Genomic DNA, 72,089 nt, shown 5'->3' on the forward strand with positions numbered 1-72,089 from the left:
AACGTCTATGTTAGATAAATAGTTTGAAGCCTTTTTACACTGTTTTTTTGATACTTTATCACCAAATGCCATTATTTTCTTCTTTCCTCCTGTCTTGGTTAAAGTCTCTGACATCACCTGTTAGCTGGGGTGCTTCGAGGCTTTGTAAATAATTACACGATCAGACGGTGGCAGGTGGTGTGCTGTTGCCTCCATCAGCTATAGCACCATGCTGCCAACCTGCCTGTTTCACAGCGCTTTCTCTTGTCATACCAGCAAAATCACAGTCTAACTGAAAAGGTTAATGATGGCTCATATCCATTTAAGTGCATTGCTGCACCCCTACGTTGGAGGAACATGGCAGCTCTTACAAAACTCTCCTCTGGGATCCAAACTTTGTGGTTTAAGCCAGAACAACATTTGACAGGCAATTACTTAAAAAAATAAAACTCAGTGTATGGGGAATGTGACATAACATTAGTTTGTACTTTTGGGGTTTTCTGTATGTTGAAATCCTGAAGAAACTATAAAAATTATTGGAAAACAAAGATATTTTGTCCTTTTTTCTGTGAACTAAAAGGAAATTATTCTTAGGGGCCAAAAACGGATCGGTTTGACCCGCAGATTTTTTAAGCAATTGCAACATTAATGTGTCGCAAGTTTTCACTTCCACATGTTAGAGATTTGTACAATATGTAAGATAATAAGTGCAGATATCATTCCATGCGGGAACTTTGCTTAAAATGTCTTGATTTTGTGACCAATTTTTATTTAATTTAATTTTTGTTTAATATTTTGGGGAAAATGGCAGGTTGTTGGAAATAGTTCAGAGCTGTTTCAACAATTAGTGATTAAAAATGACAGCATGGGAAAACTTTGATACCGAGGGCTTGCAAAATTCTTGTTCCGGGTCAGAGTTCATCACAATGGCGTCATCCACAATGTAGGATATTCATCTGTTTATTGATTTTTACTTTCGAATCGAGTTCAAATATAAAGATGTTAAGTATTTGCTTGCTATTCGGCACAACGTTAACATTAGTCATGGACAGGTCAAGAGGATACTTTAGTTTAAGAGGACAGTCGTCGTAAAGCATACTCTGACCTTGGAATTCTGGTTGAATTCATTAGCTACCAACTACAATACTATGGGCAACTTCACGGATAGCGGTAGATAATAATAATAATATTAATAATAATAATAATAATAATAATATTTATTGGATTTTATTTAGTGCTTTTCATAGACACTCAAAGCGCTTTACATTGATGTGCATCGTTCTTTCACTCCACACACAGTGGTGGTAAGCTACTATTCTAGCCACAGCTGCCCTGGGGCAGACTGACAGAAGTGAGGCTGCCATAGTGAACCAACGGTCCCTCTGACCACCACCAACACTCGCTCACACACCACATTCATACGATGGATGTACGCCAAATCAAGGGCGTAACGTTTGTTAGAATATTGGTGGGGTCAAGAATGAATCCCGTCCCCGGGGTCCTCCCCCAGAAACATTTTAACAAAATGCATGAAATTTCCTGCATTCTGTTGCATTTTAGTCACATGAATAGGTAAAAAGTCTTAATAAAAACATTGGTAAATTAATCTTACTGAACTCAGTCTCACATCTATCACAACAGTGCGTAATAAATAAACAAACTGTATTTCTTTTTTATTTCATGTTGCAACAAATAAATAACAGAATTACAGGGTTGATACAGGCAGAAGCAAGTCAAATGTAATGCTTTTTAATGCCATTTTATTTTTATTGCCCAAATACTACATTTTAATGCCACAAATGCAGAAAAAAATCAGCGCATATTTCATTTAAGATTTGCAAACCTTTGAGCAGCAGCCGCAGCAAACTTTTGACCCCTCCATCTATGCACCTGCGATTGAGTGAGGACGAAAGGAGGAGGGGTGGGCCAACGCTTTGTGTGTGGGGCAGACCTGTCAAGTTTTGGATTTGAAAATATGGACATTTATCTGATGTCCGCTACAAGCTGTCCCACCACCCCAACATAGCTCCAGTATCCTTTATGTTTTAAGACAAGTGTAGAGGAAATCTAAAATAGACACTTCTCAACCACTCACTAACTTCAATTAGGTGATTATAATCTCCTCCAGCTCATTGGAATGACCTGGTTCTCATTAGTAATCAGCCCAGTATATGAACTCTTGCAGATCACGCTCACAGTTTGGCCAGATTGTCATGGCAGTTTGACTGTCCCCTCCAGAGCTTTGCTCAGTTTGGTTTCCTGGTTACACCTTCTGTCTCAGACCATGGCTGTGTTTGAAATCCTATACTAACGTACTACACAGTCAATTAGAATATACTGTCTACTGTAGACTATAAGTATTATTAGGATGATTAGTATGAGGACCGTTCTCACTGAAGTAAAGTCCCAAGATTCCCAAGTTGTATTTCAAACCTACAACGACAAATACCAGAAGTACACTGAGGCTAAATATCTCCGTTGATTCACCACCATTGAAAGTTCTGAAAACATTTTAAGAGTGAAAGTGACCAAGTAAAATATCAACATGTGGTCAGTTGATTCATAAAACTTGCGGAAAAAGTATTCAAGCCACCATGGTGCAACTGACAAAATATCCGGTCACCTTCAAAACAAGAGCCCTGGTTACAAACGGGTTAAAAAAGTACTGGAAGACAAGAAGAGATGCTTTTCTTTCGAAAAGGGGAAGTTCGATTTTTTACTTGAAGCTGTTCCCAGGACGATTTTACATTCCGCTCGCAATGCATCACGGGGTGGTTTAGTATGACTAGTGTGCCTATCGTGCAAATCTCCCGATATAGTATACATCCGAGTATTTCTCGCGTACTCAATCTTTGCATACTATCTAATGTGAATGCACTACATACTCAGTTTGACATCACATTTAGTATGAGTAGTACTTTAGTATGCAGTTTGAAACACAGCCATGTCTCCTTGCTCTAGAAACAACCTTTGGCGCTTCCTCAGCACTTGAACAAGAAAACCTGTGCACCCCTGGTAATCACACACTTTTAAACTGTACTTCAATATCTAAAAAACACTTTTTTTAAAAAAAATAAAATAAAAATATTTGTACATCTTAAAATGTACACAGCTTTTATATATATATATATATATATATATATATATATATATATATATATATATATATATATATGTATGTGTATCAAATTGTCAGCTCTATGATCACAGAATCTGACAGATCACATAATTTGCTGCAACACCGGTGACTTTCAACATACAACAAGATACACACAAGAAATGCATGTTGGTGGAAGGATGACTGCATATTAATACAATTTTTTGTAATATTAATAAAATACTTAACAGTATTGTTGGGAGATTTTAATGCTGATATTTTATTATTGCACAGTATGTACATTTTATGTGTGTGTGTGTGTGTATACTACACAATATCATAGTTTGGATATTGGATCCTTTATTTTATAAAAGCAAGGCTTACATAAGTGGCTTATTTTTTTGTTTCACGGTACAGTTTTCCATTACATTTCAGTATTTATGTCCATTCACAATCTCAAAGTAATGAAATAAAAACCTAATTGAAGCTGCAACCCGTAGTCAGCAGTTGTTTGCATTGAATTATACGAGCAGTTTTGAGGCGTACCAAGATGGCTGCCATTTCTGCATAAACACTATCCACTGGTACAATAGAGATCTGTGATAATAATTGGTTGTAGAGAGCAAAATCTTATTTTTCCGATGTGATTAGACTGAATATAGTCTTTTATTTTGTTGACTTCTCCTTTTCATTCTCCCTTTCTTCATCCTTTGGCTTTTGAGAATCAACACCTTTTCAAATTGAAATGATAATCAACGTAGCATAGCAATAGCAATATGTTTCCTCGTCTGATCCTTTATGTTGTCCTATACGTCAATTGGAAGGCTGAGCGAGTCCGCTCTGCTGGCCTGGAGAACACATAGCACAAGGGGCCACTTTGGAAGGAACAAATGAAATGCTTTGCTGGGAGGCCTTGGGCCAGGACATCATGTAAAAGAAAGACTGATATCTTCCATAGAATTGTTTCAGATTATGTGCACCCTTTCATAGAAAATTGTATTTTCTGATGGCAGTTGTTTTTTTCAAGAAAATAATGCACATGGCCACAAAAGCAACAAAGGTGTGTGGACATGGGTTTTATGGTTTTCCCTAATCTGGTTCTACTTTTTTCTCATCTTCTGAGCAACTATAGGAAAAATACAAGTTGGATCAATGAAGACACTTTGCTCATAATGTGCTGCATTTAAAGAATCTGCTGCCAACAGAGTCAATGCATTGATAAATTGCGGCTGACAAACAGGAATCTACACATTTGTAAAGGCTAATAAAAATGGTTACTGCTCAACAACTAACACAATTGGTTTGCTATGCATCTTTGCCACAAAAGTGCTACTTAAAGCTGCTATTCGGAGTTTCTGAGAAAATGTCTCAATGTCCCGCCCTCAACATCTCTACTTCCTCCTTTGCCTCCTTCAATCTATCAGAAGCTACGCCTCTACATTTGTGCACGTGCATTGCAAAACATAACAAAGTTGCATAATGACGAAAACTACAAATTTATTGTTAGTGTCATCACTTTTGATTCAAACATGTTTATTACTTGTCCATGAGAAATGTCGCCAAATCCTGATCCGTTCGGAATCCTTTTAAAAGTAGCAAGTCCCTCCTCCTTTGAAAAGCAGCTCCGAGATGTTTATCCACAAGCTTTGTTCCCAGATTTTTCTTTTGTCTTTCGTAGAAGTGTTATACGTTGGTAACTTTGGAGTTTTGGAGCACTCTTCCATGACGCTCTGCTGTTTGAGACGCACGGCCTCGTTTCCATGCACAGTTTACGCAGCACGCACATTCACTTTGATTGACAGTCCTCGCTCCAGGAAGTCGAAGCCTATTGACTAGGCTCACTCTGCGATCGTTTCCATTTGTATAGGGGTCTATAGGACAAAGGAGGGACTTATATACATAATGAATATGAATGACCACCGGCAGTAGACCATAGTAAAAGACTAGTTAGGTTGTTTTTCGCATTTCAGAAGAAATATACATAAACATAGATTTCTCAGAAACTCCGGATATCAGCTTTAATGCAAACAATTTACCTCTTTACCAAATATTGGCAGTTATCTTGGTCATGGTACCATTATCATTCACAGGTGAAAGGTTTGTAAGACATTTCTATCTCATAATGATACAGTAGGTCAAAATGAATTGCGATTCGTATCCGATCTGAACGAAACTCAGTGGAGTTATTGAAGAACCAACCCGACATAACTAAATTTCACTAATGATGAGGGACGGATTTTTTTCAAATTTTTGAAACTGATCCAGAATCAGTATATTGATCCCGATCCCCTCCAAAATGTTATTGAATCTTCCATTAACACTTTACAATAAGGGTTAGTTAAAGCATTATTAAACAATGTTATAATAATCATTATAATGTTTTAGCTAACATACCAGTTAATGTATTATTAAGTAGTTAATTAATTTAAACATTACTAAGCATTAATAAATGTTATATAATGTAATTAGTTATCTTTATGGATGCATTGCTTATTACTATAATAGTAAAATGTAATGTCTGTCATAATCATTTATTTACAGTGTTTATTCTTCCTTCGCGTAAGGTCTATCTTTTGCTGAAATATTGTCAAAATCTGTTAACATTGACGTAATCCTGCTAACAGACAAACTAACAAATAAATAACACTGCATATTACCTACTTGGTAGAGGTGAAAGATAAAGATGAATTGGTAAAATATACATATATTTGACAGTACTCATACTGTGTGTTGGGTTAACAATTCTCCTTCATCTCTGAGGTGCTGCCTTATGGCTCTGAATCAGCCGTGGAGGAGGACGGAGGTGAGACAGATCCTCTTCAGCAGCAGCAGCTCTTTTACGATAGATGAAGCTCAGAGCTCAGAAATGGAGAAATGCAACCCTTAGGAACAGAGTGGTTTTCATTGCTTGTTGGAGATGTAGTGCGTGGGCACTGAGTTGGAGACTCAAGGTGGAAGAGTAGTACGTATACAACAGGTATATTCTGTACATCTGATGTGTGCAGGCGTGTTTTTTTTTAGTTTTAAGGGTCGATTGCTTCAGTGCACATTTATGGATGCTCACATGCACACACACACACACACACACACACACACAAATGCTCGGAGAGAAACGTCATATGGTGATCCTTCATTGAACATGTCTCAGGCTCAACCAGGCGTTTTCACTTTTCACAGTGACCTAGAAATCAATGACAGGGCACACAAAAGCTAAGATCTCCCTCGACTCTCGCGCTGACGTTGAGCATGAAGGGAGTGTCTGTAAAAAGGTTTCTTTTTCACAAAAAGACAAACAGGATAGGTGAGCAATTGTATACTGATACTGAACATTTATTGGAACAATTTGTAGTAAACATGCAAAAATATATTGAAATAAAAATACAAATGGAAGCTACCATTTACGTATTTGTTGGCTTTTTATAGTTTGTTGGTTTACCTGTGATTGAACAGGCCTCTACAGTCAAACCATGTGTCCCATCATCTTGTACTTCTCTGTCCTGTCTGTTCCCCCTCTCTGTCATGCAGCACACATTCCTCTGGTGTTGGAGTTAATGCTGTGACACGTCAGTCTTCCATTTCCCACCATCATTGTCATTTTGTTGGGTTGTTTAATAGCTTTCTGCTTATGTTATTGTTAAATTGCAATCGCTGAGCTTAAACAAGTGGGAAAAGATTCACATATAACAGACAAAATGACATTACAATACATTTCTTCAAACATGAAAAGGCTTACAAAGAAAAGCTTGTCTTTTTTTTTGTGCAAGCAAAAAATCAAATTGGTCTAATTAAATGATTGGCAACTTTTTCCACAGTGAGCGTAACAAAAATATGATCGTCTTATCAAATTAATTTCAGCATTTTGATTAATGACCAATCTGAACATTAATACAGGAAAGATTTTGTGTTATTGTTGTGGTTTTAAATATATATTTTTTGTTTAGTTTTGGTAAGTGTTTTTTGTATTTTTCTTTCATTTTGTGTATTTTTGTGGTCCTTTTGTGTGTTTTTCTGTCATTTTGAATGATTCTTTTTAAGTCCTTTTGTGTATTCTATAATTGTATTAGTTTTTGTTGTGGTTTTCAAAATTTTCAATTTTATCTATTTTGTGTATACTGTAATCTTGTGTGTTTTTTTGAAGCATTTTATACATTTTAGTTTTTAAAGACATTTTGTGTATTGAAAAGTCATTTCTTGGAGTGATTTTTTGCGAATTTCAGTTATTGTTTTGCATATTCTGTTATTTCTGTGTATTTGGGGAATAATAGTGTGTATTTTTTGTCATTTTGCACGTTCAAGTTGGGGGCAACACAAAATTACACCAAGGGCTACATGATGCTAACCTTGCCTGCAAAATGGATTCTCCTGGTGTTCACAAACACCAGAATCCATCTTGTGCTGTTCCCGGCTTTGCCTTTCAAAACCGAACCGAACCGATTGGAACCACTCATGAAACGGTGTTGTGGTTTAGGGCGGGATATCCAGGTGTGACAAAGACAGAAGCGTCGAAGCAAAACTGGCGCATGCGCAGTTGCGGGGAGAGGAACTAGCTGCTACAGCTATTAGCGTAGCTCGGAATCAAAATAGAAAGATGTCGACGCAGGAGGATGGTTAACGTGCCCTTAACTCACATACTCGTGTTGCAAATATGGCAAAAGTCACTCAACGACATAATGACTGCAGCATTATTATACCAAAAGAAATTTTTCACCAGCTGAGCCTTGTTGTTGTAGCAGCGTCTCTGTGGCGCATGCCGATGACGACATCATCTGTTACCGTGTGATTGGCTAAAACATATCATGGTGGACAGGCGCTTCGCCCAATCAGCTTCAAGCATTCTGTTCATGTCCCTCCCTGGTTCTGAAAGGATTAGCCAGACACAGACCCAGATTGATGTAGAGAACTCAAGTTAGAGGGAGGGGCTACACATCAATCTGGTTCTTGCCAGGTTATACATGTGGCCCCCAGACAATCAGTTTCCCACTTTTGCTATTTCGATCCAAAACTTTTCATTTCAACTGAGAACCATGCAAAGTACAGACGGTAGGTAACCTGCTAATATTAATTGGCATTGGATGGGAAGGAGGGGTGAAGTGGTATCCATAGTAACAAGTGTAATTAAGGGCTTGAAAATGAAGGTAGGAATGCACTCAAATTACAGTAATGAAACTTCAGCTCCAATATGGTGAAGTCATGAGAGCAGGGTGAAATTAAAGGTTTTCAGCCAGTTTATGATGTGCAAAAGCGAGTCGTTACTAAAGATTTTAAAGGATAAAAATGAATGAAAGCCAGGTTTCTGCTCACTAGAGGAATGTCTGCCACGGTCTGATGTGTACCTTGTGACGCAGCATGCCCTCAGTCTCACACGTTAACTGACATCCAGCAGACTGAAGGAAATGAGGTCTGACCCACTGAGCCGCATATTTTTTGGCTGTGACTTATGCATAAAAAACATGGCCTGCTTTAAATGTGACCTAATCTTTGAACGCGCACTCATCCGTGTAAAAGTACCACACAGCACGCTAAAGACAGATGCTTTGCTTTAAATAATGGATTTCATTTGTAAATGTCTTTCACTCAGAAATGCAAGATGGTGGTTACTTTATGTAAATGACATAGACTGACATCAAGGACAAGTGGTGGTAGTTTGACTCTGAGTGAAATCAGTAAGTTCTCTGAGTGGATAGATTTTATTGGCAGGAATGGATGAGATTGGTTTGCCTGAAAGCTGAATGAGCCAAGCCAAGCCTTAAAGCTGCAGTATGTAGAATCCCGAGAAACAACCATGCTCCCCCCTCCCCTCCCTGTTTTGAAACCTATCGTCCCTTACCAGTATTCTCGTGAACACGCACAACTGTAGAGCTCTTAGTGGCTTTTTTCTCAATAGAAACTAGTGACAAATGTAGGGACTTTGTCTTGTGTTATTGGAGAGTTTTCTGGTGACTGAGACTGTGACTTCAATGCACGTATCACTCTGTAGTTACTGCCTTAATCCCTAGATCCACGCAAACTCAAAGCAGACCTCCTTAAGTCCGGTCCGCCTGATGGAGACTTTGCCAGCTGGAACTTCTGCAATTATACTTTACCACAAAGGACGTGAATGCTCATTGACTTTAGCCAGGCAGCTAATAGCGACACCCCAAAGCAACTCATGGAGCACTCTGTTTGTAAATAGATCTCTGATTGGCTAAAAGGTGTCGTCATGCTCCTGTATTTCTAAACCTCATCAATTGAGCCCAGAGAAGATGTAAAAGTACACTGTCCTTTCAGAACACTTTGTATTACAATATACTCAAAGATGATCATGGACTTTTGATTTAATGAAGCCAAAAAAATTACACACTGCAGCTTTAACTGATAGCAAGACACCAAATTATCAACCAACCCAGTCTCACCAAGTTTGTGACAATGACACAAAACAGACTGAGTTTTTGTGTGCGGCAACACAATTTCCTCATATTTTACATGCTGCAGGGAACAATATGTATTCGTGCTGCATAACTTGTTGTTTTTTTATTGCTGCACATCATGAATTGTGGCACTGCCTTGGTGGGGATTGCAAAACAAGGTATTTTAATGGGGATTATTACCCTAATCGTAATAATTACCTAAACCCAAACCCTCAATGGTGTTGTGATAAAATGCAATTGCACAAAAGAACTTGCAATCGAAACATGTTGAGTTTGAATGTCACACAGCACGGGAAAATTGTAGAAATCATGGTGACATGCAAGAAAAGTGAAGTTGTAATAACACATTTATAATATAATTTTCAAATAGGCCTTAAACGTAAAGCGATTGGAAAGTTTCCTATTTCTATATCCAACCCAGCTGATACAAACAGCAGAAATCTGTTTTCCTCATGGGTTGTCTGAATTCATTCTTGAATGCAAGTGGGGAAAGCTGACATTCCTGGAGGAATATTACAATCGCTCTTTTGAAAAATACATTTTGAGGTGGATTTGGCATCTGACGAAAATATCTGCAGAAAGCCCCCCGCAGGTGTTAAGGCACGACTCGAGCCGAGCACATTGTTGCAGCAGCAGTGTCTGTCTGTTCTGGGAATTCCTTTGTAACCTCGAGCAAATACTAAGGAGGGAATGAAAGGGATCAATTCTATTTTTTTTTTTGTGGCCCAAGGTCAAGAGAAACAACGGTTCCTCTACTCAGGTTTTTTACGCCTGCATTAACATGCATGTTATAGGCACAGTTAGAAAATGTAGTCTCATTTATCTGGTGTATGTTCCAAGCTTTTAGTCTTTAAGCGATTTTCTCCTGCCAGCAAATATGCATGCGTGACACCTGTGATGAACAGCCACTCCACAATATGGAGCTGCAGCTCAGTTTAATACGACCTGCATGTAATTTACCAGAAATACTTAAAATGAGAGTTGGCAACCATATACTACTCAAGCATCCCGTCTTGAGACTTAATCCCGTTTCCCATTCCCGTCTCAGAATGTGCAATGTTTTTCTTGTTCTTTCCACAATTTTGAACAGCCGTCAACTAGTGTTACTAAATTATGTATTTATTCAATACAAGTGGCTGTTTTTGACCGGGTTGATCAGAAGGATACTATTAAAATGTATGAGAGACAAGATAGAGCTCAGAGGAATGAGAAAGCGGAGGATGGAGGGATGGCAACCATGCAGAAACGGAGGGAAAAACGTTGAAAGATGGATATCATCAAGAATTTCCCAACAGACCAACTCAATATGTTAGCAATGAAACACTTTTTTCAGGAGGAGATTTTCATTTAGCAGAGTGAAGTGTAATTTCCTGTGAGTGTTTGACTCCTGATGATCATATAAACCACCGCATAGCTGGGACCTACCAGCTCCAACGTATATACCATCTACATAAGTTAGAATTAAAAACAACAACAAAAAAAAAACAGAGTTGCACGGATTACATTTTTTAGCTTAAAAACTTTATAGAATTTCTTCAAATTCATAAATCTTGTTATATACCGTGTATTTTCAGTTCATGTTCTAATCAAGATCATTTCTATCATATTTTGTGTGTTTTTAGTGTCATTTTGTGTATTTTGTAGATGTTGTCTGTTATGTTTTCTCCTTTTTTTGTCTCGTTTTGTGAGTTGCTGGAAATATTTAGTATGATTGTCATTTTTAACTAAAAATGAACATTATAAACCCCATATTTTTAATGCTGTCATTTTTTAGTTTTGATATAATATACCTTGTGTATATGACCAGCAACCCTAAAGTTTGACTCCGTCTCGTTCATCAAAAACCACCACAACCTTTAGAATAATAGCCAATCTACTCAAGGGTTTTGTGTGTTTTTGAAGTCCTTTTTTGTATGTTTGTTGTTTCAAAAGATTTTTTGTTGTGTTTTGTGTGTTTGCCGACTTATTTTCTGGATGTTTGTTCCCATTTTGCGTAATTTATTATCATTTTAGTTGTCCTTTGTGTATTTCTGGAGTCATTCTGTGCATTTACTTGGAGGGCTGCACAAAATGAGTCTAAAGGGCTACATGTGGGCCCCTTGCAGCCAGTTGTTCATTTTGTCTCAAGCACCCAAAAGAACACCCTGTCTGTGTGGGCACCACTGAGTATAGGGATTATGAGACTTCAACACTCGGGAAAAGATGGAGCCTGGCACTTTTATCAGTTTTTTTTTTTTTACTACTCTATCCTTGGATCACTTTATTTTGATAGAGCTGAACATTACATCAGTATTATTGTTACAATAGGCATCTCAACAAAAATCCTTATTTTAGATTATTTAATCAGTAGACACATTAAATTTTCTATGCACAAAGATAACTTTTCATGATTACATCTTTTGTTTTTTAGCTTTTGATTTGTATTCACTTGATGTTACATATCGTACACGCATTTGAAGTACGATCACTGCATTTGTTTTGCTGTTGTTAGGTGGCTTCCACTCTGAATGCCTAATAGGGAAAAATGCAAAACAGAAGAAGAGGCAGAAATACATTCTTAAAAGGTGGTAACTTGATTCCTGGTTTCCGTGGCAACCATTCATAAAGCCGAGCCAGTAGAACACCTGAGTCAAGCCAGGTTTTTTTTGGCTGCGACTAAAGTTAACGCCTTTTAGAAGTTGGAAAATGGGAGTGTGGCTGAACACGAGCAGTTGGAATAACACCCACCTAGAGCATAATAAATAATAGAAACCTTTCTCGTGTATATATTTCTTATTAGAGTAGTTCAGGAAAAGAATGGATTGCCCTTTGCAATAAATCTTAGCAAAAAACTGTAAAAACAACTGCATTCCCGTCCAACTCCCACTGCTCTCTGGAAGTTGTGCCCTTTACATATGAGCATCATCATCATCTACGTCAATGACAACTAAAATATTTTCTGTCAAAACTTAGGCTGTGTTCGAAAGGGTACACTGTTCGTTACACTACAAACTCAATGAGTACATAATGTCTACTCTATACTACAAATATGGTTAGGAGGAATATGATGATGACTGTTCCCACTGTAACGACCAATACCGGTCGCACATTGAGGCTAAATATCTCCGATGATTCACCACTTTTGAAAATTCTGAAAGCATTTTAAGTGAGAATGTGAATGTATCTGGGTATTTCTCGTGTACGCAATGTTTTCATACTTTCTAATCAGCGATTTTTGGCCCATTTAGAGCCGATTTTCGACTCCTGCGTCTATTTTGCGGGATGCCCTCGTGTGTCGTGCGTCGTGTAGTATTCATGGGATCACGAGAAGCGATTAACACCTCACATAAAGCTCCCGAGCAGCAATCGTAGGGCTCCTTGTGAGGGTATCGCACTGTTGAAGCAGTACCACGGACTGGCTTACCTTAAACTCTCACGCATGCGCAAACAAAGTTTGAGGACCTGCTGACCCGCATCATCGCTCGAATCTCCTACCAGGACTCTAACTACAGGAGCTGTATTCCAGCAGAGGAGCGCTTATCCATCTGTCTCCAGTTCGTGTTTTTTTTTCTTCATTATTTTGAATACGTCACGGTTGGGAAAAGCTCCTGATTGGTCGACGTGCCACCGTATGCTCCAAAAGTTCAACAATCCCAACTCTAGCGTCGGCCGCTTTGGAGGTACCAGACGTACGTCAAAAGCTTGAAATCTTAAAACGCGCGGCGGACGTTTCAAACCGTGCCGCACAGGAGGCGGTGGACCTCTAGACGCTCCTAGAAGCTCGTCCATCATATATTGTCTATGTAAACCTGAGGCTTTTGATGCTCTCAACGCGTGTGAACGTGCCTTAGAGTTCTTCAAACTACATTTTAGAAGATGTTGGTGGAACGAAGAGAGGGACATTATTTAAAAGGATAGGAGATTGCTAAATATTGAACATATCGTCACTTTTGAAAAATAGTAGAAAACAATTCATTAATTAATTGGATGGAATGCTATTTGCAAACATAAAGCTATGTAAATATGGCATATATAGCACTTTGAAAAAATATTATTATTTTTCAAGGATTTAGAAACATTCATTATTTTTCAAAACATTTTATGAACCTGGTCAAATCATTAATTTTTTAAATCATAACTTTTGAAAATTCATGATGTGAAAATATGAAACAACTCCTAAATTTGATCTTGGTCAGAAAGGATCAATTACTTAAAAGCTTACCATGATGATATTCTAACATTTTCAAATGTCCTGCCAAATATAGAAAAGTGTTGGACAATCATAATGAATCACGAGTGAACCTCACTTTGTGTTATTGGCTGAAAGCAGCCAAGAATCAGACTGATTGAACCCCAAAATAGAAGCAGATTGAAGAAGATCCAAATGTACACTCTGGCCTTCTGCCTGCCTTCATCTTTCACTTTGATTGTGCAGAGTTTTTCTTTTCAAGAGATGAAACTGAATTAGAAGAAAAAAAAAAAAAAATATGCAGACAATCACACAATGAAAAAAACAACAACACTAACATCCACTTTAACAAGCACGTTGTTGATTGAGTCTGAGCCAGAAGGAGGCCAACTGTTTTGGGCAAATTACTGAGATGAGTGACACATGGACCGTCAGTCGTTCTGGGATGTGAAGACTCCCACCATGCACATGCACACACACGCACACACTCTTTTGCAGCCATTCTTCAATGACAGGAGGCATAAAATGGATGGAGATTGGAAGACAATAGATAAAAGTGTGAGCAGGTTGCGTTTCACAGTGAGGAAGTGTTAATTTATCATCAAAAGCCTTCCTAATCTGGCATTTGGGTCTTTGAATCAAAGTCACTCACACTCTGTAATTTATTTCAAAAGTCCAAATTTAGCAAAAGATTTGACACTGTACTAAAAATAAAAGCTGCTCAATGTATTTGAGACTCCTGAAACAGAATCTTCATATTTCAGTAATAAAAACCTACAGTGTGCAGAAAAACCCATGTTTGGAAAAGAAATCCAGGTTCTTGACTATTAAATGTGTGTTTCAACCTCTTCTTCAACCGAGCACTTGCTTTTTCTCTCATAATGAGAGTAACATAAAAAGGAAAAATTCAAACATACCACCGTCCTTTCGGGAGCCTAATTGTGACGTCTTTGGTGGTAGTACGTGCTTCCTGGCATCTGCACAAATGCTAATTCTGCTCTGGGAGCGTGAACAGAGCTTTTCTTATATCAAACAGATAACCAGAATGTCGGGCGATATCGTCATCGTTTGTGTAATGCTTTGATTGTAACAGGGAGAAAGAGGGTGTGGGAAACAAGAGGGGAAGGTGGAGAACATAAACATTGCATCAAATGTTTAAATCCTGTGAGAAAGAAGAGAAATATAGATAATCTGTGGATTCAATGCATGACTCCCAAAGTGACTTCAGTCTTTGTAAACGTTCATCTCGTCCACTTTTCAAATCTAATACTGTGAAACTGTCAAGTAATTATATACACAGGATTTTTAATATATATATGACCTTACCATCTGACTCACCCTCTGACTTCCAATGATGGGATTTCTAACCCATCTTAAATCCAATCAGCTGGTGGAAAGGGTCCGTCTGTTTTATAGCAATACGTGTTTTAAAGGTAAATATCATTGCCTTGGCATGTCTATTTGATATGTGTGGGACGATATATATAGCGCCAGAAGATACTGCGATATTAAAACGTCATGATACATCGTCGATGGTACGAGTGTTATCACGATAGTGCGGCGGGGGAAAACCAGAAAATGTAGAGACATGCTAATATTGTTGAAAAGTAACATGTTCATATCTTAAAAGTGGGCTGTTCTAGTTTAATGCAAAGTTTACAGATAGAATAGTTGGTTATACTTGAAGTCTTATACATAAGGCTGAAATTGCGTTATCATTAGCATTAATAAGGTGTCATGAAGGTTGTTATTAAGTGTTTTTTTTTTTTTTAAATATGACATCTTTGGAGCTATGTTGGTATTTTTTGGGTTAGGTGAAGGGATCTATTGTAGTTATAGTTAGGTAGGGTTAGGGGTTAGGGTAATAAAGGGTTAGGGGTTAGGGTAACATAGGGTTATGGTAACAAAGGGTTAAGGTTAGGGGTTAGGGTAACAAAGGGTTAGGGTTATGGGTTAGGGTAACAAAGGGTTAGGGGTTAGGGTAACTTAGGGTTAGGGTTATGGGTTAGGGCAACAAAGGGTTAGGGGTTAGGGTAACTTAGGGTTAGGGTTAGGGGTTAGGGTAATAAAGGGTTAGGGGTTAGGGTAACTTAGGGTTAGGGTTAGGGGTTAGGGTAATAAAGGGTCAGGGGTTAGGGTAACAAAGGGTTGGGGTTAGGGTAACAAAGGGTTAGTAAGTAAATAAGTAATATTTATATAGCACCTTTCACAGACAGAGGTCACAAAGTACTTTACATATCAACTCACCCACACACAAATGGGACAGAGCTGCCATGCAAGGCACTAGTCAACCACTGGGAGCAACTTAAAGTAAATGGTTAGGGGTTAAGGTAACGAAGGGTTAGGGGTTAGTGTAACAAACAACATTTAATGACAGCCTTCATGACACCTTATTCATGCTAATGATAGGTGTCATGTTATAATAATGACAGTGTAATGTCAGCCTTTATGTATAAAACTTCAAGTTAAGTGTTACTGTGTAGTTTTTGAAGAATGTCATGATGACGTCATTTGGTTTTATTGTTAGACAGACATCAATTATCAGTGTCTTCTGCATTCTATTTCCAGAGATGGTCATATTTGTTGTTTTTATATTTTTCATATTCCACTTGAATATCTCTTCCTCATACCATTTTCGTGAAACCAGTAGCGCATATCGTGTTGCCTCATGAATTTTGTATTACGTCTTACTCCGACTACAGTATACGGTATTCAGTGTTGCTTGATTATAATTACATTGTGTGTAAATTCCTATTCATAGAATATTTGTTTTGTTGCATAAGGGAAACAGTTTGATTGCTTTTCTTATTCATATTTATCTAAAATGAGGGTCTTTTAGCTTTTGCTCACATTAACATGACATGTCCACCTTTAGCCGGTCTCTCGTCTTTGTTAAAACGCACAAAAACAGAATCCTTTAAAAGGCAATTATGTCGATGGCAACAACACTCGAGCACAATGGCAAAAGTGTGGATTAATTTTCCTTTGTATAAACTGTAAAACCCCTCAGGATTAAAAACTATTGTTTTCATTGATGTCGCACAAAGGAAGGACTGATGGCAGAGTTTTGCTAAGATCCATTTACCACCAGGCATAGAATAAAACCAATGCCAGTCACAGTACATTTAGCATTTTAATATACACTTTTCAAGATAAAGTTCTTTAATAAACAAAGAGATGTTGATTTTTGGCAATATATAAAAAGCTATGTAGAAACCAGTGACTGGACTTAAGAGACATCAGTGTTCATGTGCTTACATGGTTTAGGTATCAAATACAGACACATTTAGCTCAGAGTGAAGAGGGTACTCACAAAGTTGACTGTTCAACGGACCGATTTACAAGAATCACTTCATCAATAGCTTAAATCACGTCACTACACACTGAGCCATATATGAGCTATAACTTCCAGTAAAAAGCAGGAATAGCACATTAAGAGATCATTTTACATGCAGTGTTTATCGTAAACAGGAGATAAGCTGATTATTGAGGGGAACTCCATGCAAAAAAAATGAAAAATACTACTTTTACAAGTGTTTTTACCAGGAAATAACAATATCCTCTCACAATGGCCTACAATACCCTGAGGGTGATGGTTATAAAAAAAGCTGTCAAACAGTCTGCAGGGCATTGCGGTCCCTTCCTTTAATGAGTCACCCAAAATATCTACCTGATCTGGAACTCATAAGCTGGAATAATTAAAGTCAGAAGAATGACTTATCTCCCCCCCCCACACACAATACGCTTTCCTCCTGTAATGATAAACTGAAGGTAAACTGACCTCAATGACGAAAGAAAACCCAGAAATAGAGTGCTACCACAACCAGAGCACAAGGGAAACACACACACACACACACACAGAGAAGGTGTTTGGTAGTGCAGAATCGAATGTAAAAGTCATCGCAATATACAGTTTACCCAATAATATAACCCCTGGGTCATCATCACGGAGTATACCCGTCCACATTTAGATACATTTGTTAAGATAACAACCCAATTCTGAACCGTACTTGTCTTTACATTGTCTTTGTTTTGACCCAGGTCTGACTAGCAGTATTAAGAACACACGTACAGTACAATACTATTGTAAATTCACTGTGAAAAACACATCATTGGTTCATCTCAAAAGCTCAAGTAATTAAACTGCTCTGTTATGACTGTTAGGCAGTGAAAACTGGCATGTAAAAAATACTTTTTGCATTATTGGTAGGTACTTTATGGATGTCTGGTAGTTTTATGCTGATTTTGGACCTGAACTTTACTTTATTGACTGAGTGTTATCCGCATTAAAGGGTACCTGTAGTATGATTAATTTTTAAGCTCTATCAGACGATCATATAATACTAGAGGTTAGTCAGGTAATCTTCTTAAAAAGTCCTTGTAGAGGTGCCTGGTGGAGGAAAACCGGCTTGTATGTGAGAGAGACGGAGGCCGCCATTTTGCCCCAATTCGTAGACAGGTGTTGTGACAAAATCTGTGACCCTACAAAATGGTGGCCCCAGGGGCTAAGGTGTGCATTTACTCCTAAAGGGCATTTATTACCCCTTTAACAGCTAATACTACTGTTTCTATATTACATAATATTACTGCTGAAAGGAAGACAATATTTTCCACTGTTTAAGTTAACAATATCTATTCTAATGTCATTCACAGTAATCCAATCATTTAAAGGTTTTATTGTTGAAACTGTACTTCATTGGTTTTAAGTATCAATATTCAATGGGAATTAAGGGTTCAAATTAGGACAACACGATTATGGCCAAAATGATAATCACGATTATTTTTTATCAATATTGTAATGATTATAATCACAATTATTTATCAAGTTAGGGAAAGAAAAAACATCTGTTTTTCTTACTACACTACTTTTAAACAATGTGTACAGTTTACAGTGGAAAATTAAGCTTTAAACAAGATTTATATTAAAAAAAAAAAAAAAAAATCAAAGAATTAAAAAATATACCAAAGGCTAACGAAATAAATACAAAATTACAGAGAGCAGAGGCCATATTTATTTAATCGTGGCAAACAAAATCGTGATCACAATTAAAATTTGATAAATTTTGCAGTCCTCGTTCAAATTGTACTTTTTTGTTTCTAAATATCAACTTTCAATCTCAATTGGGATTTTATAAAATGTAGGGGTTTAATGTACTGTATGTGTCACATCTCTGCCTTAAAACTCATAATTTCACCATCAATTATTATTAAACTAATTATGGCCACTATGCAGTTTTGGCGTATTTCAAAGGTGTAAAATTGTTTAAGCAAAAAGTAGTGTTATTGCCTATTCAACATCAAAAACCCTTTGGCATTTAATAGATAATGTACTATGTTTTGCATTTAGCTGAATGTGAAATGTTGGTCACCAGTGATTACTGCATCCTGTTTTTATTTTGTACCATGTAGTAAGGTAAAGTAAATAAAAAAGTAGAGTCCTGGTCCATGTCTAAGATGGAGGATTCCAGCAGCTTAGGCCAAACCTCTCCACTGAGGTTCTGACGTCGGTGGACACGGATAGATGTAATTGATCTTCTTGACCTGATAAAGACATGCAGCCTAATTCCTTGTGATTCCAAGTTGAACCCATAGATGTGTTGTTTACAGTGCATTACTCAGAAGAGCACCAAAGTGTACAATATATACACAGCCTGACGTGTAAAGGCGTTACATGATACAACAGTGTAGTGCAGAATTTGTGATCTCAGTCCTTGTTCATACACACTCCATCCATCGCAGTTAAGTTCCAAGGCTTAGTGTTCCATTGCTTTTCAATTCAGTCCATTTGATTGGTGATTCCAATCTCCAGTTTCTCCCTTTAATACCATTACAAGGCAGTCAATCAGGTTCAAACCTTAAATCCAATCCTCTGTCGATGTCTGAGACCAGCTCAGTTAACGGGAAATTATTGTACAGTGTTGTTGAGGTCAAATGCTTCAACGTCCCCATTTTTTCCTTTTTTATCGTCGAGAAAATCAGTCAGTACTTCAGAGACGCACTGCATTCATTTCCATAGCTCAGGCCCTGTGACTGTACTGCAGACAGTGTGAGCCCACATGTTTAATATGATGTTAAATCTGATCCAATATACAAGGTGTCTTTATGATTCATTAGCCAAATCCCTATTGATTGCTTTCCCCTTTGGCTCCATCCAACAGAATTCCCACATACATAAAAATAATTAGGGCCTGAAATTTCCTCAGATCAATGAAAAATGTTGTATTTATTCAATAATAATTTACCAATGGCACATTTTCTGTTATACTGTGAATGAATTGGGTGGAGTACATGTGTGCAGATAGACAGCCTTGCTCTCTTTGGACCAGTGTCCCCAACCACGAAGGGTGGAGGGAAGTATTTTTGATGTCAATAGTTTATTGTATAAAAAAAAATGTAGTTATTTTTTTAAGGGTGTAACGATTCATCGATTAAAACGATGTATCGATTTATATTCCTACGATCCAACTACATCGATCTGTGCTCGGCAAGTTGGCCTTCGGATGACATTAGTCGATCTGAAATCGTTTTAAAAGGTAATCAATCGTTTGTATCGATACAAGGAAATAACGCATTGAATTTAAGCACGGCAGACTTTATAGGAATGTGTTTTAAAATAGTTTTTAATATTAAAGACGTTACGGCCGCCTCTGGTAGACAATAACAAAGCGGAAAAGCCAGCGAGCAAGAAATTGATCAATAATGCACTTTTGGTCCAGTGTGTGGAAACACTTTAACAGAGACGGAGATATTCTAAAGGAGTCGCTCACTGTGTCGACAACCAGGCACGTCTGGCAGCGTTCACTGCAGCAGCACATGTAGCGTTAGCTCGTTAGCATTAGCTCTGCAGACTCTTCATGTTAAATCATGTTAAAACTATAAGTAACAGGTTTAACCACTGCTCATTTAACCAGAACAGATCTTGGTGGGACTTGATTTTTTCATATTAATATTGTAATTTTATGTGGAAAAAAGAAAAAACAGGTAAACCTAATATGTACTTTTATTTAAAAATGAAGCATTGGTTGGACTTTACTCAAATATAATGTGAATACATTTGCCATTAAATAGTATTTACTTGTTTGTTTATGTCCATAATTAATTTATAAATGATTCCCTTACAAGAAACAACAGGAATATATGAAACCTCACCTGTGCTGTACAGCAGGATTGAAGTCAATTACATTTTTCAATTACAATTACGTCTTCAATTATCCATGTTCAATTACAACTCAGTTGTGATTACGGTGACTGGCATTTTTCCCAATTACAATTAAAATTACAAATATATGGATCTAATCGTTTTAAATGAACCAATATCGTCCTTGAATCGAATCGGCAACAGCAAATCGTGATTTGAATCGAATCGTTGCTAAAACGAATCCTTACACCCTTATTGTTTTCATAACTACAGATAATATTGTGACACCTTATATCATAATGCACACAACTTTACCTTTTCCAAGCCTGTCTTTATCGTGGCTCCTAGCCATGAGTACCTCCAATGGGGAAGGTATTTATGGCATTGTGCATCAAAAGTGGCCTCAGATATTTAGGCACAAACATGGGGTTGGGTATTAGGATACCAGTAATGTTTCTTTTGTTACTACTAACTTTTCAGAAAAGCACCAAAGGCCATTAGTTTCAGGCAGTTCTCATGTGATCTTAAGAATGTTTAGAAAACCAATCAATCAGTGTTGAAGGCTTGGCCACTGGCTGTAAGTGATTATTTCCTGTCCACCTATGTACATGCACCTTTATGAAAACATTTAGATAAGGCTGAGAAATGCTAATCACAGGGAGATAGCATGTTAGCTAACTCTTCCCAGCTGATAAATGTTGATTTAGCAGTGGGAGCCAGCTGGTGTGTAGTTACTCAGCTCCCTGCGGATAGTGCTGAATGGCGACAGTTCCAGCTCCGTTGTGCACTCGTGTTCGTTATCGTCGCTGGCCGTGGCCGACGACGGGGCGTGGTTACAGCAGCAGCAGCAACAGCAGCAGTCCAGGAAGGCCCTACCCAGCGGGCGACACAACAGGAGCAGCAGCGCTGGTGTTACGGCGGCCCGACAGAACAGCAGCAGCTGGGAGAGGAGATGGAGGACGGACATGGTCTGCTCGGGAACGCCCGCTGCCATGTACGCAGACACTATGTTGCAGATGTTCTCGGGCACCACGCACGCGCCGTAGACTATCGCCAGTGCCACCACGGTGCAGTTCATCTGGCTCTCCAACCGAATCTGCTTCTTGTTGTTGCGCACGCTGGCTTGCTCTGCGCGCCGGATTTTGCGGGCGGTCACCAACGAGCACCCGATAGTGAAGAGAGTCGGGAGGCAAAAGTAGCAGCCAAAACACCACCACAGTCGAGCGCCTTCGTAGGTAAGGCCTAGAACGTAGAGCATGTCCGGGAGGGAGGTGGAGATTCTGATGATGCAGCGTTCTATAGGGGGCTCGTCCAGGATCCCTGTGTCCTCTGAGACCAGCTGTCGGATAAGAAGCTCAGGGAGGGCTAAGAGAAGGGCCCCGATCCAGATAACGGCCAGCTTGGCAGTGGTGGAAGTGCAGTTCTCTATCATCTCATAGTACATCTGGACATTGGTGGCTGCTCGAAAACGGTCGATGCATAAAGCACAAAGGGTGAAGGTGGTCACGCCCAGAGAGGCCACCTGAGGAAAGAGACACAGAGAGATGTGACATCATTCATTAAAAAAAGAAAAGCCTCTAGTCACTAAAAAACATGCTGACATTAATCTGAATTGGTCTGAAAACGCTTCACTCAACTGATTCATGAGGCCCCGAGAGCAGAGGATGAATTGAGAAGAGTGAGCAACAACACAAACATTGATAAGGATTAGGAAAAACTGCTGGCAGCCTGACTCGTCAGTATTTTTTGTGCTTATCAACAATAATTTCCACAGACATATGCGCTAATCAGTGTGCAATTCGAATACAACTGTGACACATTTTAAAAATGTAATTATTCCAGTCTGGCTTTTAAATATGTCAAAACATGGCTAAATTATCTCCGATATAGAACGTGTGAAAACATCTTAGAGGTTTTCAAGAAAATAACACTGGAGCAATTGCAAACAAGGAAGCACAACAGAAATATTACTGACCGTCAATGTCATCGATTGTGTACATTTTTAAGGGTAGAATTACAAATTGTAAGCCCAACATCAAATGTACAAAGGTGAATTCAAAGTGTCATCACAGAATTAGAGCAAAGGCAGTTTTCGCAAATATGTCAAATAATTACAGATGTTTTCTTAAACAAAGCTTGTTTTCTGCCGTTGTCTTCACATTTCTTTGTCTATAATGTCATTAGTTTCTCAGCATCCATAGGATTACCCCTCCATTCGGCAGTGTAGTGACCCTGCAAACTGATCCAGAGCAGCTTGTGTATGTGTGTGTGTGTGTGTTGTGCCCTCATGTGAACCACTGCCTTCAAACACCAGGTTAACCCAAACAGTCACCAGTCTCTCTCCTCACTCTCTCCTCTCTGTCTCGGATTGTTTACCTTTTCTTCTGCCGCCACTACCTTATCTGTTTCCATTCTCTTCCTCTTCACCTCTCATTTCTTCTTTTGACATCCCCCGTTCATTTCCTCCCTTAATATGAAATCTAATTAGATAAACACACTTCCCAGATGGCCCCCAGTGAGCTTGACTTCAGTGCGGTGGACACACACACTTCCTAGATAGATAAAGATTAACACAAGCTGAGAGATGCTCTTTGTGTGGTAGAAATAATATGCAACCATATGGAGCCATACTGAGGTAAGTGGGGGTCTGACAGAGTACCCATTGCTTTGAGCAATGGCTGAAAGCTGCTACGCCTGATTTTTTTTTTATTGGATAAAACCATAGTGCATACCTCATAGATCAATGAATCCACCATTTACTCTAGAAGAAAATGGTCGCAATTGCCACTTGACATTATCGTTTATCGCCAGGGGTGGACTGGCCATCTGGCATACCGGACATCGTCCCGATGAGCCGTCAACCCGAAGTGGGCCGGTCCGGTTCTCTACATTTTTTTTTTTTGGAACGAGTGGAGGCAGATATGGTAACACTAACATGTGGCCAAACATGGTCCAAAAGTGGCAAGAAAAGAGTGAAGAGTGACTAAAATGGGCAAAAAGCAGTCGAGTGGCCAAAAAAGGAGGAACCAGGTGGTATGTAATGGCAAAGGGTAGCTTAAATGTGGCAAACAATAGTGAAAAAGAGCAAAACTGTGGAACAAAAACAGGCAAAATGTAGGAAAAAATAGGAAACAAGTGATTTATTTGGCAAAGGTTCGCTTATTTGGATGAAAAGTGGCCAAAAAAAAATTAAAGAAAGGACAAAAAATGGATAAGTGTCAAAAAGAACTGGCAAAAATTGACAAAAAAGTATGAAAAAAGGGATATTTATTGGCTAAAGATAGCTAAAGTCTGAAAAAAGTGTCAAAAGGTGCAAAAATGGGAGAAAGGAAATAGGTAAAAAGGGGTTTAAAATGTTCCTCCTTTTAAGGTTTTCTGGGGGAATAATATTAAGGCATAAAGAGCCACATGTTGAGCATCACTGACCTTATAACGGCTTCTACGTCATGTCGCTGATAATGTAGTGGGCTGTTCCGGACAGAATACGCCAGGGCTGAATTTTTGTCCCAGTCCACCCTTGTTTATCGCACATTGCATTGTGGGATGTGGAGTCCAGTAAATTGATGCATAGAAGGGTTTTTACTTCATTCTTTCTTACCGTCATTTTTGTTTCATTGTTTCATTTGAGTTTGTTGCCGGTATTCCTCATTTTATCAGAATGAAGTAAAAACACTTCTATGCACCTATCTCCACAACTCTGCATCCCACAATGCAATGCGTGAAAATGTCCACAGAGTGTTTACAGAAGAGATGATAAACTTTTTCCTTTCTTTTTTGAGTAAATGATGATTGATCTATGAGGCATAAAATATGATTTTGTCTAATAAAAATGTGTCGAGGGTAAAAGTGTTATTACTGCCATCCTCAACCTACTTGTTATCTGGCATACAATGCTAAACCAGTCCAACAATCTAACAACTTTCCAATTAGGTTTTGTAGTAAATATATAGATGGAAAAACATATTTTTAATAAGCTTGTCCAATCGGCTAATGATGTAATAACCCTAAGTGAAGAACACTGTGTTAAAAGCTTTTCTACACCCAGTCAGTTTTAATTAAACATTTCTGTTTAATAATAAGACAGGAGCTGCAAATTCTTCCCGGGAAGAGGAAATAAACAGTTTGGCAATTTGGTGATTAGGACATTTAATGAAGCCTGAGAGCTCTTTGTAGTTTTCAGCTCGCAGTTGCGGTATTTTGTTTGTTGTTCAAGTTGCAATGCAACTGAAATTTTGCTGGAATTTTTGGCATTCACTCTACGGTATGAGCTAAATATATCCCCGACAAATTACATCTGCCACATGCTACAGAAAGGGAAAGTCAGCTTGTCAGCCCTCTAATACCACTCAAAGAAAATGCTGTCTGCTATCAACCCACTGCTCCCTGTGATATTTGACGCAGCTGCATGTCAGGCAAGAGCCACCAGATGCTTCTGACAAAATTAAATTGTAGTCGTGCGATATTATTTGGATTTTACAGACTTTTTACACGTATTCCAAGTATTTTTGTATTTAATATTTGATGTCTTAGCACATTAAACCGGATGTGTGAGCCAATTCAATTCACACACAACAAACACACAACCTGCACACACAGACAGGTGCGTATGAATTAGTAAATAATTAATGGTTTGATCAACAGAACTGGAGGGACTTTAAAGGCTGTGATGAAGGACAAAGGAACCAAGCTTTGATCATCTTGTCAGGACCAATAGCAGGGCCAAGATTTGTGTTGGAATAGAGTTTAGAAGGAGACCAATGGGTATATTTTGACAGATGGTACAAAAGTCAAAGTTGATGGTGTGCTTGTTTAAATATGTAGGGCCTAATTAATGACCTGAAACAAAAAAAAGCTATATAAAGAGGAATCTGCAATCACGTACTTGTTTTGCAAAAAAAATATTCCAGCTCAATTTTCCGATTGAATACATAGTAAGTGTTTGGAAGGGGTAAACTCACGGACATTTCAAATATTGCGCTGCAAAATGAGATCATTTGAGACCGATCCAGAGAGATTTGAGTGCACTCTTTCATCCTAGACTTCTCAAGCATAGAAAAATAAAATTCACTATAATTACCTGAATTAACGTCCCAAAATCATGTAAAATTGTGTCAGTAAAGTCAAATTGGGTAAACAAGATTAACTAGAAATACGACAGAAATGAGTGTACCCTGAAACAGAGTTTGGAAAAATTTGATCGGGAACATTGGAGGTCCTAAAAATGTGGAAAAAATGTCAGACAAAAAGCTTGTTTAAAATGCTCTAATTTGCGTTGTCAAAATTGGGCCCACGGAGTTATTGTTGACATGGGATTAATGTGTGTTTTAAGATGATATACAAATTCTAACATGGCCACTAGGGGTGTCTCAATACAACTTTTTCACTTCTGATACAATACCGATATCACAATGTTGGCCAATAGGGTCATTCCATGTCAGTTCAACAAATTTTCAGGACATCCCACGCACTTCGGTCTAAAGAAATTCTGAATTTTTTACCAATTGTTCCATGATTATTAAAAAGACATTATTTTTTGTTTGAATGGACGAATACTTTTTGAGACATGGCCAATGTAGTGAGGGGGTCAGGTGGGACCGAAATGCGTGCCTTGGGCTATTTGTGGAAATGACATGGAATGACTCAATCCGGATATTGATTCGATGCGATATCAGCGTGAATAATACATGTATCACTTTTTTCTAGTGTGGAATAGTCAACACTCAGCAGTAGGTATGAGAAAAACTGACCTAATCAGTAGAAGTGCTGGAGTAGGGTCTGGAATGAACTGCTTGTATCAGAGTGTTAGTATCAAAGATTTAAGATGCAGGCTGATATAATCCAATACTTGATTTATTGTTGAACTGATATCCAATATTAATATAAAATCTGGATACCCATAATGACAACAAGACAATAAAAGGAATCAAAATGAGGCGCAACACAAAAGAAAAATACTATTACATTTTCAGGGCATCTCATAATAGTTACTTATTAAATTTGTATAACCTTATAACAACTGCCATGTCCACCCAAGAGGTGTGCAAGAAATTTGGAGAACTACAGCTATGTCATCAGCCAGGGTATTGAATGATTTTGTAACAATAAGTGTCAATTGGGGACATTTTGCCAATAGTGGGTTGGGCTTCACCTTGATTGAGATCGAAGTGCCTGAGTCTTTTGGTCATTACGTGATTGTATGGCGTCGTTTTATTGATCACACATTCAGGAGGCTGATGACCTGGCAAGAGCCAGATTGATGTGTAGCCCTCCCTCTAATTTGAGTTCTCTACTGGGTCTGTGTCTGGCAAATCCTTTCGGAACCAGGACATGAACAGAATGCTTGAAGCTGATTGGGTGAAGAGCATGTCCACCATGATTTGTTTTAGCCAATCACACGGTAACAAATGATGATATCATCATTTGCATGCGCCACAGAGACGCTGCTACAACAACAACAAGGCTCCACTGGTAATGCTGCGGTCATTATGTCGTTGAGTGACTATTGCCGTTTTTGCAGCACAAGTATGCAAGTTAAGGGCACGTTAACCATCCTCCTGCGTCGGCGGTAGCCCAGCTCATTCCTCTCTCTGCAACTGCACATGCTCCAGTTTTGCTTTGGCCTTTCTGCCTTCGTCACACCCGGATATCCCGCCCTAAACCACAACACTGCCTCATGATTGGTTCTAACCGTTTGGTTCGGATTCGAAGGGAACAGTAGAAGATGGATTCTGGTGTTTGTGAACACCAGGGGAATCCATCTTGCAGGCAAGGTTAGCAGGCTGAGGCAAGGGTGGAAATTTCTCTGAAAGAGCAAAAATAACGAGACTACTTTAATGAGTTCCAGTCAGAAGCAACGAGTGTCACAAAGCCCAGAGAACAAGGAATATCATCCATTTTAGTTCTGCTCATACACAGATATTTCTTCCAAACATTTCAAGCAAATTTTTATAAACAAACTAGAACTTGTTCGTTCACATGTCTGGAACCAGGTGACAAAGACCTTTTCCCTCGGTGCTATTTTATTAAAGTGTAATTCACTGGCTGATTAAAGATCCTGGGAGATGGTGGCAGAAAGGTTGGGGTTATTAATCGGGTCTCAACAAGAACTGGTGGAGCAAGTGCGGCCCCAACAACGGTTACATCCACTGTCACTGGTAATGGGCGTTATCGGGTGATGAATGGGCTCATGTTGAAACAGAACAATGCACAACACAACCACACACATTCATGGCTAATAGCAATGAGCCAGGGAGATAGAAAGCTATTCCAGCTGGGTTGCATTTTTTTTTTCCAGGATGAGTGTGTGACCCAGTGTAGGGTCCAGCCTCAATAACTCTAAGCAGAGAGAGCCAGTGTGACAGCAGCTATCCATCAGCTGGGCCACACATCTCAGAGACAGAGGCGATGAGCTTTAGGACAGATTGGTTGTGTGTGTGCTGTAGTGCAAATGAGAGCTAGAGTATATTACGTAGGTTAATGGCCAAAAGGTAAAAACATATTCATCTGTGTTAGATTCCTCTCTGGTTATGTTTGAGTGTGAACCTCTAAGAACCCCAGAACAGTCCGTGATGTCTGGTTGGATGAAGCATTGATAACTACGTTCCAAATGTGCAAGATTTTTTAAAGTTTATACATTAGACGTTTACTGTATGCAAGAGAACCGTGGTAAGATTTATTACCAAAAATGGCGGGTGAAAGTAACTAGTAACTTTTACTTTGAGTACTATTGAATTGAGCTACTTTTTACTTGTACTTGAGTATTTTATGTATGACTTACATGTACTTGTACTTTAGTACAATTTCAGTCAATTAACAGCACTTTTACTTAAGTAGAATAAACAGTAACAGTACTCTTTACACGTTAGTTACATTATGAACTTTTAAAATGTAATACTATTTTTAAAGTTCAGAATGTAACCAGTAGATACTGAAAAAAATACTGTTCTTTTAGTATCCATGTGTGGTGGAATAATTGATACCAATTTCTAGATTTCGTTCTCTCAAAAAAATCTCTAAACCTCACTTATTGTGTTATTGAAATAAATCCTTACTGTAAACACTGGAATACATTTTTAAAAATTAAAACAATATAATATAGTATACTGTAGGGATGTAACAATTCACTCAACTCCCGATACGATTCGATTCACGATACGATTCTCTCACGATTTATTTTACAAAATGGGACTGTAGACAAATGATGACTGAAAAAAAATCCTTTATTTTTTTGGGGGAAAAAACTATACTGTTTTCCTTTTATTTTTCATTATCAAAAGAATCCCTTGATAAACTATTCAAAACAATGCAATTTAACTAAAAATAATCTTGAATGAAATAAATAAAGGAATAATGCAAATCAAGAAGAAGCCTATTAATTTAAATTCTGGTTCTATAGTAAACAATGCAAAACTGCATAATAGTTCTTTTTAAAAGTGCAACTGAAAATTTATTTTGTGCCTTAACAATTGGACATAAAAAAAAAAAAAAAAACAATATTTTCACTGTATTTAGGTCAGATATTTGTTAAGACCAGCAGAGGGCGCTGGTAACCCAGTGGTCAGTTGGCATGCAGATATCTTGCAGTGAAGAAGAGATGCTATGCTAGCAGACAGAGCTAATAACTAAATAAACTTGACTTTTACAGATATTCAAGTAATATTACAGATATTTTTTGGTGCTAAAGGGGTAAGGAATCATTTATCAACATGTTTAAAAGTAGAAGGCTACCAGAAAGAAAGTATTAGCAGATTCCGCCCGCCGCCAACACTTCTGGATAGAAAACTGGTTAAGAAAAGTACTGCGATTCAATTTTCACAGTATCGATGTGAATCGTGATACCTATGAATCGATTTTTAAGTGCTGTTATGCTGTGTATCACCACTCATAGAATATCTGTTGTCCAATCAAATTACTTGGTCATAACTAACTGTTGTATACTTGTGGATAACTGTAAAAGGTAGAAATGTATCCTTACTCCTTTAGTTTGGAAAGTTTAACAGAAAGTACACCTGTTGTTAGCATATTAGCTAATCGAGTTAGCTTACTCAGGTCTGGTTCAGCCTGTTTCAAACCCCTTACATTCGATTTGATGTAAAAAAAAAAAAAAAATAGCAAAAAAGGATTGTCTGACTAGGTTGGTAAGTAGCATATTTTGTGTCTATTCCCGTACTATTGTATTTGACTACATTGGTTAATCAATGGACTTTCAAAGGACTCAAAAATTTACCATGGAAAGTAAACAATAAGCTACACTTTGACATAAAAAGCTTTTAAAAATGCATTTTATAGGAATTTTTAAAGTAGTAATTGCTAGCTAGTGCTACATCCATGCACACAGACATTTCAAGACTACCAAAGCTTAACTACCGGGCTCATTTTTTTGTGTTTTAAATAATCACCTATCTAACATTTCTCTTTTCATTCTGTTCTGACTAAAGCCTATTCTTCAGCTCAATAGATTTTTTTTCCCTTTAATTATATCCTGACCCGTAGCAGACAACCCTATGGATATTTAAACATTTATTTCCTTAAAAATCTACATTCCCTGCAGATAGTCTCCTTCCATGTCATTAATATCTGCCTGAAAGGAGACAGAAGAGAGCAATACTCTTTTTAATGTTGACTCCAACTGCACGGCCATTCTATCTAGTTCTACAGGTGGAATGTTTGTATGATCATGTCCCAACATATTAAACACTAATCACGCATGGGCAGAGATCAGATGACTGAATGGAATGAATAGGCACTGCTAATTACATAACCTGAATAATTTACATACAGTCTAATAGACAGCCTGACAAGTTGAACACGCAAAATGCTCCATAAACACAAAATATAAGAAAAAAGACCATCAAAATACACAAGATAACATAAAAATTTATGAAATTACAACAATAACAGACAAAAAGACTACAAGACAATAACAAAAGATATGCACAATATGCACAACTGTAACATCACATTGCACTCTCACCTTAAAATAGTCTATTGCTCCCCACCCCTTCCATTGTCCTACCCTGACTCCCCCTTCCCTGTTCCCTTTCCCTTCCCCCTCACCAAGGTTTAACAATGTCCTCTTTTATGTTCTCCCTTTATTAAATATTTTCCTTAGGGAAGGCTGGTGATGGTCACAATTATGCAATTAAATAAAAAATAATGTATTTAATTGCAATAATAAGATGTTGGTACATAGTGGTGACCTTTGCCAGGATGTGCAGAGAAGGTGACAAAAAAGAAAAAAAACCCAGACAAAATGATGACTCATTACACACAAATGCACAAAATGACAACAAAAAAAAAAACAATGTGATCTAAAAACCACAATAAAACAGAGAAATTGAGTGAAAAATATACAAAATGATAAGAAAAGTACAGTAATCTAATCACTCAAAAACACACAAAACAACAAGAAAAATACGCATTTAGAGAACACTAACAAAAATATACAAATGACAGGAACACATACTGTACATAATGACAACAGTCATTATTGATTAACAGTCAGACATTCATGTCTTAATGCTGACATGAATGTTGATAATGGCCCGTTGCTGGTCTACAATATACACATTGATGGAGAACTGGTTATTTTAGAGTAATTATAATGGAACAGTTGTGTGTCAGTGTGTTCCCAAAAGCTTCCATACTGTGGGTTTAATAGTGAGCATGTTTCTGTACCCAAAGGCTGCTTTCTAATCACAGATAGCTGATGCAAGAGGAGGAATGAAGGGAGTGAGGGAAGGGGAACAGCCGTGAGCAGTGATCAGTAGAGAGAGGGCCATCCCACCCATCTGGAGGAGCAGTGTGAGTGCGAGTAAGACTGTGCGATGTGCTTACAGGCCTGATAGTTACCTAGATATTATGATGGGATGGATGCATTTATCCGTGTATTATGAGAGAATTGACCTGATTCCACTGATGGAGAAAGATTAGCATCTACACAGCAGCTCATTGGGATGGGAAGGATGAAGACGAGAAAAAGTGAAATAAAAACATTGTATTGATTAAAGATTCAGATTCAGCCTCTTTAAATAGTGTGTAGAGCCTACTCGGGTTCCTGAGGGTTTCTGTTCTCTTGTTTTTTTGCAGCTGTCTCACTTATTCCTCTAAATTAATGTCTCCTTCTCTTCCTCCTGCTCTGCTACAATAGTCTGTTTCTATCTATTGCACCCATCTGCCTGCTGAGGCCCACTGTACCATAGCAGAGACAACCCACACTACTTTCCCTCTACAGGGTATTGTAGTTCACTCTCAGAGGAACCACTGTATAACTGACGAACTAAAGGAACACACTGGCTGAATATATTCTATTCAAAAACACTAACCGTAACACTCTGTTAAATTCAGTCATTTGATCTCATTTTCAATAAACTAACTTGTATACATTTGTAATTAATTCATTAGTGAGGTGGTATAGCATCCTCATTACTGTTTTCTGTTTACTTTATATTAACACTCACTGCCATTGACGTAAATATGCGTCATTTCAAATCCAAACGCTCGCTGCCATTAACATAAAAATACGTTAATTGTGTTTTTCAACGGGGGTTGCTAGGAGACAGTGTGACAGAGTTCTCTCAAGAATATCAGGCTTGTACTATGATGTAATGACCAACTAGTGCCATGTAGGGGGCAGCAGCGCACCTTTGGATGAGAGATCACCCGTGATCAGCAGAGGTTAGAGGGAGAGCAAAGGAGTTTAGGAGGCAGAAAATGGCGCTACGAGAGTTGATGGCAGCTCACACTCGACCAGAGCATGTGTGGAACTAAGTGGACTATTGAGAGTGTCGCGATCGTGAGAGAAAACGATCAACAAACCAGGGCAAGCGGTGAGACTCAGCATGTCCGGGAGAAGGAGGAAGTTGCGTGTGTGGAGACTGACGGGGGGAGAGACTTGGAGGAAGGCCAAAATGCAGTAAGAAATCAGTTCAACTCTGACTCTGGGTTACACTGATCCCAAAGGGTTATACTGACTCTATGGACGGGACCAACAGGGTGGCCCAGGGTGGCATGTGCCAATACTAAAATCTGATTGGCCAGTCAGAAAAGACACATCAAATTGTAGCTTGTAAATCATTTTTTTGTTGAAAAAGTGATAAATCTACAATCTTAACTAATATATACATTTTTTGCAGGATAAACTATTTTCATGCTTTTAAAATAAGTAGTCATGAGATTTCAACCATTACACAGGGTAGGAACTTTCATCCTTTGAGTGGTGCAACTCACATGGAATTTTCAAATCAGGTTAGGCCACTTTCCTATTTTTTCCCTTTCCTTATAGCTGTTGTCATGGTAAAAGTTTTACATATTTGAACTTTAAACATGTATACGGCATTGTGTTTGTTTTTTTGGCAAACATTTATTTGTTATGCAAGTTGTTGCAATTGGCAGCCGGCATTTGATCCACACACATACAATATATGATCAACTATTTTATTGCATGAACTGCATATCACATGCATTTTTTTCTTTAGATGTTTAACAGGTTTTGTTGCTTGAACATATAAGGTGTAGGAGGATGAGTTATTAATAATGGGTTATGTAAATGAGAATATTAATTATGATTATTAATATTACTTTTTACCAGGGTGCCACTCCTTTTAACAGGAGAAATATGTCTAAGTTTTTAGACTAAACCCATTAATTTGAAACCAGGGAAAAGTGAATTCTAACAGCAAATCTACACCATTATCACAGCTTTAATGAATCAGAGGAATCAAAGATTACATTTAACCTTTTATTCACAATTCAACAATTAACACGGTCAAACGTCAATAAAAATGGGATAATTAAATCATGATAAAAAGTGAGGATTATATATAATGAAGTGAAATCACTATTCTAGGAGAATGCTAATCGAGACAAACTATTGTAATATCAAAGAATAGAATCATAAAACGAGCTTATAAAACAAAGAGGGAAGACAGACGGGGGGGGGACGGACAAACATATATATGGTGAATTGTGAGTGGAGTGTAAGTATGAGGATGTATTGAAAGAGGATGTATTGTAGTTTTAAGTGAGTCACTTCTGCTGGTCCATTGTTCACTGGTCCATACCTTGAGTTGCGGTCTGGGTTGGACCTGGAGACGTTCTGGGTTTGCAGGAACAACGTCCGTGTGGCAGTATAGCTGCGCTGGCGTGCCGCCGTTGAGTTCTGTTTCGTTAAACAGCAGGGTTTCTATTGGCCGATCCACAACCCCTTCCGGGATGATCGCAGCCGGTTTCAGACTAAGAGAAACCACTGTTTGGTCCACGATTCAGATGTTGGAAGGTCGGCTTTCAGGCACGCTGTTTTGCGTGAAAGGTTCTTAAAAAGTCTAACTGATGCAATTACAAATAAAAGAAAATCGAAATGAAAGACTGGAAACATGAGGGAACACGTGTGAGCATGAACGCCTGCGTCCAAAACTAAAGTTTTTGGGCAGTGCGTCTTTTTTAAAAAATAATTTAAAGATGCCTTTTGGAGGAGGTGTCTTGGTTGATCATTGTGAGATCATATCGGTGATTGGTCAATGTCTCTGCTTTCAGCTTGTGGGTGTGTCTCAAGTGTGGGCGTGAAGTGGAATGACATAGACAACAGAGGGAGTTCCTAAACATAGAAGAATGCCTAATAATTAATTCCATATATTTCAAAACATCTTTTCAACATCATATCTTAATATATCATCTATTATGGAACAGTTTGATACCAAACATGGCTGAAAAATAGCATAGTTAGTACTTCATAAACCTGAATGTCTAAATTCATGTTAGGCTTTTTATTTACCATATGGTTAACTGTAAATATCTTAAACTAAGCTTTGTAATGTTTTTCTCATATTTCAAGCACCTTTTAAATGATGAAACATTATGAAAATAACATTCTGTTGGTTATTGAATTATCTGAAGAGTGGCATAGGACAGACAATATTTGCAATTTAGATTTCTGCAGGAACCATTCCAATAATCCTTTCTTTTGTGACTTTTCAAACAAGCACATGTTCTTTGTTCTCATTTGAGCGGGAAAGCTGGTGTTATTCCAACCTCCTGTAGGACCTCTGGTTTGGGTTCTGGAGGTGACAAAATCCGCAGGGGGTCGGAGCCCAGAGTTTGAAAACTTATCATGTAAACATTGACTGATTGTTTCCTTTTGATCATAATGTAACAGAGAGGTGATAACAGGAGCAAAACTGTTCTTGGATTCTCCTGTTCGGACAGGAAATGGGAGAAGGTCCCCCTGTGGTGCACGTTTGCATTTCACAGTGGGAGACAGACCTTCTGACTTCGTTCAATGGTGAGACTGGTATCTCAGTCAGAGTTCAACTTGGAGGATTTGATTCCCTACAAAGGCAACATAAAAGGGAAATGCCCATGTTGCGAATAATTATATAATTTAGGTATTAACTGGGATTTTAAGTGGTTGTCTTATTATTTGAAATTTACTGTGCCACCTTAATCTGAGTCCGTGCCCCTGCAGTGCCCCCCTCAACAAAATTTCCGAGACCCGCCCCTGACTGACTCCAAAGGGTTATACTAACTCCAGTGAAGGAAACATTGCTGCGACACCAAAGATATACATCATCACTTGAATTTTCTTCAGGAAATGCTATCCCTCTAGTTTAATATAATATTTAAATATATAATGACATATAAGGCTGATGATGGCACGTGGCTATGAGAGTCCAACTGTTCTTGAACCTGTTAGCGCTGCGCTAATGATCGCACACCTTTAGGGAGTTATTAGAATCAAGTCCCTTGATGATGATTGCTGGTAATTACTGCAGAGTGTGAACACCGTCATGTGTAACTACTGAGAAGCCATTAGTCTGCATGTTGCACATGTGCACAGGTTTGAAGTAAGTGCCCGACTGCATCTGACAATCCTCCTGAGCACATAATGGTATGATCGAGTTACATTGATCACATTTATAGTTCTCACATGATACTCAAGATTTATTCACTTAAAAAACTCTTACACAAACCGAGATTTAATCCAACCAGTGTCATATTTGTAATCTATGTATCCAAGTTATTCTAATGGAGAAAACACATTTTTAAGTTCCAAATGAAGTAACAGATTTTATTGGTAAATTTGAAGCTGGGAGCTGATACCAGGGTTATGTTTTCAATTACCCATGTTCAAATATAATCCAATTATGATTACATTTACCAGCATTTTTCCCAATGAAGTAGGGCTGGGATAAACAATTATTCTTTAAACAATTAATCTAGTGAATATTTTTTCGATGCATCGATTAATCTAACGATTCAGTTTTCCAGTTCAATTCGATTCGACTCGATTGAATTATCTCCCCCATTCATTGACTAAAAGTAATTTATATATGTTGATTTACATATCTAAAATAAAAAAAAAAAAACATGAATTCCTTAACATTGCAATATATGTTTATTGCTCTTCAACTCAAAATTCCAAAACAAAGTTCAAGGAATAATATAAAAGTATATATAAATATAAAAATAATGCATTCAGAGACAGAGGTAGCATTCATTAAAAAATAAAAAGGCAGTGGGAGCCGGCAGCCTGTCATGGTGTCCTTCCTGAACCAACAGAATTTAAGGTTTATAATGAAAACACACAGGCCTAGCTTACTGACAAAAGTGCATCTTTTAATTTTTCATTCACTTTGTTTTGATCGGACGACGCATCGGCGCAACGTCGACGCGTTGTCCCGGCCCTACAACTAAGATTAAATTATCCTCAGAAAGTCAATTACAATAACGTTTTGAATTGCTAAAGTTCAATTACAATTAATCACAATTACTGAGCCTGAAATAAATAATCTAATAAGCTAACCTTCCTCTTGTGTTAGCTTTCTGTTAGCATCTCTTACTCCCAATTTCCACTGGATAGGGCTCCGCTGCGTTACGTCACCGCCGCGTCACCGGAGCTGATAGTTTCCACTTTATTCTATGTGTTAATTTCCACCGGGTCTGCTGTGGTGTGTCTGCTCCTTCCCAGATGCGGTAGTCCGGTGCCCTACGACAGATATATGAAGGGCTTCCATTTCTGGCGGACACCGGAGCACGATGCATCAATCAGCGCAGAGCAAATGAAGCTAAACAGGAAATTAAGCACATACTCCGCAATAAAATATCGGGTTACTTTTCAAAATAAAACGCTTCAGATTATATTTCAAGTAACTAATCCACCAAAACGTCATAATGTGTAGAAACAAATTCACATTCACTATATTGTTTCCTCTCATACTGTAACTGTACTGGAAACTGCAGCAACTTTGATTTAGTTCACGTTTTACTGCTTTTACAGTTTTATCTCTTCTCTGTTGGCTGTTGTTAAAAAATGTGGCTATGACAAATCCAGAGTCCAACCTTCTTGTTCTCCTTCGTTAGGAACACTGACCTGTTTATTGTTGCGTTTAGAACACATACATTTAACTGCATTCTTGCGGGATTATATAAATATCGTGAGAACTGCTCTGTCTCGTGATGTCACACTCAAAATGCAACCGATGTGAATTACCGGACGGCGGTGAAATACCGGATCGTGCCGTGGCGCAGCGGAGACGTATCCAGTGGAAACGCCAAGTTATGATAACGGGTCCTAAATCAGCTGTAAAATACACTAAAAACAAATATCTATATCTAATTTCTTTCCTATCGATCGGTTACCTTGTTAGGCTTTCTAATCAATGGAAATATAGGTTTTAATATTTTTTTAAATGGTCAAATGTGGGAAAGCTCGATATGAAACATATTGTTAACTACATATGTGTAGAACCGTACATAGAACTGTAACATGTTTTCTCAGTTTTGTGTTAAATTTTAATTGACAGTTGTTATAGAATTGTCATGGCAATTACAATTACAAAGTCAATGATCTTACCTCAGTTACAATTTAATTACAATTATGGCCGCAACAGTTTTTAAAAAATTACAATTACAATTATAATTACGCCATAATTGTATTTAATTATCAATTACATGATTACAATTATAATTGACCCCAACTCTGGCTTATTCCAATAGAGAGCTCTGTCAATATGAAAAACAGACAGTTTACATGCTCCAAATCATTTATTTCTCATGTGGAAGAAAGAAAAAAAAAAACCAAGCGAAAGATACAAAGAATGTAGAGAACATGTAAAAGCTGTTCGGTAAAAAGCCAAAACATGGATTGGAATGTCTGATTTTCCTGTTAAAGGTGTATTTTCTAACCCTCCCACACCTGCTTAATTATCTTTGTTGAACAGTAAATTGCCAAAGTGCTATCTAATTCTCATTTCTACTTTACTTCTCAGATCTTTCGTTGTTTCTTTCTCAGCTGATGACTTTCAGACATCTCATTATCCACAGCTAATGAGACTAAAAGTCTTCCAGTCTTGCAGTATTGCTGCAGCAGAACCTTAAAAGCTCACTTATTTTTTTTCATTCTGGCTTATAATATGCTTCCCTCACAAGTTATTTGTCATTTCGACCTACTTTCAAGCCTCCTCCCTAACAACAGCCAGGTACATAATCCCAATTATGACCTATTAGTTGTGCTTGATTTGGCTGCTCTGTGCCACTGCTGTATGGGTTCCTCTGCTGTAGCACATGATCTAATTCAGACTGGATTTAGCCCAAATGTCTCTTATTTTTTTCGCAGGATTGTTTGTTCACAACAATCCACAGTGATTGCTTACTTTGTTTTTGGGAAATTCCACACTTCACTAACCACGGATAAAAAGAGATTTACCCAAGGCGGCGCCACAAGATGCGCTCTCTCAGCCAACAACACATAGATTTTACACTGGGTCTTGAAATACTGCACACACACACTAGGCATGAGCAATATATTGAGAGTGAAGATATATTACAATTTCTTTTTTGTCAATATAGAAAATGTAAAATATTGCCTATATCAATTATTTTTTTTATTTTATAGCCTATTTTGTATTAAAATACTCATTTTCTGAGTTCTAACCCAGACCTTCCCCTAAACAAGCCACACTACAGAACTAGGGCTGCACGATTTTGACGAAAAACCTAATTGCAATTTTTCCAACAGATATTGCGCTTTATATTCGATTTACAATTAAAAAAAAATATTTTATACATTTAAATGCATATGCATTTTTTTTTTTCTTTTTTAAATTCTATTTTCCACATAATTTTTTTTTTTTTTTGATTCCGTTTTTTAGAAATATTAATTATTTTTTTCAGAAAATATTACTTCCTGACTCCAGTGAGGAAACAAAATACTAATAAATTAAAAAAAAAAGTAAGATACAATTAAAAGGAAGATATAAGTTGTACTGACATGGATTATTCTGAATGCTCCTTTTTAATTATTCATGTCATATAAAGATGTATGAGAGCAGCTTTAATGTCACTGAATTTCAGGTGAGACGGTGTTTAGGTGGTGTTTGAAGCGGCCACCACATTTCTGCATAAAAAAACGTCCTTTCCGTCACGGTGACGGCGTTTAAACCCAATTCTATCCATTTCAGCGTTCAACAGTAAATTCCGTTTTCATTGTTTCATTGTCCCTGATTCCTTCAACATGGATTTTATAGGGCCCTAGTGTAGTTGTTAGCACACTCAGAGACTCGATGTAGCAAAAAAAAGAAAAAAAAAGAGAGACTCGCTGTAGCGCATACAAGCGCTACAGCGCTACAAGTGTCCTGTAACCTTCTCTGATTGGCCAGCAGCCCAGGAAGGCGGTTCTCTGCAATTCTGATTGGTGAACATATATATCACTCAAATGATGGTGACAGAAAGAAAAAACCTCTAGCGTCTGAGGTTACGTTATCGCAGTAGTGAAAATCTTAATACCGATGCGATTAAGGTTAATCGTTCAGCCTTATACAGAACTCACTCACAAAGTGGCATTTTTGCATCGGCAAATTTAACCAAGAATTGTCTTTTAAGTAAGACTGAGTTAAAAATACTGAGATTCATATCGTGTAGCGCTATTTTGAGAAAAAAATATTGATATGAGTTTTGGTCCCTATCGCCCAGCCCTAACACACATACTTACTCTTGAAAGTGAGATTTCATGTCCATGAGAGTGTGACAGAGCGTGTGCTTCTTTGCCTCAAACGTTCATGTCCCCTGTGTCTTAATTTAGGCTAAGTGAAGAGTGAAGTCACTCCTCAGGGGTGAGGGGTGCACGAAAGTCTGTGTGTTTCAGTGAGCATTCCAGAGGGAGACGGCGAGCCCCGGGCTGCATTACTCACGCCCTGTTTTGACACATGCATGCGCACACACACACACACACACACACACACACACACACACACACACACACACACACACTCACACACACACAGAGGCGCAGAATATGAAGCCATGATGAAAAGAGACAGGACCCCGTGCACGTGTCCCTGCAGACACGGTACATGCTAACGTCATGTAATAATAAGCACTGAGGCAGTTTGTTACCTTTACTCGCCAACACATACTCCTAATAAATCACACTTAGAGTGTGTTTATCAGGTTATTAAAGAAGATCTCCAGGTCCATCAGTTTGCTAATATTCAAACACACAGGGAGGTCTTTGTCTCTATCACACCCTAATAATTAGCCATATGCACTCACAATGTGTTGGCAACACACTGTGCAGATGAGCAACAGTAAATGTGAGCAACATACTTTTACAATGTCTACCGGCATTTATTTAGTTTTATATTTCCCTTCTGACAATCTTGTAATGCAGCTCTAAATGTAATTTATTCTTTACAAAGGTTTGATGCAGAGATGGGCAACTTCTATCATATCGGGGCCACAAAAATGTGATTTTCTGAACCGAGAGCCCCCAACGTTGTAATTTTGCTCCCCAACGGAGCAATGGCACCCCCTACGTTCAGTTTTCAGCATCGTAGGGGGCGCTTTCTGTAGTTTTTTTTCCTTTTTTAATCGGTACCGTCGTAAAAATTCTTACACATTTGGACACAAAAGGGACTACCAGGTGTGCACGGGTAGTTTAAAGTCTCTTATTTATTCTGAATAACCAAGAAACACATACATCAGCCGCACCGTCTATTGGATGCTCCAGTCTTTACCTGAGGACCCCTGCAGCCCTTTAGCTGCCCCTGATGCTGCCTGTGTGCACAGTACAATATAAACAGTGCTTCAACCAGACGTAGCGCACATGACGCTGCTCGTCATGTTTATTTATTAACTCGCAACGAATAATTCTACATGCGTACGCACAGATGTGAACAGTTGAAACGTGTTCGGGCTTAAAGAGACATCGGCTTCATTCTGGTTGGACGGATTCGGGCCGTGTTCTCTCGGGCCGGGTCTAATTATTTTTTGCCCGATTACTGTGTGCGTGTGTGTGTGCACGTATCCTCCGCGTGTATGTGTGTGCGTGATCCGCGCGTGTCCTCCGTGTATGTGTGTGTGTGTTCCAATGTTACTGCAGGTCCAAACATAGTACCTCATTTAAACTTGAAAAGCACGTCTTGGAATCAGTCTTTTGAATAAATTATTATTTCTTGTCTCTACAGTGTGTGTGTGAGTATTAGAGGAGGACCTACACCACGCACGAGTAACTCTCTAACAGCATTCATCATCACCTGCACCAAGTCAACAAAATAACTTTTAGCTTTAAAATAAGGCTGGAACAAAGATAAAAATAACAACAACAACAAAAAAAACAACTTTTGCTTTACTTCACTAAATTTGGCCCTCAAAGTTAAAAATTTCAAACTTGTGCGCCATGCAATCCCCCTATGCTGTGAAAAACTCCTGGTGCGAACCCTGATATAATTGTATATTTTATGCTTTAAAAGTAAAAACAGTCTGTTCAAATCTCATTAGATTTCATAGTAAGATGCTGTTTGCTATAAATGTCAAGTCTATTTATGTCTTGTAACACTTCATAATTTTAACCACCCGTTTAAAGGTGCAGTCTGCAATGTTGAAAAGCTAGCAAGATTGGAGATAAGAAGACATCCTCTAAGCTCCACCTCCTCCTCCAGTTTACTCCCATCAGGGCACCATCCAAAGCCACGCCCCTTCAAGCTTGAACCCGTAAAGGACTCGGTACGGGGATACCAGAGCATACTGAACATTAAGAGGAGGCATGTGATTGGTTCTTTCCATTCTGGCAGGGACTGGTCAAAGTTATTACAGAATTGCAGCTGCTACAGGTCTGATTTTTTTTCATTTATTTTTTTAAAATACATGATGTATTGACTACTCTCAGGATCGAAGGGCCAATTCATCCAATATCGCAAAAAGTGTTTCTGAACTAAGTTGAGGACCCCACCAGCACCGTTAATGGAAAAAAATGGTAAAAAAGACACGATAGTATAATGTAGGTGAGGATACAATCTGTGTCAAATAGTATTTCAGTTTCAGAAAGTAAATTCTATATTTTTCATCCAAACAATATCAAAATACATGCTTCACATCTTTACTGCTTTCACATGGAATGAGTAACTTCTGTATCAAACACTGGATTAAATAAACTAGATGGCCAAATTATACATTATTGTTTTTTTGTTTCTACTATCCTCATAAATTCACAGTAATCTGTTCTATAGCAGCATCACAGGGACAGTAAGTTATTCTATAGTTACCTCCTTCTCTGCAGTGTGTCTTTAGGGTGGAGTCAAAGGTTAATGCACATTCATTCATTCATTCATTCATTCATTCACTGCCACCCATTGTCTCTGTTTTTTCCTCAGTCTGCTAAAACACATCACATATCTACTGCTACAATAAAACTACCGCCCATCAGGTTGGAATCTGTCAAGTTGAATTTTTGATTCTAATAAAATGCTGGTGAGCAGACAAAGGAAATGTTTTATCTTTATGTAAACAGCCTGTCATGGTTCAGTCTCCTACTTATAAATATCTGCAGGTTAAACAGGAAGGGAGGGTTGTGTGTCTGTGTGTGTTACTACTTCATCTGCTGTGTGTGAGATAGTGAGATACTGAGATAGTGACAGTTATTGTCAAACATTCTGGTGTGTGTGAGTGTGTGCATTTTACAGGTCTGAAGTGGAGAGTGAGACTAGGGGCCCTTGTTTAAGTATTTTCATGTATTTTCTTACTGTAAGTGTGAAACCTGCTGTCATTTACCCAAAGCGGCAAATAATGATGTTTCTTGTCACTTTTGAAGTGTGATTTAGACAAGGTGTTTGATGCATAAAAGAAGCCAAATGAGCATCTGTACCCTCTGTGGATGAAAGTGCTAGAGCACGGGTGTCAAACTCAAGGCTCGAGGGCCAAATCCGGTCCTTTAGAGAATCAAATTCGGCCCGCGAGATAAAGTAAAACTAGCTGTGTTTCCATTACTTTTGGAAATGCGCAAAATCTAAATAGCGCAATAAAGACTGCTATAATGGAAACACTCAAAAATCGCTAAAAGGTTTTTGCTTCCACGAAAAGGAATTTCAGACATTTCGATATTGAAATGTGTTGCAAAAGTGCAATGGAAACACTTTTTCTACAAATACACGTCACAGAGCGTGACGTACATGGTCACATGACCACTTCTCTCATGGCGCGGCACGTGTAGACAGAAGAGGAGACAGAGACATTTCTTAGCATTTACCAAAAATGATTACTGCCACATTAGACGTGAAACAATGAAAGAATGCTTAGTGTTATAAGGAGATTTGGAGCATCCATCTTCCCACAGCAGAGTCTTGCGGGATGAGATTTCACTTTCACAGGAATTAAGAGGCTCCTGCCAAAAACAGCCATCAATTGAAACACGTTCAAAGCGTAATTATACTTTGTCAACATTTAGAAATATTGCTTTTATTTTGTGAAAATCTGTGATGGAAACCCAGCCAATGACAGAGAAATCATGAATTATCTATACTTCTATACTATAATGCAAGAAATGTCTACGTAAGTGCGTGTGTGCTTTCGTGTGTGTGTGTGTTTGTGGAGCGAATATCACCCCGGCGAGGTGAATGTTCAACCTGAAACTTTGTCAATGGCTTCCAAAGACCACAAGTGTCTGCATCCCTTATTTTGGAGTAATTTGGTCATTTCAAAACGTTTATTTTAATTTTATTTTGCCCGGACAGCACATTCATGTTCACCCAGAAGTGAAACCTATATAGCTTTTGACCTCAGAGTGAGGGGGCACAACTCCTCACAGTGGCGAGCGAGAGTCACATGTGCGGCCAGAGCCAATCGCTGCGCACACAGCCAAGCAGACACGGACTGCAAACACGAGTGAGAGAGAGGAAGATAGTTTAGACCGGAGATGGGGGAGGGGCGTCTGAGCAGCCACAATCACACTGATATACTAGCAAAGCTCTCAAGTCTCACTTATTGGGCCTGATGACTCAAAATACACAAAACTAAATATTTATACAAAAAGTACACAAAACAACAACAGAAAGGCACAAAACTACACCAAAAAAGACACAAAAATACACAAAATGACTCCAGAATCACACCACAATGGCAACAAAAAATATATAATTATAAAAAACAATGCACAAAAACACAACTGAAAGATACAAAATGACACACAATGACACCAAAAAACATACATTACAGAAAAATACACCAAATGAAAAAAATATAAAAATGAGTAAAAAAAAAACAACAAACACATTTATCATGTGCATGTACCATAGAATTAAACCAGGAAAATCGCACACCCTATTTTACTTTGCACCCGCAAATATAGCCCTTTATAACACTACAGAGTACAGAGTATGTACACCTCTTTGTACATCCAACCTTCAAACACATACTCATTTGGCCATAATTGACAACTCCACTTAAGCCCCCACTATGTGAATACATTCTTCCAACGGGCACTGTACTAGTTGTGTAAATGACCAAATAATCTCATATTCACCAATTTAAAAAAACTCATGTTTTGTTTTTTTCCCCTTTCTTTATATCACATGAATGCAGTCATTATTAACTGGAAATTGTGGAAAGAACTGGCAATATTTCCATATATCTTACAATTTCTCAAAAACAATTTTACAAAATTCCTCTAAATTGCCAAAAACTTGGTAACAAAACCAATAATTTTGAAGTGAATTGAACTGATATTAAAAAACTAGGGCACAATGATGTTAAAATTGTGTCCCCCCCCCTGATCCGTAATTGGCCCCTGAACTAAAAGGAGTTTGACACCCCTGTGCTAGAGGGGAGATTCAAGTCAACATGACTAGTTAAAGAAACGACTGAACCCAAAGTGAGAAAGAGAAGATGAGTACCTCCACATATGGCACCACTCTGCAGGTGAATTCTCCCAGTAGCCAGGACTTGGTCAGCTCATGGAAAACCACCATCGGCAGACAGAAAAGGATGAGCACAAAATCCCAGACTGCCAAATTGGCCAAGAGAGAGTTGGAGATGCTCTTCATGTAGTAGTTCTGACACACGATGCACAGGATAGCGATATTGCCAGCGATCCCCACTAAGAAGATGACCCCAGAGACCCCTGTGATGGCATAGGCACCAAAAGTCTCGCTTGTCACTGGGTAGAAAGGGTTCTTAATCTCGTCTCCAAAATCCTGCGAGCTGGGAGGGGTGATCGGCGTGGCGTCCCATGGGTTCTCCTCTCTGAAAGTGAAGAACTCAGACCTCCTGGTGAAGAGGTCAAAGGGCATGTCGGTGGAGGTGAGGGCCACTGGTTTGGGGATGGGTTCCCATGGGGATGTGTGGGGTTGCATCAAAACTAGGGGGCTTTTGTTGGGCCTGTTTCTACCCCTCCTTGGGGCTTTCTTGTGCTCTTTTGTGCCCCCTCCTCCTTCTCCCCGTCCCATTGAGTGAGGCTTAGCCGCATTGTAGCGTCCACCTGCCGGCGTCCCTGTACTACTGGACCCGCCACTCAACTTTATCCACTTATTACGGTGCTCCCCACGTTGGGGGGCGTCCAGGTCCTCCACAGTCCTATTGAAGTCTCTCCTGTTGTGTCCAAATCGTCCCGCCATCACTCTTTTCCAAACATGAGTGGAGTTCCCCCTGATAGGGGCCACCCCAGCCCCAGCGTCAGCCGAGGACCAGGACGCACCTGTGGCGTACCCCGGTGAGAGCGCGCGTTGCCGGGCTTTGTTTTGATGGATCTCCCGCAGCAGAGAACCGCGGAAAGTGCGCCCGGAGTGCGCGCTGCTGCTGCTGTCGCTGTTGCCATTATTAATATTAATATTAGTATTTCTCAGACACAGTAATACCTGTGCGTGGGCCAGCAGAACAAACAACGTCCTCAGTGGCAGAATCATCTGCATGGTCCAGGGTTTTTACAGAGCGCACTTTGAAAATCCTCACGGGTGCATCTTCAGTCACCAACACCCATAATGGAGAGAGAAAAAAGGGGTAAAAACACAGCAGTGAGCTCTGCAAAGTTGTAAATAATCTCCCAGCAAATGTTTAAAGTGTGAGCATCAGCGCAGGACGGAGAATTGTTGCATGATGTCCGACGAGCTGAAACTGCAGAAACACTGCAGTCCGAGGAAAGCCCGCTGGGCTGCGGTGGTGTGAGTGGGAGACAAGGGGTGGAGACAGGTCGTCCCTCTCCCTCTAGATTTCATCCCGATTCCTCCTCCTCCTCCTCTTCCTCAGCCTCCGATGTGTCGGATACGATGAAGAAAACGCTCTCCCCCAGCGGCTAACCCGGATCTGTCAGCAGTCATCCATCAGAGAGAGAGAGAGAGAGAGAGAGAGAGAGAGAGAGAGAGAGAGAGAGAGAGAGAGAGAGAGAGAGAGAGAGAGAGAGAGAGAGAGAGAGAGAGAGAGAGAGAGAGAGAGAGAGAGAGAGAGAGAGAGAGAGACACCCCTGTGCGTAAAGCCATAGGCCAGCCACGCCCGACAAGACGTGCTAATGAATATATTAGCCACGTTTATGTGAGGCTTTTACGCACAGGCGACGCTGTGATATCCACACTCACCTCACCAGAGGCAGCAGTGACTGATGTCCAGTCACACAGCTGTTAAACAACCCCCAGAAGGAAGAGACACACATCTTTAAAAGATTCATCAGATTTTTAACTGTACATTGTCATTTGCCCACTAGTTATTATTAAAGCTGAACTTCATTGGGTGCACAATACTAATCACACAAAACAAGCATAAAAACAATTTTAAATTCTGATTTTTTTTATTTTTTTATTTATTGCATTTCAGCAAAGTTTAAATTAAGGGTGTTTAAAAACAATGTTTATTCATTTTTATTTATAATGATAATACATTTGATTGAACATCTCAAGCACAATAAAATAAGTAGAATCAAGAAGCAAAAGTAGCACAAGATAAAAACTAAACAGTTTGCAATTTCATTTCTGTATTTATTTATTTCCCGAATTCCTGAATATGAATGTGATTATAGTTCACACTATTTCTTTCTCATTTTTAAAAGCACGGAATAAAGACAGTGTCAAACTGAAGGTCCGTGGGCCAAATCCGGCCCTTCAGAGCATCCAAACTGGTCTGCAGCATAAAGTAATAATTAATAGTTATTTTCGTGTAAATTACCAACAGATTCAGTTGTAAATTCCTCAGCTCCTCCAAATCTACAAATTCAATGAAACTAAACAACAACTCCCAGAAGGAAAGTAAATATTTAAAAGATGTATTTGGTTTATTATAACTTCACTGCAAATTGTTATATGCCCACTGAAATATGTGTCGAGTGAGCTAATTATTATTAAAGCTGAACTTTATTGGGTGCATGTTACTAATCATCACACAAAATAAGCATAGAAACAGTTTTAAATAATGGATTAGAGTTTATCTATTGCATTTCAGCAAAATTTCACGAGGCTGTTTATTTATTTTATTTACAATACATAATATCTACACTTTACAGAGTGATTAAAAACACAATGAAGTAGAATAAAGAAACACAAGTAGCACAAGAATAAAATTAATATGCACATTTTTTTTTTTCTGAATTTCCTAACAACAATCATAGGTCACATTATTCATTCCCATTTTTTAAAGCAGGGTCTAAATCACGTGTCAAACTAAAGGTCTGGGAGCCAAATCCGGTCCTTCAGAGCATCCAAATTGGCCTGTAGGATAAAGTAAAAATGACGGAGAAAACATAAATTGTTTTGTGTAAATTACCAACTAATTCAGTTATAAATACCTCAGCTCCTCCAAATACACAAATTCAATGAAACATCATGCTTATATCATATGATGGCACTATATGATATCTGAAATTGTCAAAAGAACTCTTTTTTACTATTTTTTTTCACAAAAAAGTCCCTAAATTAAATACAAATTGGTCACAAAATCAAGGAAATCTATGAGGATTTCAGGATCTGATGTACTGTATGTCACTTATTGCTTGGATATATATAAATATATATATATATCAGGTATACGTGGAAGTGGAAAGTATGTTAAAATTGCTCTTTTCCCCTGCCTAAAATCTGTGACCCACCTGAGCTCAAACTGCTCCACATTAGGCCACTGAACTAAAATGAGTATGACACCACTGGTTTAAAGAGTGCCCTGCGATGGACTGGCGCCCTGTCCAGGGTGTACCATCGCTTAACACCCAAGGAGAGTTGAAGAGAGACCCCCGCAACCCTGAAAAAAGAAGCAATCGGGTCAGAAAATGGATGGATGGATGGATTTAAAAAGTCATTTCAAAATAATTTGAAAGTGTAGAGCTGAGTTTGTAAATGAGATGATTTTGCAGTGTTCCAACAATTAATTCAAATGTAGTCCATATGCTTAAAGTTAAGATGAATCAGTGTAGACTACATACAAGAGGGATTTTTTTTTGCATCAGTACTTTCCTCCAACCCAAGGCCAAAAACAGGCTTATCTAACTGATATTTCTCTGCAAATAATTTTTCTTTAAGCATCTGAGACATCAGTTTGAAAGATTCTTCTAGTTTAGGTGATTTTTTTTTCACTACACAATCAGAAAGTACTGCTTTCACACTTTTTTTGGGAATGCAGAATTTTCCATAATTTAATAGCAGAAAGTTGAGATGCTCACGCAAGCTGGTCAAGTTATCCTCTGTCTAGTAGCAGTAATTGACAAACATATAGCAAGTCGAAGATTAAACATAATAATGTATGATAAAGTAATAAATAAAAACTGTTTAAACCTGGTACCTCTAATAACATTTTTTATTAGATACAAATCAAAGTGTTTGCCTCATAGATCAATAATTCAATTTAGTTCAAATTGACACTCAATGTTTTTTTTTTTTTTTTACCTCCGCTGTATACACTCTTAATGTCATTTTCTGAAAAGTCTTGAGTCCTTTATGCGGATGCATAGAAGTGTTTTTAATTCATTCTTACTGTGGTTTCTTGTTTTCTTTAATCTTAAAGTAGCAGCTTTAATGTGAATAAACATCTGACTGATCTCCTCACATTCAAGGATACAAGGTTAACCTGAAGAAATATACAACGACACACTAACTCTCCTCCAGACGCACACACATACATACGTCCAGAGCCTGGGTCAATACCTCAAGAGTCTCTTAAGAACTAAATCAAGTGAGTGCATTGTGTCTATAAGTAGTGTAAATGGACTCATACTGGTGGAGGATCAGACCATTAACCACAGCCTGGGAGAACAATAGACACGTTTTAATAGATTCACCTTTTTACTGATGAACTACTGACATGTTTAGTTACAAATGAACACACTGACAGACTGTACGCAGTATCTGTAGAAATCTTTCACTTTGTAGCAGAAATATGTTGATTGTGAAGTGATAGATAGAGAAGACTGATGAAGGCTTTAGCTTTAGTATCAGTGTATATACCAAAAAAAAAAAAAAAAGTTTAATCGGTTGACATCGGTATTGGTTTTTCCACCGATTGTTTTATTTAAAAAGATGTTTTTAATTTTTATTTATTTATTTATTTATGTACTTACTTTATCCCAGTTCTGCATTTGTTGTCTTAGGTAAACACCTCATGTAGTGCAGTATTTTCTTGACAAACATGCATCTTTTTTTCTTGCCAAAACCACCAAAGTAAACCACCATGAGTATGAAAAACTATACTAGTGGAAAACAGCTCACAAAGAAAGAAAAGGAGTTTTTTTTCACAAATAAATATTTCCATTACTGAAGTTGAATTAGTTTTCTTATTCTGCACAGATTAGGTTTTATGTGGAACACAGTGTTAATTTTGTTGACAAAAACTTTTGGTCGACTAATTTTAACTAGATTATGACTATCATTTTGAAAAAATCACATGTTGACGACTAATAAAATCTTAAAATACAATTTTGTCACATAGGACGGAATTCAATTCGAACTCATGTGGTCTTATTCAGTGATCACATGGTTCTGATCCCAGTGTTCCATTTAAATGTAAACAGATGGAAATTAGCCTATGGCTATAATCGGACATATTTATATTTGCTGAATGTTCATTGATATGTACTGTCCCTTCTTAAATAAAAAGAATAAATTAAATAAATGAATCTAATCTCTGCGTATTTACAAACATGTTACCTACATACTGTACATACTACATATGCTGTATATTTTTGTTGACCATATCTGTAACAGATTATTATTAATATCCTTTAGTTGACTAAATGACAACATTTTGACTAACACTAAGTTAGTCAAAAGACTAATGACTAAAATTAGCAAAACATTGCCTGTCAAAATTAACACTGGTGGAATACATCAGACTTTGTAATAAAGTAGTTCTATTATGATTTATTATTATGTGTTGGATAATATCAGGTATTGGCAAAAAGCTAGACTGAACATCTCCAGTGATCAGAGCCCGTTCTGCATGTTGGCACAAAGCTGGGAACACACGCAGAGCCAAGTCCCAACAGGAGGTAGAATCCTGACCATAGATACACATAAATACCTCTGCCAACACCTTCTTCTGACCTTGACATTGAAAACAAATCTTGAATTCTGATGCTTTTGCTGCTTGATGGTACAGTGTGTGTGTGTGTGTGTGTGTGTGTGTGTGGCTCCTGGTCCTGCTTGTGCTCTCGGGTCATGTCTCCTGCTGTGTTAGCCCTGTGATGGACTGGAGTCCTTTATAAAGGGTGTATCATGCTTTGTTCCCTGAGGCAGAAGAGCTGAAGCAGACCTTGTAACACTTTACAACAGAGATATCAACTACCAGTAAAAGTGACTGGGAGACGCTGATAGCACGATGCTCAAGTGAAACTAAGCAAATATCAATATTTCATAATACCTAGAACTGTTTCATTTTAACTTGATAGTGCGAAGACTTTGTGTGGTAACACTAATAATACTGAACGTGTCTATTTGTATGGTTGCCATACGGACAACCCCTGGTGCTATTGGTACGGTTACTGAAGAACAAGTATGTAGCGTCTTAGGGTTAGGTTTAGGGTTAGGGTTTGGTTATAATCCAAAATCGCAACAATTTTTAGGGTTATCGTTAGGTTTCCAATACGGTTTAGTCTAATGCTGCAGTCACACCGGATGCGTCACAAAATGTCCGTACTTCCAGACTACATACAAAGTCAATAGATAGATGTGACCCAGACGCCAAATCCTTCCTGTGCGGCGGTGCACGCTTCCGATTTTACGCATATCCGCATCTTTGTTGACGATGACACGGCCTTTATAACCGGGACCGGACTAGAAAGGATTTGGCATGGAGGAGAATCAGTGAGGAGGTGGTAGTAGCAGGTCAAAGTTCTTTCTGTCGTCTTCATCTTTGAAAGTTGGCACTGAGCTAGGGTAGCATTAGCCGCTAATCACGCTGGCTTTTTTCACTGCTGGTTTATGTTTATGAGAGGAGAAAATGGAGTGCAGCTCCTTGCTTCAGCAGGCAGTGAAACTCAGCGAGTTGGATGTGTCGCTGGTGGGCGGTGCTTCGCTTTAAACGCACATATGAAGCGAATGGGGTCATTTTTTAATCCTGCAACACGTGCGGAACGTTTCGTGCGGCAGACGCATCCGATGCCGCAGAAGACGCATTTGGTGTGAACGCAGCATTAGTCACGAGACCTAAATCGGCCAATGACTGACCTATCACGTGACCTAAACTGGCCAAATAGGGGCTCTGCGTACTGATAGAATGTCAGTATATTGATACGGCAACTGTATGGATAGCCACTGCCATAATATTTGGGATGTACCAAACTCATTTTAGTTCAGTTACCAAATACGGACCAGTTTGAGCTCAAGTGAATTATAGGTGGGAAAAGGAGTAATTTCAGAAAACTTGTGCCCTAATTTATTCTTCCACATATAATTGATATATACAGTATATAAAACACCAACAATATGCCATTAATAAGTGACATCCCTGCAGGATCTCTACTTAAAAAATCCTTGATTTTCTGACCAATTTTTGTGTAATTTTGTGAGAAATTGCTGGATTTTTTAAACAAATTTTGACTTCTTCCCACAGATTGTGGTTAAAACTCATCATGTTATGAAAATATTGTGACGTTTCATCACATTTGAGGATTTGAAGGGTCTGAGAGATCTACAGCTGAATTATTTGGTGAATTACGCAATGATTAATGATTTCTCTGTAATTTTTACTTCCTCTTGCAGGCCAAATTGGATACTCTAAAGCAGACATAGGCAACTGGTGGCCCAGGGGCCAAATGCAGCCCTCAGTCCAATTTTATGCGGCCCCCAAAGTAAATGTACAAAATGACAGAAAAATACACAAAACAAGAGAAAGAATACTTAAAAAAAAAAAAATACAAAGAATTATAACAATGCAGGAAAATACAGTAAAAGACAAGATAAAAACACAGAAAATATTCCAAAGTTTGACACATGCATTAGGGGATACGAGAGGGTTGTAATATTTATGTCTAAAATTTGTGATCATAAGCTTTCTAGATCAGCCTTTGGCATTGATGCAATACAGGCAGATGCTAAAAACACCACCAAATGATCTCAACTTGTTCTATGTTTTATGCCAACAATAGTAAACAGTAGTAGTAGTTATTTAATAGGGAAAAATACATCTTCAACAATACAATCACCCATTGTGATAATGAATAACAGTCGGCGAAAAAGCTGAAATCTCTGGTATCACATGTGTGGCTGATTAAAGCTAGTGATTAAAGCAAAAATAAATAAGCAAAATTAAAAATCTATCATACACTAAAAAAAATAGACTTGGGCTATCATCTGCAGTCATTCAAATAGCGTTTATTTGGATTTGATAGTTATTTTAAAAAAAAAAAAACACTTTATGTAATTTACACTTGAACGCAGTAAATAACAATGATGAAGCTTTTCAGGTTTTGTGTGTTGTGCTGAAAATGTGACCTTGAATCCAGTCGTGAAGGCATTTCCAAAAGCCTTTTTTAATCAGTTTGAAGTCACAGGGCAACACTTCATGTAATTATCATGTCTGTTATGAATATGAATATGGTTCATGACGGTAGCGGTGTGTTGGCGTGTGTGGGTGTGTGGAAACACTCAATGGGCACACATGAAATGAAAATGAGAAAATATGCGCACACACACACACACACACACATTCAAAGAGAAAATTACATAATTTAAAGTGCAACTTAAAAATCACTTGTTTACTTTGGCTTTTGGCAGAGTTTTGTTGCTTTTACTGTTTTTTATTTGTGGTGTCATTATTTTAAATATTTTAAGGTATTTTATTATGAAATAAAAAAATATTATATATATATATATATATATATATATAATATTTTTTCAAATTCACAAGACCAATTTTTTCAAATTCACAAGACCAATTTTTTCAAATTCACAAGACCAATTGTCAAGTTGTTGATGATATGTCCTAAAGATAGCTTTTGATACAGCAAATTTAGCAACTTTTAGAGTTTTTTTCACTTTCTTCATTGATGTTTGGCTTATTTTCATTCTAGTAGAAAGGTACCTGTAACTCATTTCATCTGCTATATACTGTTATGCTACTTATTCCACAAATACAATATATCATATTTATCATATTTATCAGATAAATGAGGAAAATAAACTAACAAGCCCTGTGTGCGTACTCAAAGCCAGGACTTAACAATGAGAGAGGTCTGTAATTTGCATCATAGATACACTTTATTTGTAAATTAATGTGTAAAACACATATTTGGTACCTTAAAACAAGCAAGAATTCTGGCTCTCACAGACAGATTACTTCTTCTTTAAGAAGCTCTTTTATCCTCCACTCGTTACCTGTATTAACGGCACCTGTTTGAACTCATTATCTGTATAAAAGACACCTGTCTACACCTTCAAACAGACTCCGCCCTTCACCATGGCTAAGTCCAGGGAATTAAAGCTGACTTTGACGTTAGTTTATTAAGGCATAAAGTCATCATGAGAAAAACTGTCAGAGAAATCCATGAAAATTTCATGAGTTTTTCTTCAAGAGTTTTGTACAGAATGAATTAAACACCCATCAGGCACACACTGAACAAACCTTGACAAAGACACATCAATGAAACAATCAGTTTGATACAACTGGATAAAAGACAAGAGGTGCTGTGAATGCTTCTATCCCTGCAAAGAAGCTTGTGGAGGGTTTGAAATTTTCATTCAAGCGTCCCGTTAGCTTCACTTTGTAAGAGCAGGCTGCTGTGAAATGTCTTTAGAAACTGCAGGGAAGACTTAACTCTTTATACTATTCACCATTTGGCTTTGAAGTTTAGAGCTTTTACAACATAATGAAGTTGCAGTTTGCACAGTCATAGTTTTGGTTTAGGACTTAAAGCTGCAGTATGTAAGGTTTTTTTTTGGCATAATTTGGTCAAAAATCCATATTCATCTTGGCTCTGTAAATGACGTTTAGAAATCCAGCGTGATGCTGGATTTCAGCCAATCAGAGATCTTTCTACAAAAACACTCCTGATAAAACTTTTTAAGACCATATAAAAAAATTGCAAAAATTTACATTTTGTACGCTTGAATCTTAAGAAGGTTCTAAGTAGAGCTTCAAAATGCAAGAAAAAAGGAAATAGCAATGAGACAAAGAAAAATTCGAGTCCGCAATTTATTGTACACATGAATAAAACTGAAATAGGCTGTTCGTCAGCAGATCAAAAGTTTAACACCGCAGCTCAAAAAACCCATGAAAAACCCCCAAAATACAACTAAAAGTTTCAAAAAATACTCAGTAATGAGGAGTGGCACCATTTTTGTTAATCACCTGAACAAGTTGTTTCGCAATGCTAGATGCTAGTGTTTCCAGGGTGCTAGTGAGAACATTGTTCCAAGTGGTGTTTTTCACCACTTAGAAGGCATCCATTATCTGGAACTGATGTACATTTTTGTCAACTTCCCTTGCCATCCATCACCAACAGTTCTCAATTGGGTTTAGATCAGGGGAACATGCAGGATGGTCCAAAAGTGGGACGTTATTCCTCTGGAAAAAGTCCTTTGACAGGCGGGCAGTGTGAACTGCAGTGTTGTCCTTTTGAAAACCCAGTCATTCCCACACAGACGAGGGCCTCCAGTCATGAGGGATACCCCCTGCAACATCTCCACATAGCCAGATGCCATTTCACGCCCCTGCATTTTTCCATTGAAGGAAAAATCACCCAGTTTGTGATGGGGCTCTCTCCACTGCGCCACGTAGAAAACATCTCAAGTGGCATCTCCTTGTCTCCTGGAAGCCATCAGGACCCTCAAGGTTTACTTTCTTCCACCTTTTCAATGTCCCATGTTTGGTGCTCTCATCCAAACTCCATACGGGCAATTTTGTGGCGCTGAAGGAGACGAGGCCTTTGGAGACATTTTTTGTTCTTAAAGCCCTTTTTTTCGCAGATGCTGTCTGATGGTTATTGGACTGCAGTCGGCCTCAGTAACAACCTTCATTTTGGTCGAGGATCATCCCGTGTCTTGATGGACAGCCAAATGGATCCTCTTGCTAAGGGCCGGTGAATTTTTTTTGGGTCAACCACTTGACTTTTTTGTTCCATAACCCTCAGGATCTTTTAAGAAGTTCAAAATGACTATCTAACTGTGTCCAAACTCAACAGCAATGGTGCGTTGCCAGAGGCCTTGCTTATGCAGCTCAACAATCTAGCCACGTTCACAGAGAGAGAAAGCTTTTTTTGCCTTTGCTATCAGGAGGTCATCACAGTGTGAATCCCTGACAGAAAATGACATTGAATCCACATTTTGCACAGATTTGGGCTTTTAAAGGCTGCGGTCTTAAACTGATGAACAGCCTATTTCAGTTTTATTGTTGTTTGCAATAGATTGCTTACTCTTTTTTTTTTTTTTTTTGGCCCACTCCCCTTTCTTCTTTGAAGCTCTACTTAGAACCTTCTTAATATTCAAGAGGGGAAAATGTAAATTCTTGCAATTTTTCAAATGGTCTTAAAATTTTGATCAGGAGTGCATGTCTGCTCCAGGGGCAGTTGAGGGCGTCACTATTGTCTGCTCAGCGCGTTCACATACAAGTGCAATGGCGGATTGCAGTCTTCATTGCGGTGTTAGACACAACAGTTACATGGCAAATCAAGCAGAACCGACGTGGAGAAGCAAAAGTTTAAAGGCACAAACATACTCGGGAGGAACGGACCACTTTGTGTTTGTGGATCCCCGTGACTGTGCAGGGTCCGCTGCACATACTGGCTTCAGAGGAAGAGCGAGAACAGAGGGGATAAATCACGTGTAAACCTAAGAGAAGCTTATCCAAGGTGAATCCATTTTACAGTCTGGATTCGGAGTGGTGGTTGTCACTCTGCCCTAGGCACAGCCGACTGTGTGAGCTCTCCGACGGGGACGAGCTGACGGCAGCAGCCGCTGTTCAGGACAGTAACTACACTACAGTGATACGTGCATTCATGTCAGAGTCTCTAAAACACTGATTTCCAGAGACTGGGTCGTGGTCGCACAAGATTTTATTTGGGTTGCCAAATAAATCTGCAATATTAGAGGTAGCGCCACTCGTTCCACCCGGGTCCAACAAAGATGTCATCACGTTCATTAACGACATACGCATTGCATTACATCCTCATTAAATGACTCTGGATTTGTTGTTGACAGTACATGAGGTTAATTTAATATATTCTGTTGCGTAGTATGTCCAGATTTACCTGGACACGTCCTCTTTTCTGGATTATACAAACGGACTCGGTTTCCCAGGGCCCCTGAATATGATATAGCCTGTTAACTCTGCCTAAAAGCTTTTATTTGGTGTGATTTGTAAAGCATTTAACAATAACACATCCACAAAACTATTCAAGATAAGATAAGGTGATGCAAAAATGGTTATGTAGTCAGGGATGTTAATTTATGCACAAATTTGCTTCTTTCACAGTTTATATACGAGTCCTATTGTGAATTGTGATGGTTTGTCACTTTTTAAAAAAAACGGGTCACCAGAAAAAAATTTGGGAACCAGTGCTCTAAAACATCAGAAAACTCTTCAATAACACAAGATTAAGTCCATATATTTGTCACTAGTCCTCTATTGAGAAAAAAGTGGCTAAGAGCGTTCACAAAAGATACCGACAAGGGAGGCTATGTTTCAGTTTTCAAACAGAGGGGAGAGAGGATTCTACAAACTGCAGCTTTAAGGGAGAACTTTGTTTGATTTTTTTCCACAAGTTCTTAAAATGGAACAGGTGCATCATGTGTTCCAAACCATGTGTGGAAGGAGATGTTGAAGCAGCTTCTTAAAGATTTGTTCTAGATCAAGAAGTAACACTTACATCATCTCTTATGGTGTTACTGTGCTCTAAGCTGATCATCAATAGTCTATTAAACTCTCCATCATCATCATCATCATCATCTGAAACCACTCTGAGGGTCAGAATGCGTTACATGGGTAAGTGCTGCCATCTTGTGGTATCGTTCAGATGTACATGCTTATGACAACATAATATACAAAAAGTTATAAATAAGAACAAACACCCATAATCAGAGGTAAGGCTATAGTAAAAAAGAAAACAAAATATGAAAAATGAAGGTATGGCCCTAAAACAAGTGAAACTATGAAAAAGACCCTTTTATTTATTTATTTATTTATTATTACACACCTAAATGTGGTTGAGACTGCAGTAATCAAAGTTAAGGTAATAAAACAAAAATGAAACAAAACCTATTTTTTAATGGAAATTGAACGAGGGGACTCTGTGGTTTAATCAGTGCTTAATTTGTAAATCATCTGGTCCAGGTGCAAATGGCGGGTGTTGTTCAGGCAGTGAGAGCGACAAAAATGTCACGGAAAACATCTTAATTTAAAGCGTCTATTGCTAACTAAATGGGCCAATAATATCATGTGAACACTAACAACTGCACTTAACCTGTTAAATAAAAGAATGATGAATCAGCGTTAAAGAAGCATGGACAATTGCCCGTTACGGAGCGCATCCACTCTGACAGTTGTCAAAATCTGCCATGTTTCAGTTCCAAGGACAGCGCAAAATCACCGCAAATTTAGCCATAAAGGTCGCTAAACTTTTAGAACACAAAAACATACAAACTATTTACAAACTTTTACACCCATAATAATTCCTCTAATGAATCAGCAGCACAGCAGAAAATTAAATTGAAATCTGTGCTTAAATTTTATTTGTCAAAACAGCCAAAGAAACCAAAACAAAAACCAGTTATGGAGAACTTTGTATCTTCGCAACTTTTTAACATATTTCACAGCCAAGGCCTGCCTTGTATTTCACAAGCCAAGAGTAGCAGCTCATCTTAGAGTCCACACTAAGTCCTCCTCATGTCCCCTGGATAGTTCTCCTCCTGTGTCCTGTCAGCCTGTTGCAGGTTCTCCTGCATTAGCCCCATCGCTACAGATGCTGCTAATAGCTAAGCTAACTGTGCTGCTGCTCTGCAATTTCCACAGAAACAAGCTTGAACTTTTAAACCTCAGGCTTAGCTTCACTTATTGGTTTGAAAAAGCTCTTTAAATCCAACTGGCTTTAAAAAAAATTTCAGCCATTTTCTACCATCTTCTGAGCTGACAAAGAAACAATTTTTGCACAAAATCACCCTTTAGACGTAGCGACTTTGCCTCTCTTCCTCACACACGCTGTGTGTCTACAGTCAATTATGTGTTTACAATGAAATTTCCAGTGATTTCAATTCAATAAAAGACACAGCTCTCCAAATACAATACTTCAAAATGTAATAAAAAAAACCCAAAAGCAAAAAAAGGTGTTGGATTTTTTATTTTTTTTTTAAATGAGATGCTGGATCCAATCAAATAAGTGCCGGTCAAAATGTGGGCGGTGCCGGCTCTTGCTCTGGCCCAAATGAAGCTCTGGGTTTAATCATGGGTAACCTCATTGATGGCACTTTGGGAGCTAAGAACTTCATGCAGGAACATTTGGCACCAGCCATGCATACTCTCTTCTCGATTTGAACCATGATCCTCTAATTTTTCCAGCCCTCTAGTTTTCAGTGGCTACTACTGCACCAAACATCTAACACTCAAAATGAAAAAAAAAAAAAAAAGCTACTGCTGTAGTGAGATCCTAAAAACTAGCACAAATAGAACGGACACAGTTAAACTGGGTTGAAACTGCAGGAAGGCATAAAAAAGTATTTCTGAGTTAAAGGTATATATTAAGTCCCTAAAATATGTCAATAAATAAAACAAAGTTTAATAATGATAATTTAAGTTTTTGGGAGAAAGAATATAACTCAATAACACAAGCCACTGCTTACGTTTTAGGTTTAATGTATTCATAATATGTATCCTATATTCTTTTTCAAGCAGTGTCGGGATGACGAAGCATGCATTTGATTTCTTTTGAATGAGGCCAAGGCATCGTGGGACCAGATGTAAATTGCATATTGGAACAACGGCATTGCTTCAGCTGTTTTTACCCAAATATAGCACAAACACAACATATTCACTTTTCTAAAGGTTCCCTCCTACCGGGTGGATTCTTCATCACCTGCCAGTGGTCACGCAATAGGAATTTTTTATTTTGTTTTTTTGCACAGCCTTTGTTCCATAAATATCTTATCAGACACCCACGGTTTAATAAAAATGGTAATAATATTTTTCTTCTTCTGGTTTCTTATGAATTCTTCAGGCCTCTAACTCATGATTTTTTTTTTATTTATTTTTTTTTTCAGTTTTTCTTACATTATTTGACTCCTTTCTTCTTCTCAGTCATATCCTGTCTCTTTCTCCTTTGATTTCATTTGCTCTGCTTCATATCATTCCGCCTTTTGTCTCTTTCAATTTTCTTTTGTCCATACTTCTTGCAGAGTCTCTGTCTGAGCTTTATTTTAGGCATATCTCCGTCCTCTCTTTATCTCACACTATGAGGCAGACGAATAACAGAGGCCTATCTTCTTTTTTTGGTGCAGTTATTTTTGTTGCATCTATTCTCAATTATTTTTTCTAACTTCATTTTTATGAAACGTTTCCTGACCTTTTTTTTATGATGAATCACCTTGTAGAGACAAAGGTGATCCACGGGCAACACTTCATCATACTTTATGTGTTGAAAACTGACTGAAGGTGACTGACACGGAATTTGCAATGAATGACTAATATATATATTTCATTTTGTAACTAAACACTTATTCATATCAATATATAGCCAGGAGGAATATTTTCCACATGCGAAATCTGGATGTCAAGGCCTCAAACTCATTGTTTTGTTTTCTGAATGGTTTATCACAGCACTTATCTGGATAAATGTTCATAGGAAATACAAAAATGCAAGGTGGGGTAGAAGATTATTCATATATTAACTGAGCTAATCATTCGTAGCTTATTGCTTGCTCTCCACGGGTGATTTCAAACATTAAATCCAAAGTAACATGGTGTAATCTTCAAAAGAATTCTGTTGTATTTCCAATGACAAAAAAAAAAAGTAAAGTTATGAAATTACCATTTTGTATCAACTTTAGTTCTGTTAGAAGATGAAATGTTTTAGTGAGTGTTTATCCATTTCTATTTTAAGTCAGGAGCAGAAACACACTTGTAGGGGATTTGTTTAGCACAGTTTTTTGGGATCGCCTGAAATGTCTAGTAATTGATAACAAAAAAAATAATTAATTACTAATCAAAAAAACGTTTTTGAAATGTTTTGATTATTCTTTTTAAAATTAAAAGAACACACAATCTTAAACGACTGTATTCTATTCTTTCACTTTTTAAAATATAAATCTTGCAGTAAAAAATATTTCAGCTGGCTCTCAGATACAGTATTTGTCACTTATCCTTGGTAGCAGTATAACAACTCAGTCTAAAATTTGAATACTAAAAATACTAAATTCTAGAAAAAAAACATCAAGGGTTGCCAGTAATTGTTGATATCAAAATAGGGTCAAGATCCAAAAAAGGTTGGGATCCACTGGTTAAGTTCTGTTTAAAGGGGAGTTACAGTATGATGAAAAAAATCACTTTCTTATGGTTTTGCTAATGTGATACATCCCTTTAGCCTCATTCAGAGGGCCAAAGTTGAGAAAGTTATGTTTCCTCCCTCCCTTGTTATTCCACATTTTTCAAAAAATCAGCTCCAAACGGGCTAGTTGGATTCCCCCCCGTTCCTGAGGTCACCTACAGGAACCTCCTCCTGACAATCCTCTCTCCTCCTACCATGGACATAATACACGCCTCCTACCCTACCCTATAAGAATGTGAGTTCCTCCCTCTCAAATCTTACAGCTAAAACAAACACTGCAGTTTAATATAGAATATATATTATACTTTATTGTCATATATGAAAATGCAAACCGCATTACTGGACTCCCAAACGGCACAACTTTTTCTGCGGCTTGTGTCTGCGATCATTTCGGGAGTCACAGCTCGGAGCCTATTGTTTACACCCGTCACCTGTTAGCACTCCGTGCTAATGCTATGCCAGCCTGAGCCTATGCAGCGAGACACGACATCCCTTGTGAACTGAGGAGGAAACTGCAGGAATGTGGCGAGCAACGGAGCAAAGCGCTGAGCAAGGAGGAGAAGATATCAGCCTGATCTCCCGTCCGTCATCATGTGGAATGCTTAATCTATCGCCAATAAAATGGACGACCTCGCAACGCTAACTCGGCATGAGAAGCTCACAGTGCTAACACCGGACTCGGTCGGACAGGACGACGGAGAGCGGTAAGCGGAAAGGAGGGGGTATGGTTGTGTTTGTAAATGACAGATGGTGTAATCCGGGGCACATCACTATCAAGGTGCAGTTTTGTAGTCAGGACATTGAAATGTAGCTAGTAGGGATGTAACGATTCACTCAACTCCCGATACGATTTGATTCACGATACTGGGTTCACGATACGATTCTCTCACGATTTATTTTACAAAATGGGACTGTAGACAAATTTTTTTTTTTGGGAAAAAAACTAGAAAATACGGTACTATTTTCCTTTTAATTTTCATTGTCAAAAGAATTCCTTGATAAACTATTCAAAACAATGCAATTTAACTAAAAATAAATCTTGAATTAAATAAATAAAGGAATAATACAAATGAAAATGAAGCCTATTAATTTAAATTCTGGTTCTATAATAAACAATGCAAAACTGCATAATAGATATTTTTCTTTTTAAAAGTGCAACTGAAAATGTATTTTGTGCCTTAACAATTGGACTTTAAAAAAAAAAAAAAAAAAAAAAAAAACGTGATTGCAATGATTTACGTCATATTTGTTTGGACCAGCAGAGGGCGCTGGTAATACAGTGGTCGGTTGGCATGCAGATATCTTGCAGTGAAGAAGAGAAGCTACGCTAGCAGACAGAGCTAATAGAAAAACGTGACTTTTACAGATATTCAAGTAATATTACAGATATTCTTTTGGTGCTAAAGGGGTAATGAATCATTTATTAACATATTTAAGAGTAAAAGGCGGCCAGAAAGAAAGTATTAGCAGACTCCGCCCGCCGCCTACACTTGTGGATAGTTAAAAAAAAGTACTGCGATTCAATTTTCAGAAAATTGATATCAACCGTGATACCTATGAATCGATTTTTAACTGCCTTACGATTAATCGTTACATCCCTAGTAGCTAGTAACTAAATGGGGAGGTTTTGGCAGTTTTATTAAGGAGCAGTTAACTTAAGACACACCAGGAACAATATGCTATGTCAACTAGCATAGCATAGCATGTTTTATTCACAATTCTCTCAATCCAACCCACAGGTGCTAAATTTTTCATAGAAGGGGCGTGGCCAACGGCGATGGTTTGTGATGTAAGAAGCCACCAAAAAGTCACAAACAACCATTATATAAAAATATATATTTACAAATTGAAAACTTCAACTAAAATGTCAAGAGTTTGATCAAAAATCAATCAACAAGATTACTTACCCAAATAAGTTTGTTTTCAGCAGGTTTTGGTCTTTAGTTACTCTTTGAGGTCCATAAATGTTCTGCAGAATTCAATCAATGCAACCAATCAACAGAAATGACTTTTTATGAAATTTCCATTCACTTTGACATTAAGATTCATTTACACTAAAAATAAAACTCGTGTTATAGTATTTAAAAGGAGCTCTTCTTCTGAGGTGACAAAAACACATTCTGCTTTCGTTGTTTTAGAACTTTTCCCTAATTGGTGAGAGTGTGATCAATTCTGTGGTTTTTATTCTAGCATTTTGGGTAAAGCTAAGAGGAGTCGAGTCTGTGGGTTGTTAGTTTGGTGACTTACATAAAGTATCGCCAGCTGCTTTTGTTGTGAAGTTCAGTTATCTTAATTAATAGCAATAAAAGCAGAGTAGAAATTACATTTAACATGAATTGTTTCCAGCTGGGCTTTTATTGGTGAGAGATTTTTGTGGAAAACCACTAGATATTTTGGGGGCGTTTATCCAAGAGCCATTCTCATCTCAAAATTTTTATAGCCACTAGAGGTCAGTATAAATCATGTTTCTAACTCAGTGGGACTAAGGCTGAGTATCAAACTCAAGTTGTACCACTCACATTCTACCACATACTGGAATCTGAGAAGCTTTGTACAGTTTGAAATAAAATGTTTCTCTAGTTAATGATTTCTAAATGTAAATCATCAGCTTACAGATCACAGAAAATCTGCTTGAGTGCTTTCATTCAGTCACTAACACGCTGCAGGCTGGATTGGATATGACGCATAATATTTTCTCAGAGTTTGAGATATTCCCATTTTTAGTTTAGCTTCGCTGATTTGCTTTTATGCTTTTTGCTCATAGTAATAATTGATATTATTTTATATTATATTTATAGTGTACTTATTAAATGAAAGTGCAAAGCTCTGTACATAAAATAAAAATGCACAATCAATATTAAAATGTACAGTAGCTTATGAGAAAAATGCAATATTTGTCTTAAATGTTGCAGCTCTCCATCCATTGAAGGTGTGTTCCACATGGATAGTTTTTCTGTTGTATAGTTTTCATAAACACATACGTAGCATCAAACTGTGGTCACATTTCCTCTTTTAAAGTGCTTTGAGTGTCTGTGATAAATCGCTATATAAAATCTAATGCATTATTATTATTATTATTATTATTATTATTATTATTAATAATGGATGTACATATACTATAGTCTCTCTTTTGCTGAATATTTAGGTTTCAGAGCTTTAGTTCACTTATGAAATAAATAAAATAAAATCACTTAAAAATGTGTAAATCACTTGTATTCATTTGGAGGCCTGTTTAAAGGAGTACACTCTGAAACCAAACCAACCTTAGGAAAAAGAAATAAAGATTGTACTACACATTATGAGGAATTAACTTTCGCAAAAGCCCCGCCTTCCTTGTTTACTTTTGCGATGTCTGACATTTTCCTGAGTTGGTTTCATCTGGTATGGCTGGAAGAAGTCTACCTGTGCGTGTTAGAGAGTCCGAAGCGATTCAGCATCAGCTCCAGCTCCCTTATTTTTCCTTCGTTTACCTATATTTTTTATTCTTAGTGTGTTCCTTTATTTCTTCCAAACATGGATGCCCAAACTGCACAGTTTTTTCTGCTGCTTGTGTCTGCAATTTTTGCGATCGGTCGGGAAATACTGCTCGGATTGTTTACCACTGACATCAGCTGTTAGCACTCCGTACTAATGCTACGCCAGCCTATGCAGCGAGACAAACATCCCCATGAACTGAGGAGGAAACGACGGGGAGCAAGGAGTAGAAGATATCAGCCTGTCCTCCCGTCCGTCATCGTGAGGAATCTCTAATAAGATGAACGAGCTAGCGGCGCTAACCGACATGAGAAGGACTTCCGGGAGGCGAGCCTGCTGATGTTTACCTGAATGTATAATTATGTCACCTTATTTAAAGCAACACTGTGTAACTTTTGGCCACTAGGGGCGCTGGACCTGTAACTTTCACGTCAAGCGCCCCTAGTGGCAGTCGTAGCACTGTCGCAAAAATCAACAGTCAGTCGGGCCAGCCTCTCTTGTCTTTTAATTGTTTGTGTAGACAGTAGTTGACCTGTTGGTTGAAGAGATATCAGCGACTCACTATTAAAGAAAAGTTAGTTTTATCTGTTGCTTGCGCAAAATTCCTGAGATTTACACGTTTAGGCTATGGAGTTCCATTAGCTTTGGTTTGTAGCCTGTTAGCTTCATCTGCCCGTATTTAGCTTCTACTAAACAGCAAAAATAATGACAGACATATAACTGTATACTAGGAGCAAAGAGTTAACTTACTAGTCTAATAATAAAGTTGAGAAAAGAGAATCGATATCGGTTTTACATCCTGCTTCTTCTTTCATCCAACGCCAACGAGCAAACTCCTTTCCAAGATCGACTCTTGTTTTTCCTTGAGCACGATCCCTTTTGTGTTTTCTCTTTTTAGCCTCCTCAGAAGCAGCTTCTGCTTGCCTCGGCAAAAGCCTTAGCTCCATGAGTATATCAGAGCCTGTGGTCATGTAACTGTCGTGAAGTGATACGTTCTCCAGGCATTCTCCAGGTCACATGACCTGGCCAACGATGGTGCGCCTTGTCCAAACTTACATAGTCGGGATTTCAAGAGGTCAGCCTCGCTCGGAGCATTGATACTGTCAAGCGTTGTTTCTTGTCCTGAGGAATAATTTAAAATAACTCATATGGGTCACCTATTTAGGTCACAAAGAGCGCGGTGTGGCTTTAATCAAAATCAAATTAAATCCAGCTTTATTGTCATTTTGCTGAACATACACATTAGTGCAGACAAGATGAGTGAACATTAAAAACATACACATCTCCCATACTACACATACACATCCCTGAGACGTTTTTATAGTTTTATAGTTCATGGTAGACATCGTTCCAGTGTTTTCGGCTTTGGGAATGGAAAGAACACGACTCCCTCAGCCAAACTCTTGGGGTACCTAGTATCCGACCTGCAGAAGCCATCAGCTTGATACACAGTAACGGTTGCTCAGACGTATGATTGAACAATGATTGTGGGCGGAGTTTTGCGAAAAGTCAATTAAAGCAATTGAAGCTGCTACACAGATATTTTTTTGATGAATAAAATCATATTGTATCATCATAGATCAATGAATCAAACATCATTTACCCCAAAAAGATCAAGTTAAAAATTGCCACTTGAAAGTTTTGTGCATTGCATTGTGTGATGTGGAGTCCCATAGACAGCTCCATAGGAGTGTTTTCCCTTCATTCATACTGTAATTTATTCTGTTTTTTGTCAGAAAAGTAGAACAGTGACTCTGATTTTATTATAATTTGTAACTGATATTCCCCATGATATCAGAATGAAGTAGAAACACTTATATGCACCCTTCTCTATGACTCCACATCCCACAAGGAAATGCGTGAAAAAAATTTTTTTGGAGTAAATTAATTATGTTTCACTGATCTATGAAGCAAACACTATGATATTATCTAATTAAAAAATGACCGCGAATAGCAGGTTTAAGCAGTGATAACGTGTTAGAAATAGATACAGTTGACAAATGTGTTAACATTTGAATAAACAATGCAGAATTGTGACGACTGAACTGTAGTTTAATCTGTAGTGTTCAGTATGTACCACATGTGGTTAAATGAGGAAAGCAAATGATTAACATGGTCTGTAGTAATATGTAGTAGATGCCTAGCATGAATTGCTAAAAGACTCCAGTCAGTGTTTAATCTGACATTTGCCCAAAACGCAAAGCATCATCATAAGTAATAGCAGAACATGCCTTTGTCAAAGGATCACATTGACCAGCAGCTTTTCTATTTGTCACTTGCTTAAGATGCACTGTGAGTATCTGTGAGGTTTCATACTTGTAGCTTACAGTCAAGTTAAGTAATGCTCTAGACCAGTAGTCAGACATTTTACCTGAAGCCCTACTTATGCACACTTATAAATGTAATAATGTAATGTCATATACAATGTAGCCCTACAGCACAAATCTGGCCCTTTAGACCATCTCATTTGGCCTGAAGGAGAAAGTTAAAAAGACAGAAAAAACATAAATTATTGTCGAGATTACCAAATAATAGATAAATCAGCAAGAATATCTCAGATATTTAAATACACAAATTCAATGTATATTCCACAATCACATTTTTCCCATGACTCCAGTCATTTTATTTTAAATTCAAAATGTTCAAAGAACCCAAATTTCCTGCAATTATTTAACATAATTTCCACATATTAAATAAAAAAATTGATCTAAAATGTAATTAGATTTGATAGAGAAAATCCTGCAGGGACTGATATGTCACTTATCGCTTGGATATTGTTGGTGCCTTACATACTTTATGTATAATTTATACGTTGTGTAAAGTGCAAACTTGGGTACATTAATAAATGTTTTATTTATTTGTTTTTATTCACGTACCCCCTATGACAATTTGCGTACCCCTGGGGGTACCCGTACCCCACCTTGGGAACCTAGGCTCTAGACGATGTAGGCTACACCTTGGCATCTACCTTAAATCAAAAACAAATCAAAATTAACTTGAGAAAAAGAGAATAACAAGTTTGAGGTAGGTAGGAAATACTGTATCTCTGCTGTTCTGCATAAAACATCTCTAATGATTTACAATCAAAGCTACTGAATACAATCCATTTGGGTAAGTGTGATTAGCTTTACGTGATCTATATGTATATGTATATTGATAAATAACTGTAAATGTATATGAATATATTGTAAATGAATATTGCTAAATAAACAATCATCTGATGTTAAAAGCCACATGTTGGAGGAATTGGTAATTGGAAGGTTCTACTGTATGAATGTTGTTTTTGTTTTGTATATTTCTTTAGTTGCTATTTCCTATTTGTGTTGTTTTGTTGTGTGATGTTTTATATGTCATTGTCTTGTTACTGCAGTAATAAAACAACTGTATTGGGTGTGGACTCCAGGAAGTGTAGCAATGGCTCTAGCCAAAGCTAATGTAGATCCAAATAAGAAAGAAAGAAAGAAAGAAAGAAAGAAAGAAAGAAAGAAAGAAAGAAAGAAAATAGTAGTATTCACATAACTTCACTGTAACTATTTTTAATATATACAAATGGAGCTGTACAGTTATTTTATTGAGATGCAGTGTGCCTTATGTACAGTGCAGTCACACAGCGCCATTAATGTGTGAGTCCAAACATTTCCTTTTCCCAGAATCCTTTGGTGAAGGGGTTATTAATAATACTTAGGTCAGTGAGGGCAAACACTCCACACCTGCTCACTGTGTTAGTATTTTCCATCCTTTTCTTTATTTGAACACCTGCAGCCTCACACAGATACAAAACGTCTCAAGCAATGACATTTCAAACCAAACGAAATCACACATTTGCAAAAAACAGCCTTTAATGCATCTATGAATGAAACATAAAATGAAAAAGATACATCAGTTTGGAACTGCAGCAGCACATGTGAGGTTATTTTTGTGTTTTGTCTGAGTGATGCAACATGCAATGATAGCAAATGGGCAGCAGGTGTCACTGTGGCAAATCAAATACGAGATTTCCAAAAATGTAGAATAGTGCTGATTTTTTTCCCTTCTTTTTTTTTGGTGAATTGATAATCATTGACAAAGTGTCCACAATTACAGATGTACCATGCAGGAACAAGTGATACATTTAAATATAATATATCATAAAACAAAAAACAACAATATCATCTGAGTTCCCCTCAGTTTTATCATTAGCAGTATTCATGAGAGCAAAGCAGAAACCTCATGTTGAGTTGCTGTTGGGGGTTTCCTAAAAAGCATCAATATTAGACACTGCATGTGTTACAGAGTGAGGCGGTGTGTGTGTGTGTGTGTGTGTGCGTGTGTGGGGGGGACTCATCCACTTTTAACCCTCCGATTGTCATCCAATATTTGTAACACATTTTATTCATCCATCCAACCATTTTCAGACCAGCTTGTTCCTGTTTTTCAGGGTTGCCGGGGTCTGCAGGTGTCTATCTCTGGCTCACACTGGGAGCTAGGTGGGGGTACACCCTGGACAGGGCACCAGTCCATTGCAGGGCAACACACAGACAGAAAAATGCTCACATTCACTCCTACAGGCATTTTAGAGACCCCAATTAAACTTACAGTCCTGTTTTTGGTTTGTAGGAGGAAGTCGTAGTCCAGGGAGAACATGCAAACTCCACACAGAAAAGACCCAAGTGTCCACCCCAGTGATTTTCAGAAAATTGTTGACCAAGTTTTCATGTTAGGCACATTGTTTATTTGTTGAATACATAAATAACCCCTTGATAATGAAACCTTGACCTGTTCTTCAGGACAAACTTTTAAATTCGAATTAATTTTTCTTGAACCGTTTTCATTCAAATCTTCTCTAATGTACTGACAACGTTCGTGACCACAAGATTATGAACCCTATTGGTTGTGGTGTTAATATATTCTTTCCTGCAGTGCCACCATCAGGTCAAACTTTCAGTTTTAGAGTTGGTGTATGTTGAAAATCTTTCATCCAAATATTTTCTAATTTGAGGAGCACATTCATGACTCTCACAGAATGAACCATATTGAATGATGTTGGGAACCCCCTTCCCCTTCATGAACACATTTATTTACTTATTTTTATGTAACATATTTGGGGTTATTCACTATGAAGTCCTCTGTATCAGACACATCCTCCTCTACGTCACTTCACTGTGAAAGCGCTGTTCCATGTCATGTATCAACTCAAAAGTATCAACTCTGCACCTGCAGGTGTGGGGATATAAGGTCACACATGGATCACACACACACACACACCACACACACACACACACACACACACACACACACACACACACACACACACACACACACACACACACACACACACACACACACACACACACAGACTAGTTTTACACAGCTAAAACAACCCCAGAGGAACACCGATGCGTGCATGTGCTCAGCACATTGAAAAATATCATCATGATATTTTTATGCTTAATCAATTGTAACCATCAAATTCAGAAAAGTCGTTAAAATATGGAGCCGAATAAAAAAGTAATCTATTATTTTTTCAGTGATGAACATTGAATGGGGTCAAATTGACCCCAAGGATAATAGGAGGGTTAAATCATTGATCTGGTTTTATCTATCTATTTTGCATTTGTGTTTCCCAACCTGTCATGGTAGATACCTACAGAGTACGGCATCAGTAACACACCAGAGTGCTATTTGAATAAAGAACATCCCTTGATAGCTGTGTGCAGAACTGAGTTCAGATTAAATGTGTGCAGATACATTTGGATATAATCTGTCATTTTGAATTGATCGCCAGCCAGTGTTAAAGGACGCAGCAATCAATGCTTAGCATGGACTAAGATTTGAAAGAAAAAAAAAGCGACGAAGCTGCACTAAATTTAGACGTGCATTAAAGTAAGATGCAAAGTAAGGAAAGAATCTTTAGAGCCAGAGGAGACAGTGTGACACTGTGGCCTTGTTTGCTGCCTCATTAAACGAGTTGCTATTCAAAGTGTGAGCACAAACATGCTAGTGTGTGTTTGTGTGCGGAGTATAGCGCTGACTCCACATCTCATTACAGTCCATCAGGGAGTCTTGTGGCCTACAACTGGCAACCTAAAGAAGACATCTGAGTACGAGATGTGAAGGAAGGCTGGGATGAAAAAGCTGACTGTGTACAGCTCTCACTTCGACTCGTGTGCCTGACTTTACTCAGCTGACTGTTACATTTCCTGCACATTTTGACCTGACTGAAACAGGATTTGCTATTTTGAATAAGAAAAAAAAGCCTTGTAACATTGATATTGTTCATATCGTAGGTGTTGTCATTTTGTTTTTGTTTTCTTTTCATTGTCTGCACATGCTGTCGAAGGTCAACACTACATGTAGTGCAGTCTTTTTCATGAGAGCAATGCATGTTTTATTATTGCAACTGAATAACTGAATTTATTTAATTGCATAATTGTGACCATCACCAGCCCTCCCCAAGGAAGGGTAAGAAACACTTTATGAAAAGGAGAATATAAAAAGAGAGGGCAGTGTTACACCTAGGCGAGGGGGAAGGGAACAGGGAAGAGGGAGTCAAGGTAGGACAATGGAAGGGGTAAGGAAGAGTTGATTATTTTAAGGTGGGAGTGCAATGTGGTGTTACAGTTGAGCATATTGTGCTTATTGTGTAATCAGTTAAGCCAGTCTGGTGACAAGTGTGGAGAAATTGAAGTGGGTGACACAGCACCCAGCTTAATTATAATGATGGTGGAATGAAGGGGTGAGAACTTATGCCGAAAACTGATATTTGGGATCAACGTATCTAGGATTAAGCCCATAATGAGCAAGTTGTTTTTAATTATTATTCAACAATTCATTGAACATGATTTAATGTACTGAATTACCATTAACACCAATAATTCTGATGCTCGTTTTGTGAGGCTGAGACTGAAAATAAACAGAAGAGTGGAAAGCAAATACTGTATGCCAATACTTTGTTTTATCATCTAGTTAGCTTATGATTTGCGTATGGCCTAGTGTGCTAGTTAGGTGTCACACAGGCAAAACTAAACGGGTTCTTTGAGAAAAAGTAACATTCAGTCCAACCAATTGCTAATTAATGTCTTAAGTATTGCTTGAGAAAGATTAAGGTTATATATTAAGGTACATAGTGAGTAATGTTTTGTTACAAAATGCAGCGGCTCACTGAATTATGTGAAAATAAAAAACAGTAAAGATTTTTTACTGGGTCAGTTTGTTCGGACCAGGCAGCCTAAGCTACAGTTATCGGGCATGTTCTAGGTCAATCATCTTAAAGGTGGCACAGAGCCTAAAGTTCAACATTTTGAAAATTCACTACAAATCAACCATATGTGCTACAGATTTGCAACTTTCACCAAAATGTAACTCCAACACTATTTTTTTTTTTTTTTTAAATTTTATTTAAACTATTGCAAATCATGATATTTATTTTTTAATCATAAACTGTAAAACTTTCAAAACCTCCTCCTCTCAGAATGTTTGCTCAATTGACACCAAACCACATCTTGAGACTGTCGTACACGCAGATTTTGATTTATCAAAAAAAATTGAGCCTACAGTGCATCAAAATGTTTAAACACAATTGCTAAATAAATGTTCATCATTAATTACCAATATCTCCATGCTGTCTAGGTGCAATTTTTGTATTGTTG

At 38.0% G+C, this 72,089-nt stretch overlaps 1 protein-coding gene across 1 annotated transcript; it reads right to left on the reverse strand.

The window, feature by feature from the left end:
- Positions 1 to 18,715: 18,715 nt before the first annotated feature.
- Positions 18,716 to 46,367, reverse strand: gpr37b (G protein-coupled receptor 37b). The gene is made up of 2 exons (XM_028451304.1): positions 44,948 to 46,367; positions 18,716 to 22,311 (listed from the first exon to the last, which is right to left on the reverse strand). The coding sequence occupies exons 1-2, from the start codon at positions 45,959 to 45,961 to the stop codon at positions 21,493 to 21,495; spliced, it is 1,833 nt and encodes a 610-aa protein (XP_028307105.1). The 5' UTR covers positions 45,962 to 46,367; the 3' UTR covers positions 18,716 to 21,492.
- Positions 46,368 to 72,089: the final 25,722 nt, after the last annotated feature.

The sequence above is a fragment of the Gouania willdenowi genome, chromosome 6 (genome assembly GCF_900634775.1).
Source record: "Gouania willdenowi chromosome 6, fGouWil2.1, whole genome shotgun sequence".
NCBI lineage: Eukaryota > Metazoa > Chordata > Actinopteri > Blenniiformes > Gobiesocidae > Gouania > Gouania willdenowi.

Bases quoted from the DNA above. Each gene is read 5' to 3' on its own strand.
- gpr37b (XM_028451304.1), bottom strand. From the start codon at position 45,961: ATGCAGATGATTCTGCCACTGAGGACGTTGTTTGTTCTGCTGGCCCAC. The intron at 22,312-44,947 runs GTACTCATCTTC...CTCTTTCCTCAG, and splicing joins GAGTGGTGCCATATGTGGAG to GTGGCCTCTCTGGGCGTGAC.